Raw genomic sequence first — 72,089 nt, 5'->3', positions numbered from 1 at the left:
TGTGCTAATAAGGATAAGTCAGATCATCATCATCATCATCATCCTCAGAGTCCCACAACTCAGAAAATTATTTCAGTATGAAACTGCTCAGTTGGAAAAAAAATAGCAAATTTGACATGTGAAGTACAACCTCAATTGAGAGTGGGAGTGATTAACTTACTAAAGAAGGTAAGGGGCGAAACAGACAGGTGAAAGGTGGCTGCTTAGTGCTGCCCCTTTTAGGCTGGTTTGGGGCTGGGGCGAACAGATGCCTGGCCCCAATTCAGCCAGATTCCACCCCAAAAAGGCTCCTTTTGGGGGCAGAAAAAAGCTACCCCTTTCTCCCCAAAAGAGCTGGCTCTGGGGCAAATGTTGTATAAATGCCACATCCCCAAGTGGGAGAGAAGCTGGCTGGTGTATAATTGCTGTTCCAGCTTCTGTCTGGCTTGGGGGCATGGCACATCTAAATGCCACACACCCAAGCCAGCCAAAACGGGTTGTCTGGTTCAGCCCAAACTATAAATATAAATGACAGAATGAATGAATGACCAAATTAATAAATATGCTAACTGATCACTAGTCTCTGCTGTTTTAGAAGCAGGTTAACCTACATGCAAAGGGCTGTAGATTAGTGGTAGAGACTAGATTGCATACAAAAAAGTCCCAAGTTCAATAAATTTCATTTCTAAGAAGTGCTGACAAAAATTCATTCATTCTACCATTTATTTTTATAGTTCCCTCCTGAAATGCTCTCGCATGATGCGTGATTATGGTTTTATAGTATTGCTTCATTGTTTCATGCTCTTGCAAACCACTTCTGGATTTGTGCAGATGAGAAGTGGCATAGAAAGATTTCAAATAAATAAGTACATTGTGAATGTTTACCAAAAGGAATTTCCCCCAGTACTTGGGAGTAGTCTCTCAAGCCCCAGACCTAGAGTGACGGAGTGGGGTGGGGTTAATCTGGAAAGGCAAATGGACACAGATGTCTGCAGGAGAGAACGAGGAAAAGGAAAGTGTGTTTTTTCCCCATGAATTTTCTTAAGATAACTTTTCATTGGATTCAAGTTAGTATTATTTCTGCCAGTTAGCTTACTGACGGTTCCATTTGTACTACAAAGCATGAAATGCTCCTTGCTAAGAGACTCCCTGTCCAAGAAAATAAAATATAGCAAATATACTTTTCAAAATTCCTCTTTGTTGTTTCTTTAAAAATGTATCTGCAAAAAACACAGTGGGAGTAGGGAGGGTCAGTAATCAGCTCTGGCTCTCCTTTTTCTTTTCTTTTAAAAAACTTTTTTCTTTCACATTTCACCTGGGATGATAACAAGTATGGAAAGCTTCAGCCTTCATAGATATGTTAGAAAAAATTCAAGCAATACAAAAAGTGGTGTTATTAAAGAACCTGTATTTCAGCTTTAACTATATCATATACCACTGTGCAAAAGATCGTAAATGTTTGATTTCTTTACCTCTTAAACCTTAGGATATCACAATTTACATTGCAGTGTTACCGATGCTTCTTTTCATTCTGTCAGCTCAATGGCAATGTCCCATGGTTAAGCGAATTTGACTGCAGGTTTGATCTCGGAAACCTTAGATACAGGAGTACAATGAAATGCACAAGAGAAGGATAGTGATAGATGAAAGATGTGCATTGTGAATACTCTCTTTTGACACTGTATTACATTAAAAATGTAATCCTGTAATAGCCTGAGGGCTGCAGCATGTTTAAAAAGAACTTGTTTGGTTCCAAACAAGTTGCTTCAGAATATGAACAAAGAATATTCAGAAAAATAACTTATTACATAGAATTACACTGATTTGAGTTTATTAAGCTTATCTAGACAGTTGGGTGCAGTTGTTCATGATCATAAATAATTTCCCATCACAATTAAATCTAGCAATGTTGGTGACACTCTGGGGAGGAGGGACCCAAAAAGACTGTAACCTTTCGGCAGAGCTTGAAATCTTAAGTCTGAAAATTAATTTCATAAGGTTAATTGTTAGAAACTGGGCCATTAATTTGTTGTCATTGATGCTAATAACTGAAAGCATTAAATCAGTTGAATTACCATTAATTCATTACTAATGGTTGCTTTATGAGACAGATGATGGGGTTTACAGAAAGTGGCATGAAGGCTGACACTGTTAACCTGAGGGACAACATTTGTTATTATCTGCTTTAATTATTTTACTTATTATTTACTTCAATTTTAAACTAACCTTCCCTTCCCAGATAGACTACAAATACCATAATACAATCTTTGCCTGGTGTCACCTGGTGTGGGGCAGGGGCTGCAAAACTATCCCCTAGTCCTGCTACCAGCAAACACTGAGATATTAAATGGACTTAATAGCTACAGTACAAAGCTGGATCTAGGGAACAAAATTTATTTGCCCAATTTGGAAAAAATTGCTGTTATGAATGAGTCATAACTTGGGCTGACCAACTTAGCTATTTGCATTAAAAGATGCTATACTTATTGCTTTCAGGATGAGCTCCCTATGATAATAGTAAACTCCAGAGCTTTTACACCATCATTTCCATGTTTTCCATAACTAAAATATCACCTAAGTTATTTTCAAAAAAGAATTTGAAGGTTGTGGTCTTTTTCTGCCCATTCACTTTGTTTTTGTCTTGGCACCTACAGGAGAGCATGAAACAGCTGTTCTTGTGTAACTGAAAGCTGTAGTAACACCACAGAAGGAATGCGCAATTTAAGAAACTAGCTATTCAGTAGTAACTTTCATGTTCTGGCTACACATTTACTCAGGTAATCAGTGCCTCTGTTGGATACAGTAAGAGAAAAAGCTGACAGCCATGAATTTTACATACATATCTTGAGCCACCATACAAATTTTCTGAGAAACCCTTGAATATTTCAAAGTTCAATGTACTTTTTGACTCTGAACTCTCCTTCTTCCCCTTCCTATGCACCTATATCCAGCTCAATGAGTGCTTGCGCCAATCAATGCTACCTGCATTTCTTTATGCTTAAATGTTGTGATAATACATTGTTATGAATTTTTTAAAAATTGAATTGGGTGAAAAGACAAAACAAGATAGTTTCTTCCACCTCATCTGACAATTTTAGATTGAAAACATCTGTGCATCAGTTATAAAACACAGCTGAACATGAATTGCTTCTGTGAGGATCTTAGTAAAATCATATGCCAGACTACGGAGTAAGAATGTGTCCAGCATATGTTTATGATGCTTATGAAGGTTTAGGTATTAATAGTTCTTTGATTCCTCACCACCTCACTGACACAAACCGTAACTTTCACAGTGTTACAGGGAGGAGGGATGCATGAATCAAGAGAGCCATTGATTTAGACTTTGGAGACACCAGGCAGCATCCTGTTAGTCACATACACATGAGCATGTATGTATCCTTTTTTAAAAAGGCACAGAGAGCTATTGTCTAGCTCTTTGTGCTTGGTCCAAAACTACCCCCCCCCCCCCGGTGCCCTGCATAGCTAGCAAGCCACAGGAGAAGATTCTGCTGTTGCTTACCCATGGAGAGGGGCGGGAGGCAACTAAAAAAATGAAGATTTAGCTGCTCTGGGATGCCAGGGGAAAGAAATCATGGGTACACTACATCTGGGAATGCACCCTACTTTCGCCCACCCTCTAATCTGAGATCAGTGCCTTTTCATGACCTAAATAGCTTTCTACCATTGCTAGAGAGAGAGGTCCAACAAATCTGTATACTTTAAACTTTAAATCTGTATAATTTGGGAAGGGGACATGGACTAGAGACGTGACAGTAGTTGAATGCTTCCTCTGTAAAGTGAGCACCCCTTTGTTTTAATGTCTCTTGCCCTCTTCCTTCAGTTCACAGTAGATGAATGCAGTTTCAAAAGTAAAGAAGCATGCCTTGTCAGTCAGATTATCCCTATGTAAACTGTCTGTGTAAGCAGAGAAACTTTTTCAGCTGTCTTTGCTGATTTTCTCTCAGCTGGGAATTTGAGCTGTTAACTATGTAGGTTTTGGTGTGGGAGGGAGGACATAAATCCTGATTCTCTCAGCAGGCATGAGGAGAATAATATGTCTGTCAGGGAATGGGAAAAACAAAGCTTTCAGCTTGGATGCCAACTTCCATCATTCTCAACCATCATAACTATATACCATATGGAGGAAGTGCTGACTTCCTTCATGATTGAAACAAGGGGACACTAATGAACACCAGTTCTAACAAAATGCTCTTACTGGTGTGGTAGTTTTGGTAATTAGGTACAATCTAATACAGGGGGTGGACAACTGTAGTAGGCTAGGCAAACGAATTACTCCCCAGAAGAACCTGGAGGGCCACATACCCTCCACTCCAATTAAGAATTTTAAAAATCCCCCCAAATGCTCTCTATCAGGCAGGTTGGGCATTCTTGCCATGTCATGGGGCTCCCCTGTGTCACTTTAGGTCTTTTTAAACAACAGAAAATAACCAGCATAAAGACCTGTCCTGGGCCTAAAGTAAACAGAAGGAGAGGAGATATGGTGAAAATGCTCCCGTGCCCCCGGAGGGCATTTGGATGATGTGAAGGGAAATAAAATAAAAGTTTTCCCCAAAAAATATTGACCCCCAGAGGTCCTGGGAGAAGTCACAAAAATGTCCCTGGGAGCCAACTTTGCCCACTTCTACTCTGACATGACACATTAGTTTATTCTCCTTCCATTTATATTTTTCAGACCAGTTCCCTATTTGGGAGCCATGTAACCTCAGCTTCTCAGGGCAGAACTTTCTATATCTCATCTGGATCCACCAGCACGGGCTCCTCCTATGGAGGAAGGAATATAAAACATTTCCCATCTCAATTTTCACAAGCCTTCCTTGAACCACAGGATCTATCTGAGGTCCTGGGTATCTTCCACTTCTTATGGCCAAATGTAGACATATACTGTAATAGGATGAATGAAGTGTGTGTGTGTGTGTGGAGCGGGGGATTCTTTTGGCAGCTCTCTATTTTCTGGCAACAGTTCAGTATACTACTCTCTCAAAGTTACTTCAACAGATATATCATCTCATATGGGTTGAATTTCCACCTTTTCAAATGTTTTCATTTTAATTTTTGATCTTATTCTTTAAATCTCCAAGGCACCCCTATCCTACCCTCATTCTCCAGCAAAATGTATGCTGCTCTTAATGAATTGCTGGTACTGCCTCCTCCTATGCATTCCAACTCAGCTTTGAATAATGGAAATTCATTTTCTGTCGAGTTGCAAATGCTCTATGACAGGTGAGCAGCATATTCTTTCGTTATCAAGATAAATTGAAAGCTGTCATATAACTGAACACTACCAAGAGATTTAAACTGTAGGCTGTGATACTCCAAAGTTAGTCAAATGCTTTTAATTTTGGCATTGACTGCAATTCAGCTGCGTTGGGAAACTGAAATAAAATTTGTCTTTGGTTGGTTTTGAAGGAACTGTAATATGCTTAGGAGAAATACACCCATAGCCACTCTCTTACTACACTTTCTTAGGACATACAAACACATACCTGATTGCTACCCAAAATGGTGGGGTGCCAGGACACCACAAATTAATATGTTTAGGGTAATGCTTAGGGTAAGCTTAGATAAAATACTTTGGCTGGGGAAATAGTCAGCCTTGGGCTCAACCCTGTGTACAGTATGCCCTTCTTTTATGCGGTGGATCCATCCCCCCCATGTAAAAGAAACTGTGTGTATGCTTGAGCCCCATTACAAATAATGGGCTTGTGCTTGAGGCAGTGCAATGTTGCACGTGCGCCATGGGCTCACACACCATTGTTCCTTCTGGCACGTGGCACCACTTCTTCCGGTGCTGCTTTCAGTGTATGCTGAAAGCAGCGTATAATGCGCCCACATATGACATGGGCACACTGTATATCAGTTCCAAATCACGCAGAACTCCAGAGGCAGTTCCAAATAGATTTTGCAGTTTTATTAAGAAAATAAGCAACACACACACAAGCACACACACAAGAACTAACAGAGCAAAGATGGGAGGATAGGAAGAGCAGAGGCTTTACTAACGGTGATACCGTACCAATCATGATGTGTGAGTCCAATTAATTGATGGGTGTCAGGAACGGAGATGGCTTAATAACCTCCTTGGTAAGTGGGGTGGTTGGCTTATTGAGGAGTCTAGGAGAAAAAACAGATAATCTGCCCAGTTCCAAACTAAACCAAATTGCCATTGTCTAGGTGGTGGTATATATACTCAAAATCATATCTCGGGACAGTAATCTTGGAATGAATGGATTAACTGACTGCTAAATGGTTTTCCAGGAGAAAAGAGTGGTTGAGAGATGGAGTAAATGTCTGGATAATTGGTGTGAATATCTCAAGTAATGGGAATTGTCTACTTCTAGAGAGGTTTCCTTTGTCTGTGTATGCGCAACCATCTTCTTTGGCCAAAATCCCATCATAACCCTCTGTAGACAAAAGGGATTATGTTGATGCCTTGGGTGATCTCATTGTGGGGAATATCTTTGCTCAATTCCTTGCTAGAGCCAACTGGATTTTCAAATATGGTACATTTTCAAATATGGCATTGGCGTTGCCTTTCCAGGTCACTCAGCTCAACGCCCCTTTAAAATATGAGGGGTGATTGGAGGCCTGGTCTTGGGGTAACAAGCCCTTCAGGCAATAAGCCCTTCTGGAACAGGAATAACTGGATGTAAGACAGAACTTTGCTCCACAGCATCTCTGGCTTTATTCTTCCACTAGACAGTGATATTGGTCCAGTAAATCTGGCTTTAAAATCAGCACATTTTCTAATAGCCACAAAAGCATAAAATATAAAATATAAGTGCATAGTATAGGTAATCAAGTGCCTCTGCTGAAAACAGAGATAAATTGCAATTTTAATTGTAATCATAATAATGTAATTTAAAATATTCTTTTTAAAATGACAAAAGAACTATCTCAAAGACAAAATTATAAGTGTTTGCAAAATACAATACAAACAAACAGCAATAGAAGTAAAATATTTGCATATTATCTGTACGCTTATACAAATGGATATTTTTAGTTCCTGCCTGAAAGACACAAGAGCAAGAGGCAACTGGATGTCTAATGCAAGGCAGTTCCATAACCAGAAAGCTCTAGTATGTCTTTAATTGTGTTTTAATCTATTTTAACAGTACTGTTTTATTTATTTTTTATCACTGTAAGTCATGAGTATTATTGCTTGAGAGAAAGGCAGGTTATAAATCCAATAAGCAAACAAAGTAATAATAAATCTTGAATGTGAATATTCAGCTCACAGGCTCCACAACAAAATTCAGTTCAAGGATTTTGGTAAGCAGTGGTGATTCCCTGAATTCTTAGCCTATGACCAAAGTGTCAAATGTGTCTGCTCAGAGTTTTCTGGAATATAACTGTGGACAGATCTATTAGTTTTGAATTTTGCATATATATTTTTTCAATTCTTTTCAAAAATTAATTCAATCAAGATTCTCACCCCTTCCTAGAGAGTTCACACCTTCCAATATTTCACAGGTGAAAACCAGGACCACCATCCTCCTCCATCTCTCAAGCATAGTGGGGACTCTTGGAAGCCCTGCACAGGGAGCAGAAGGAGAGCTATTTCTGGGAGGACATTCTTGTCTGGGTGTGTTTTTAGGCTTGGGTATGATAGGGTTGGGAACCAATAATAATAATAATAATAATAATAATAATAATAATAATAATAATAATAATTTTATTTATATACTGCTATTCCATCGATCATAGCGGTGTACAACAATATAAAAACAATGTAAAAACAGTTTAAAACCATTGAGACCCCAAACCCCATCATATTACACATAAAAATCCATAAAACACTTCAAAAACAACAGGCTGTGAAGATGGAATTATCTCACAACACATTGGGAGGGGGATGACCAAAGGGGTTCACGTGGGAAAAGCCTGGCGGAGTAAGTACGTCTTCAGATTTTTCTTAAAGACTTCAAGGGAGCTAGACATACGGAGCTCATTCGGGAGAGAGTTCCAGAGTTGCGGGGCACAGATCGAAAAGGCCCTCCGAGAGGTTACATAATGCGCCTCTGGGACTGACAGAAGATGTTTAGCTCCCAACCTAAGAGTGCGGGGCGGACTATATAGGGAGAGGCGGTCCTTCAAGTACCTTGGGCCCAAGCCATTTAGGGCTTTATAGGTGATAACCAACACCTTGTATTTGGCCCGGAAGTGGATAGGCAGCCAATGGAGATCTTTCAGCACAGGTGTAATATGGCCGGACCTGGAACAGCCAGTGACCAGCCTAGCAGCCATATTCTGCACTAATTGTAGCTTCCGAGATTGGTACAAGGGTTGCCCCATGTAGAGCGGATTGCAGAAATCTAATCGAAAGGTTATCAGAGCGTGTACGACAGTTTCAAGGTCCCCCCGGTCCAAGAAGGGTCGCAGTTGGCGTATCAGCCGAAGCTGATAACAGGTGCTCCTAACCGTCGCATCCACCTGAGATGTAAGGTGAAGCGACAAGTCCAGGAGCACCCCCAAGCTGCGAACCGAGTCCTTCATAGGGAGCATGACCCCATTCAGGACAGGTGGGAAAATTTCCTTACCCGGACCAGGAGAGCCTATCACCAGTACTTCCATTTTCTCTGGATTCAGGCTGAGTCTGTTTTCCCCCATCCAGCCCATTACCGACTCCAAGCAGGCATTAAGAGGAGAGATGCCATCCTTAGTTACTGCATCAGTCAGAGACATAGAGAAAACTATTTGGGTGTCATCAGCGTACTGATAACACCGCGCCCCATGTCTCCGGATGATCTCTCCCAGCGGCTTCATGATACTGTGATACTGTGAGGCACAGCTTTCAGAACATCACAAAGGATTATTAAAATATGGCTAGGAAGTTGAAGGACCTTGGTGCACAGGTTGTAATTTTGTCTCTGTTCCTTGTTTAAGGACATGGCCCAATGAGGGAGAGAAGAATAGTAGAGGTGAACAACTGGTCCATCAAATGGTGCCACCAAGAATGATTTGGTTTCTTGGACCATGGTCTGCTTTTTCACAAAAATGGTCTTTTGCTAGGGAGGGAGACAGTATTATAGAGGGCTAAAGTTGGCAATTGCTATGGAGAATGAGCAGGGCAAATAGTACTAGAGAACAACGGGGGGTGAGGGGCACACACATTGATTTAAACATCTGTACACTAATGCACAGAGCATGGGAAATAAACAAGATGAACTGGAACTCTTAATACAGAAAAATGCAAGGTGTCTAAAGAGAGATTTGGGGGAACCATTCCTATTTCAGCTGGTCATGCCAGGTGGCAGTGCTTCCCCTTCATCTCAAGACGAGCTGCCCAAGGTATTGGTGGCCTGTAACTATAGTCCTTGCTTATATTTCTTTTTAAAAACAAAGCTTGGAAATGGAAGGGGGGAATTGGAATAATTTAAAACCAGAAGATTGTACGTGAGGCTGTCCAATTTAAAATGGGAAAGTTGCAGACTATGCAGTGAATAAATGTATTGTTTCTCTTTGTCCCAGATTCAAATTCTGTCAGTTTTGTAAACTTTGATCAAAACCAGATCTGAAACTAAATTCTCACCCATCCCTACCTAAAGCACATCTTTTCTTTTTCCAAGGATTTTCCCATTCCTGTTAATGCCTGCTTAGGTTTAGAATGTTATGCTGGAGAAATTTCTCTGTGCAGTATGAGTGTTACCATGTATTTCACAGGAAGCAATGAGCTATCCTGATTTCATCATAGTACTTTTAAATAAAATTAAAGCAATACTACAATCGTTGCCGTATCCCTCTTCTTTCCTCCTGCCTTTCTGCCCACTGCCAATGGCATTCTTTGTACTATATTTTCAGTTCCGTCCAGTTCATTTGTAACAGACTATTAACTCTGAGGCCTAGTTTAATTTGCTTTTTAAATGCTCACATTGTTAACAAATTTAACTGCTGATCCTTGTAGCAGAAATAACCAATTAATACACTCCATCCGTGGTATCTACCCATGTCTTATTTACTCTCTGACTCTGTTCATTTAGTACCATTTTATGAAGAAAGGAAAGCTAATCAAATTGTCAATCTATTGTTCTTTAAGCTTGGGTGACTTATATGAGACAACCCAACCTAGGAATTATACTACAAAAATAACACGAGGCTCAGTTCATATACACTGTATAGTCCACTTGTAACAGAGGTGACTTTTATAATAAATAAAACTTTTATTTCTACCCCGCTTTTTGTAAAAACTATCAAAGCAGAACCTACAATATTAAAAGAATACATCATATATACAAAATACCCCCCCCCCCCTTATAAAAGAATTAAACAGTTTAAGGTTAAAATTACATAAACAATTAAAACAATAGCAGTAGGCAGAGTCATCAGATATATGTGCGGGTCACTACATAGCCTTGTACTTTATTCTGGGAAGGCCTACCAGAAGAGATCCGTCTTAACAGCTTTCTTGAAGCTATCTAGATTGGTGATTTGATGGATTTCATCTGGCAGGCCATTCCATAGTCTGGGCGCAATTGCAGAAAAAGCCCTCTGGGAGATCATAGTTAATCTGGTCTTTATAGGCTTCAGTAAGGTGGGTTACAGACTGCCACTGCTTGCTCCGTGAGGGAGCCGTAGCAGCCACACCGCGCAGCTCCCGCGCGAAGCAAAAGGGACATATGCATGGATTATCTAAAACAAATATATATAGTATTCTTCTTTGGAATGATTGTATTGTGTATTCCACACTGCCAACATCCATATCAAATACTCCAAAGGAAGTTTATGGCTCCTCCTGTTTTCCTGTTCTCCCCTTTTTAGGAATGTTATCAGCAGTAACTCAGGGCATTACCACTCTCACAGCAATCATGTCAGTAAAAAAATAAAATAAAATTGAAACATCCAGAGCATCTGTTATTGCATGTCTTCACAGTCACGTGACTGGGGCTGCTGCTGCTGCCATCACATTCTCTTCCTGGCTCCCCCTTTACCCTGCCTCCCTTCTGTATGCTGCAGCATGTCTTTTGGAATTTTTAATTTTATTTTAACTTTTTCACAAGTCTGGAGTTCTGCTAATGTGATTTAAGTTGTTAAAATAAAGGCAACCATGCTACCTAGGAATAGTGAGGGGGAGCGAAGGAGACACACCATGTGACTGCCGATATTGCAACTGCCCTGGCAGTGACATTTCAAACCTGGGGACTAGCCTGCTTGTGAGCTCATTGACAGGCTTCCCCTACCAATGAAAAGGGACACCTTAACTACACTTAGGAAATACACAACTATGGGTTGGAGGTGCTGTCATGCAATAGTTTTCTCCAATGCCACTTTCCCCAGCTAATTTCAGTGCATGTAGTAATCTCTTCAAAAAGCCATGTCTCTTATTCACTTTCTTTTAACCTCATCCCTACCCCATTCGTGTATTTCTTGCCTTTTCTTCCCACCTCAAGAGCCATAGCAATAGTGGACCAGAGAGCTCACTTATTTCTAGTCCTTCAAAAATATTACTGGTGATTTATTACATCCTGTTTGACTTCTGGAATTTTGACTTCAAAATGACCACTGCATATCCAATGACACTGTCAAATTAATCATGAGCATTATGTATGGGCTCCCCCACTTCTAGTGAGCTCTCCCCAACACCATACAATTTGGATTGTTGTTTGAAACTTGGCGCTGCAAATCTGTGAGAGCTAAGGTTTGGAAAGGAACAACTCTGTGACGGGATAGATAGGGTTCAGTTGAGTCCAGAGAAGGACAGTTTAGTGAAGGTTCCAGGGAGGAACGAGATTAAAGTTTAGGAGTGAGGGACTTAAAATCCATATATAACTCCAAGTGAGGGAGTTAATGTAGGGAAATATCCTGTGGGTTAGAGACAGCTGGAGAGATAGGTTTATCAATTAGGTTCAAGGAAAGTGAGCTGTATGAAGACTGTGTGAGGCTCCTTGGAAACAGTAATATTTATTTTCTGAGGAGAGTGGTGGAGACGAAACTGTCACTGTAACGAAGTTGAATTTAAGAAAGTAAAACTTCCAAATAAAACAAATAGCATTAATACATGAAGAAACAAATGTCTTATTCACACATTACTAAGTACAGTTGGCCCTTCTTATGCACAGATTTTTTTATACACAGATTCTAGCATCCACGGTTTGAAAATGTTCCAAAAAAGTATAAATTTCAAATATCAAACCTTGATTTTTCATTTTTTATAAGGACACCATTTTGCTATGTCATTATGTTTAATGGGACTTGAGCATCCACGGATTTTGTTATCCAGGGGGGATACCAAAATCTATGGATGCTTAATTCCCATTAAATACAGTGGCATAATAAAATGGTGTCCCTTACATAAAATGGCAAAATCAAGGTTTGTTTTTTGGAATCTGTATTTAATTTAACATTTTCAAGCCATGAGTGGTTGAAGCAATGGATATAAAGTCTATGGATATGGAGGGCAGATTGTATTAAGAGCTCCATCTTCTCTTTATAACCCTACTGTGTTTTCTTACTGTTTCCTCCATATTTTTTCTTATCAAAGAAAATTAGTTAGGGACAGAAAGTAGAATGGTTGCACAAAGCCTTTTGATTGGTAGCTCTAGGAGTACTTCATTTCAAAGCACCCTTCTTATAGCTTGAGTAGGTAATTTAAATTGCTATGATTATAGTTATATAGTTTTATTCTAGTTGCTGCACCTGCTGTTTATTCTTGTAGTGATTTATATAATTACTGTTTTTTATAATATTCTGGTTTGCTTCTTAGAGAGTTTGTTACTGACATGTGGTGTAAACATGTTCATATCTATGTGTATAACACAGAGAGAAAAGTCTCTTCTGAAAGAGACATCTTGAATTTTCCTTGTGTTGTGACAAGGGTTAGGAATAGGTGAGAACTGAGTTTGTTTTTTTATAAGAATTTACCTAAAGTTGCAAATCTCCTCAATATGGAAATAACTTACTTGAGATTTTTAAAAAACTGAAAAAGGACAAACATAAATGAACTGAGCTACCCATCTAGGTAGACTCAGAGGCAAAACAGACCACCCCAAATGGGTGGCTTGAAGCCACCCCTGAGAGAGATGGGTTGGGCCCATGGCAACTGCACACCACAGCCCCAATCTAGCTTTTTGCTGGCCCAAAAAGCCATCTTTTCCCTCTCCACCATGGCTTTACGGCACTCTGGCACCATGCTGCTGGAGCACTGTGTAAACACCATGCCACTAGAGCACAGGGAAGCCAGCTCACGGCATCAGGGTGGCATCAGGGGGTGCATCATGAGTATGCCATGCCCCCAAGTCACCAGGAAGCCAGCATTTTGAGCTGGTCTGTTTCAATTCTGAGAGGCCTTATAATAGTCTTAGAAACCTAAGCTAGGATTGCCTAGTCCTATTTCAAACCTCCTCTCTCCCCCCCCCCCCCCCGGTCAACTAACTTTATTTTCTTTTACTAAGTTTCTTCAGTGACAGCACTCTGGGCCTTTTCATCCCACCGCTGTCACCAATTTGTGATGGCGAGACTCCTCTCTCCCCCAGCTACTTTTCTATTGAGGCAGCCCAAAGGAGTTTTCTTGTTCCCTCACGGCCATCAAATTTACACAGACCCTTTTAAAAAGTCTTCATTTTGAAAGGTCTTATATCAGTAGTATGATATATAAGATTATCACACCAGCATTTACCATCTCTCAAGCAGCTCTAAAAGGTTAAGGAAGTGCGCATGTGTGTAAACTTTGCGTTCAGAGGAAATTCCCTCTCCCTGAACGATTCAGTAACACTAGAGGGAGCTGATGATTCACTGATGACGAGGAGGTGCACCAGGCTTACACACGTGTGCACTTCCTGAACATTTGAGGGGTGATTGAGAGACGGTAAGCACTGGTGTGATCATCATTATATATTCAACCAGCAGACAAGCTCTTGTTAAAATAATAACAAAACTTTATTAAGCCGATGTATCAAACAAGAGATACAGTTGACCCTTGTATTATTATATTCACTTGGAGAAGCTCTCTATAATTTCAAGATGAAAGCTTTTGCAATGCTCCTATTCCTTTACTCCTCATCTTAAACTTTATGGGAGGAACCAATGAAACCATTCTCAAGACTTCTAGTTCTACTTATTTTCTCTAAGCCAGGCTGAAATCAGAATATGCCTCAAATCCTTGCTTTACATTTCTTTTCTTAGGCTGCGCTCACACTGCAGAAATATTCCAGCTTGACACCACTTTAACTGCCATGGGTGAATGCTATGGAATTCTGGGAGTGGAGGTTTTGTGTGACATTTAGTTTTCTCTGCCAGAGAGCTCTGGTACCATAACAAACTACAGTTCCCCAAATTCCATAACACTCACCCATGGCAGTTGAAGTAGTGTGAAAAAGGATTATTTCTGCATTGCGAATACAGTACTTGTGAATTTTCTTCTGCTTTTTCTTTCTTGTCTTTTTCCTTTTCTTTGGCTTTTACCATCTCCATCCATTTCTGTCTTCACCTTCTCTGCTTCGGAGTTTACTCTTTTCAAATACTTTCCTTCACTTGATGCCATTCTATCCCTTCTTTTCCTTTCTCCATTCCAATACCCGCCATTTCCAGCTGTTTTATGTGCCCAGCTTCTTGCATTTTCAGCCACAATCTTCTGTTGCTTAGCTGATTCTAAGTGTCTAGTGGGTCAGTTGCAAATCTGTGGCATCTGTGTTGTCTTTCATCAATAGGTGCTACATTGTGACTGATTCGCATTGTCTGTTATAGAAGAAAAGATGAGCTTGCTAAGTCCAGTACCATTGAATATTGATTCATCTGTTGTGGGCAATAATGCAAATATTAAGTCATTCTTTGCAGCAGCTGATTTGCTGCAATTATCATATAATACTGAATATTTTGGTAACATGTCTTCAATATTGCTTCAATGGTGGTCCCTCATTTGGTTGTGATCATCAGCTGCTTGAAAGTTTATAAGGAATAAATAAGCAGACTATAGCCAATGAGCATAAATATGGTAATGGTCCCTGGCACATTGGGGGGGGAATGCTCTTTATGCTCATTAGATAGCTTAAGAAGTACTGTTTAACATGGCCAAATGATCAGAGAGTCTTGAAGTTCTCCTTGGAATCCTCAACCAAGTTGGCACAGTCTTTGAGAAGCAACTTCTTTTAAAGATTCTGTGCAAAGCTTACTTAGTACAAAATCTGTAAGAGAGATAGCGGAACTGTGTCCAGTGGAACTAAACCTTCAACACTGTTTAGTGTGCAATCATACAGATTTCATACATTGGCCAAGGAGATACTATAATTGTCTGTCTTAAATTGGCTTGTGTCACAGCTTAGAAAACATTAAATAGAATGAAGTTCTTTTTTGTTCATTCTGGGCAATTTAAAGCAAAAGCTTTCAGAGTCTGTAGACCTTGATCGCCACATTTAAAGGAAAAATTGGAAACCTGATGAATAGAAATGAAAGTAAACACTTGGGTAGCCAACTGGACAGTGACTCATTCTACCTCTCAAACTAACTAATGCCTTCTTTCCCGCCTTCAGAAAAGATAGCTATTTCTTGCAACCGTAAGATTGGATCAGAAAATAAATATTTATAAGGATAAAAGCACTTCATTTAAACTGCATGGGTTAGATGAATTCTTTTCCTCTTATATTCCTGACAAGTTATATTAGTTTACTGACAGTTTAAATTATGGAACATCTAACAAGTGGACAACTAGCAAAAGAAGTCCACATTAGAACAGTATTAAACATCTGGGACATGCAACTTTCAGTGTGCAGGAAAATTGACACTACATCATTATGGAGAACTATGCCTTCCTCACCAAAGATTGAATGGTATAAAAATAGGCTATTTCTGATAGGAGCGAATAAATATCAAATAAATAGCACCACCAAATGAAGGGATCGAGTGCCTTTTAACTCTCCTTATTAAATCACATAACATACCATGGCTTTCTTTTTAAGGAAATTTATGTGAAATTGCTGAAAAATAAATGACAATGAACAGACAAACCCTGTACGAGTTTTCAGTGTAATGTGTGCACAGTTTTGATCTACTTTTGAGTGAAGGGAATTGCTAATATATTCAGTTGCAGATGGGAGTAAAGGGTGATTATTATATACTCCAATTTTGTATCAAGATATGATGGCAGGTGGTTGTTTTTTTTTAATTCTATCAGTTACATTTTGCATATCCACACTGTGTATATAAGCCTGAAAGATATTTTCACTCTCAAACATGCTTTAACAAAAAGCAAAGTTTTAGTGTGTTTTTTTGACAAATGAGATGTCAGTTGTGGTACTTTTCACATTATCATCACTTCCAATATGGCAATCAGGCATCCACTGTACCTGCACATATAATAATGATCTGTAGCTGTGTACCGTCCTTTGAAAATTCAGGTTTTGGTTTGCAAATAAAACTTATTATGATTGGTAGCATGGGGGAATTAATAGGCTCGGGGTTAATATCAAACTTTGCCTTCTTTATTGGCATTTCAATGATCTGGCAAAGACAACTTTCCTTCTTCTTTTTTTCTCCTTTTTATCTTTTTAAAGAATTTTCCTCTAGTAAAGTGTAACTACAGTCATCAGAAGCTGATACAGGACATTTGGGTTTGGTTTTGTCATATTCTTTCTTTTTGTAAGACACCTTAAGTCCCAGCCTGGGAAAAAGGCAAGATATAAATATAGTGATGGATGATGGATGAATGGTAGACACTTTGTTGTTTCTGTTTCTCAAATCATAGCTTATTTACTGTTTAGACTATATTATATGTTTGAAATAGTTACTGTGGTACACATTTGTCATTCCACTGCATGTAACTTTAAAAAACCTAGGTGGCTAGATCCATAGCTGTTAACGATTTATAGAAGCGTTGTGTGGTGGGGGTGAGTGGGAAGAAACACATCCAAATGTTGTTTGTTGTTGTTAACTGCCCTTGGGTCGACCTTGATTCATGATGAACTTGTGGATGAGACATCTCCAAGATCCCCTGTCTTCCACTGCTCTGCTCATTTCCTGCAGTCTCATGTCTGTGGTCTCTCTGATTGAATCCAATCATTTCGTATATATGCTTCCTCTCTTTCTGCTTCCCTCTGTCATTGAAGATTATCAGACCAATGCTTACCATGGGGTAAGTGCTGGCAAATCACCTCTAAAACATTGAGGAAATGTGTATGTGTATGAAAGCCTGGCATGCTTCCTAAGCATCAGGGAATCATCGTCTCCCCTCCAGGGTCACTGAATCGCTCGTGGAGAGGCAATTTCCTCTGAATGCAAAGTTTCCATTCAAAGGAAACTTAGAAATTAATTGAAGGGACACAAGAACAACAACAGAAAAATCATCACAGGATTATGCCCTTCAGCTGGTAAATAGTCCCAGGAGTAGTCCTTCCAGCTAGGGCTGTCTGCGTGTTTCACCCCTGTTTTCCATTTCTCAATTGCTGGTGCACAAGGAGGTTTACATGCCAGTCCTAACATCTTGACTTCATTCGTAGTGAAGCCAGCATTTTTTATCCCTTTTCCCCCTAATGGCAATCCCAACCCCTGCCACACCGAAGGTTGTGTAGTTCGGATTGGCTGTTTGCTAGGCCTCCCATGGACAGAGACTAGGACTTAATTTGCCATGGTACTGTTGCCATGGCAACTGGGTTTCTGAGGGCATGGCTAGGCTGTTTGGTCATGTTGCCCCCAGTTCCCCTTCATTCTGGAGCAATTGCGCGACCCACCCACCCACCCTGGGATAATATGAAGCTTGCTTGGCCGCTTAGGGGCCAGGTAGGAATTTCCCCCCTTTTCCACGGGTTTTTCGCCTACCCCATACTGTTACCAGCCGCATGTGGAAATTGGCTTAATGATAATCAATCTGGCTTAAAATAATTTTAATTCTAATTGGGTTCAATCAATAATATTTGGTATAAATTCTTTGAATTTGATCTCGGCGAGCACCTTGGACACCCTACTGGGTGTTAGGAAAATTTCTTGAAACATCCCTACGGGCCTTGTGACCTGGGGGGTAGCTGAAAGAAATGGACCTTGGGTCTGGCTGGAAGGTATACCCCGACTTTAATCTTTGGGAAGGGGGACTTCTTGCTGGGCTTCCTTATGTGGGCTGTCCAATGGCAACCCAATTTATGGACTGTCATTGAGGGCCCAGGTATTATTGTCCTTAACAAGCTGCAGAGGTAGTCTGCAGTAAGACACCGGTATGCAGCTTTCCCTGGCTCCCACATCTGTTTGGTTATGATACTAGTGGCAGTTCCATTAAGAACTCATTAGATAAGTCAATAAATGGCCGTGCTTTAACCCATACATTTGTGTCTGGTCTTTTTATTCCATGAGTAGAATAGCAAAGTTCACTTGGCTGGCCTACTGTTGGATATTTCAGCCAGCAGGTGGAGCTCTTGGTATAGTGGCAAGAGAGGAGGAAAGGGAGGTACACATGAAATCTTGAGGCTTTTCTTCCTAAGGCACTGGACAGACAGGCGCTATAGGGAGCCCTCGTCACATGTGAGGGGCAATGCTTCCAGATGTCCCCTGCCCCTCGCACGTGGCGAGGGCGTCAAAATGGCGTTTTTTTGATGCCGCCATTGGTTAAAATGGTGGTGCCCCCATTTTGACATGACGAACACTTAGTGTCCGCATGTCATGGCACCATAATGACGTTACGAGTGCGCCATTGACACACTGTGGCGTCATTATGGCGCCGCAAAAAGAACCTGCTTTTTGCAGCATGAGGAAGCTGTATGGTTTTGTCCACTGCAGCTTCCTCATGCAGCAAAACAAGGCGCAGCTGCCTAAGTAATCTTTGAAGGAGGACACAGGGAAAGGTCTAGAGACCGTTCTGCCCAGCTGATATTCAAGGAGCCAGCAGAGCACAAATCATTTGCTCTACTCCACTGAGGCTGTGTTCTTTATGAGTTTCTCTGCCAGGTGTCCATCCCTCCCAGTCTTGATCAGTTTTCTTTTGAACTCATTAGCTGGAATCCTATATGGGAGATACAGACTCATAATCACCATAGTTATGATGCTATTCAGTGAACCCCATCCCAATCTCCACTTACTGGGAAGCAGCCACTGCAGTTAATGGGAATCTGTTCCCCTGTCACTCAGAAAACAGCTGACTGTTATTTTCATCCTTTCCTGTGAGTGACTTCCAGTGTGACAGGACCCTGTCACAATTTCACTTTTTGCCACAGGTGATGATATATCACCAAACACACACTTTTTTCCTACACTTTTCAGCTCCACAACAGGAAATCTTTCAATGTTTGAGATGTGGTGCCAGAGAAGAGTGCTGACAATACTGTGGACAGCCAAAAAGAAAAACAAGTTGGTCTTTGAACATATCAAGCCTGAACTCTCCCTGGAAGCCAAAATGATCAAATTGAGGCTGTCATACTTTGGCCACGTTATGAGGAAATATGAATCAATAGAAAAGACAACAATGCTAGGAAAGGTAGAAGGTAGTAGAAAGACAGGAAGACCACATGCCAGATGAATGGGTTCAGTTAGGGAGGTCACAGGCCTGAGTTTGGAGGACCTAAGGAGAGCTGTGGAGGACAAGGAGACTTGGAGATGTCTCATCCACAGGGTCACCATGAGTCGGGGCTGACTCTGTGGGATATATTTCCTTCCAACAAGTTAGTGAGCTCCTTAGTGCATTTTTTTTGTTTCAAAGATACTATCTACTTTTCTTTGCCTCCTTTACCAAATTGTTTTTAACAACAGTATTCTTTTCAGTTCCAATTAAGCGTCAACAGAGCTCTGCCATTAGGAAGAGTGAAGCAGCAATTCGTGCAACAGATTTAGGACATCATGAAAAGGCAGCAAATTGTTAGTTATCTGTTTGTTGTCCTTGCATTTTTCCTGCCAAGGAGAAGGAAAGAGGTGCTTCAGATGTCAAAATTATTTTGTTGGTCTTTCTGTGCTGCTGTACCTCAGACAACAAAATTTGATGGGATGGTTTGAAAGTGAGGGCTTTTGTTTGTTTGTTTTACAAAACTCATGAGACTATCCTACTCCAAAAAGAGTTCACCTCCCATTCACCTAAGTTATCTCTATTCAAAAAATTGCTTCTCTGCTTGCTTGTTGAAGCAGCTGGCCACCAAAAAATGGAAGCAGCTAGAAGTGTAAGTTGCTTCTGTCTTTTTCTCCTGAGAGGCTACTGCTCCTAGTTGCTAGTTGTTGAAACAATGGATTTGAAAAGACCAAAAAAACAAAGGGTAATAAAAATAAGCTTTATCTGTATTTGTTTAAAAGGGTAACAAACAATGTATATAACAAAAGTATACAAAAACAATATATACAAAGGATACAGAATAAACCATAGTAATAATGACAAGCACAATAACAAATAGTAAATAATATAAACTATATTGAAGCAATTAAAACAAGTATAATACGACAGAAAAGAAAGCTGCAAATAGAGTGAGTAAAAGAGGAAGAGAGGTGCGGTACATACCACCAACCAGTGGCGTACCTGGCACCAATTTTAGGGTTAGGGACTGCAACCACACAGTCCCTAACCTTACTATATACAGGTGGCATAACAATGGCGGCGCCCTGTGTACACGTGCACCACTATTGTTATGTAAGCGCCGTGTGACATCCTCATGTTGCTGTATGTCACTTAAGTAATGAATGCATCATTGGCGCACTCATTACGTCCGCCCTGTGGTGGAAAAAGAACCTGCTTTTCCTGGGTTCTTTTTCTTCCGGAGGGAAGCCGCACGGTTTGGCAGCTGCGGCTTCCCTCCAGAGGAAAGTAGGTCAATGGTAGGCAACCCTTTTCAAGTGATCTGTCCCAGGCCAGAGAGACTCACAGCTAAAGCTAACCTTATTAAGGCTCAAAAGTTGTTTAGAACTATACATATACAGCTGAAGGTCATTTGTATTCTTGGTAGCTCTCCATTAACCCTATAATGATAATTAACACTATAATGACTCAAGTATAGAGCTTGTTACTATTCCAACACCAGTGATGTCACAACAGATTTTACTACCTGGTGTAGAACAGCAAATGGTGCCACTCGAGTAACCAAATCCAGTCAAATTATTTTGGCACATGTAACACTCCCAATCTGCAGCAGCAAAAATACACTAATGGCAAAAGTTTCCAGGGTGGTAGCCATTTTAGTCTGTTGCTATAAAAATAATAAAAGCCAACAAGATTGTGAGGTGTGTGTGTGTGTATGTGTGTGTGTGTGTGTGTGTGTGCTTTCATGGAATAGTTCACGTCATGAAATGCATTAATCTATAACAGCAAATCAAGTAACAATCTGCTGCCCTTACATGACATCTGAAATTTTCTGCCTAAAGTATGCACTTTACTGTCTCTAAATTGCAGAGCCAGCCCTGGTCATCTTCCTCCACCTGCTTAGGTAAGTAAGGATTCAACCATTCTGGATAGAGAAGCAAAAGAGAAGAGAGACTTGGAGATCACTCAGTCAGAGATAAAGGAGGAGGCTATCATGGCTGTTGTTCTCTCTCTGCTGAAGTTAGTGGAGGTCACTGTTTGAGTACTAGAGATCCAGTAGCAACTGACACTGCTTTTGGTAAAATGTTTGCTAAGACAATGCTTTGCAAACACATTACCATTATAAAACCCTACTATCAGGGCTACAGTTCCCAGAATTCCCCACTCAGCAGGACCAGTGACAAGTGGAATTCTGGGAGTCAGTATAAAAAAGTCATTTCTCCACTCTCTAGTAGTGGGTCTACAATGACCAGAATATTCCAGGTTACCCCTGAGTATTTTGCCCTGTAGCTGCCCTGAATTTCTTCTGTTACCTGGTCACTCTGCAGTGACAGTGGTGGCTTTCTACACAGTGTCTGACTGAACCACCCAATGGTGGTGGCACAAGTCACTCCCACTGAGGCTAAATATAGGGCACCAAGTGCAGATCACATGGGTGGGCAACTCGTTGTGACCTCAGCAGGAGTGACTCACCATCACTGTGAAGTGCTCCAGATTTTCTGGGAAGATCCAGAGCAAATGTGATTTTTTAAAATTCAATTTAATGCAGTGATGCCTCAAATTCACTGTGGACCTATCCCTACCATGGGAGGGCAGTGTGCAGTCAAATCAGATCTTCAGCCCTAAGACATGAAGACGGGGCAGTGTGAGGGAGGGTGGAAACTGGTTCCTTTGTCCCATGTAGACATTCCCTAGCATAAACTCACCTCCTCTTCCTCCTCCTCCTTTCTGTACTAGTTACCCAACCAAATGTAAGTTATTTCTTTTTGGGTTGGGGAAGATTTTTAAAATCACTAATTTTTTAGCAATGGTTCAAATATAAGTACATTTTTAAAGTATAAAATAAAGGACTTGGTGCTCCATTAAATGTAACAGGAATGAGAAAAGAGCTAAGGATTATATAATGATAGCTCTTTGGGATTTTCTCAATAGATTCTGTATTGAAAATATTCATGGTTAATCTTAATGCATGCCATCTCCTATGCCAGAAACGTTTTCTTCATTTGTAGTAGCAGGCAGAAGATCTCTCTTGAGTACGGACTCAAGAGGAAAGCCCTATTGAGTTCAGTAGGTTTTACTCTCAGATATATCTGTACTGGATTACTGTTTACAGATCACAATATTGTTTGCCTTCTTATTCCATTACAGTTTTGGCAACTGCCATATTTTAGGTTTTGTCATAGCTGTGCCTATAATCTTTGCTAATTCTCCTGAGGCATTTTAATACTTCTGCATAGATGTCACTAAAATTAACAGGAAATTAAACACTTCATAAAATATTAGCATGCAGTTCAATATAAAAAGAAAGACTTCTGCTCATAAAACAATAAAAGTCTAAATGAAAATGTGATAGTCATGGCTTGGCTGTTATCTCTACTCCCACCACTGCAGGGAAATGACCAACTATAAAAATACTAGGAAAAGTGATATTAAACTTTTGTGCTTTTCATAAAGAGGTGTACAATTCCTTCATTAGTAACAGAACTTGGCTAAAGTAAGATATTGCTGGCAAAAACATAATGTATTAAAACACATGAAACACATCCTTACAATTATCATTCTGTATACTAAGTATGCAGAAATATGTTTTGTTTTGAAATGTCAATTTAATACATGTCCATAATAATCAGTATTTTATTTTGATCATTCAAGACACACATTATGTGGTGCACTATCGTAACTGATGCAGGTATCCATGTTATCTTCCCCATAGAAAATGATGTTGAATGCTGTGCATATATGACAACATTTCTCATATGGCTATCAGTTGCTGATGCTGTAGTTGAACTATGCAGAACCTCTCTCTTTAAGAAGGCCATAAATGGAGTAAGCCATAGTGTGTTGTTTCCTTAGAGATTTGGCTAGAGCTAGATGGAAGAAACTGATCTTATTTCTACAATGAGTCTGTGAGGTTATATCCCCATTGGACATAACTATTTGTTTTGTTTGGGTTTCTTATAGGTTGAAAAGCAGGATATAAATCAAATAATTTATTTTCTGGCTGTATGCACTTTGTAGTTAAAGTAGATGGCAGGTTTCACCTTTTGTAGGTTCAGCCTTTCCATTAAAAAAGCTCAGCAGCCATTGCAAAGAGAGGGATCAACATCATAACTTCTCTGAGGTGAAGGGAACACAAATTTATCATCCAACTGTGCTTCCTACTTCACTGGAACTGTAAACAGTATTTCTTCATTAGAGCAGGCCTCTGTGTTGTGATTCAACAGTTTCCCAGGCAGGAGGAGAGGAGGTAGAGCATGAGAGGAGTCATTTTGTCCTAAATGTATTGAAGACCTTGTTAGAGCATTTGAGTGTGCATTAGAGTGTGCATTTGGAGATCACATATAAGTTTCATGTCCATTTAACTATCACAGCTCCGTTTTATGGAACTCTGGGATTTGTAGGTTGAAGATTTTTATTGAACATTGGGATTTGTAGGTTAAGAAGGGTACCTTGAACTCTCTATAGAAAAGCATTAGTGCTATCTAGCTGTGAATTCTAAGCACTTCAACAAACTACAAATTCCAGGGCTCCCTACGACAGAATCATGACAGTTGTTGTTATATTTATTTACATCCTGCCTTCCCTCCCAGAAGTGAGACTCAAGGTTTAAAAGGGCAAACAGTTAAAACATACAAAAGTGAACATTAAAACAGAATTAAACTAACAGTTCAAGTAGTATGAAACTGATGTAATTTTGGAGTGCAGATCGATCCCCTAAACTGTGTGTGTGTGCACATGTCTTCTTGTTGCCTGCCAATGTATGTCATGAAATTTCATAGAGTTTACTTAGGCAAGGAAATCCAGAGATGGTTTTGCCAGTTCCTTCCTCTGCAATATAGCCTATAGCACCTGTATTCATTGAGAGTCTCCCATCCAAGTACTAACCAGTGCTGTATCTGCATTGTAGACACAGCTTTAACTGCCATGGTTCATGCTATAGAATTCTGGGATTTGTTGTTTTATGAAATATTTAGCCTTCTCTGTCAGAGAGGTCAGGTGCCTTTACAAACCACAAATCCTAAACTCCTTAGCATTGAGCTATGACAGTTAAAGTAGTGTTAAACTGCTTTATTTCTGCAATGCAGATGTAGCCAAGGGCTGACCCTGCTTAGCTTCCAAGATCATGTGCCTTTGGGGTATTTAGGCTCCAAACCATATATAGAACCTAACACTTGATTCAAAACATGGAGACACTGTTTTGTCAAATTGATTTTCAAGCAATTAACCTTTTACAGCTTTTTTAGACTATGGAGGTTATGGCGCTGACTTTTAACCCAACTGCTCCGCAAGAGGATACAGTTGGGTTGAAGGATGCAGTCAGGAATTATCGTATGGAAAATGCTGGTGATGCTGCTGGGCGACTGCATCCCAGATGAATCCTGGCTGCCAGCTGCGCTCATTTTCCATGAGATAATTTCCGACTGCATCCCGCAACCAGACTGTATCCCAATGGGGAGCAGTCATGTTAAATGTCAGTGTGATAAGCTCCTATGAGTGAAGCCACCACTGTGACTTCAGACTGACCCACTGAGCAGTGTACCACACACACAACCTCTGCACAGTGATATTAAGTAGCAATGGTTTCAAAGAATCAGTGTTAATGTCCTACAACAGCCCAAACATATCCTCAAATTCTTTTTTTTAAAAGGTCATTCTTTTAAAAGTGAGTTGAGAGTACTGGAGTCCTGATTTAGAAGCATTCCTGAAAATCGCCTCCTGGGGGATGCATCCGGAATGGAATGGGAACTTCCAGTGGTGGTGGCAGCATTCTCCTGTGCGGTAAACTGCATCCTATGCTGCCGTCCGTTCCTATTTTGCCCCCTTTTGTAATGCGCGATGCCCATTCCAGGGGCCTGTGCGATAAACTATATGTAGTACTGCAGCCACAATACTGTGAATTTGATCCCAGAGGCCTCCAAGGTTGACTTAGCCTTCCGTCCTTTCATAGGTCAGTAAAATGAGTACCCAGCTTGTTAGGGGCAATTAGATTACAAATTGTAAACTTCTTAGAAATTGCTGAGCTCATTGATAAGTGGTATAGAAATGTACATGTTGTTGCTAGAAATGTACATGCTATTGAATATACTAGGTTCTTTTCCTACATTAGCTCCATCACTGTTTCTTCAGATATTTTTGACTCTCTTCCATAAAATCTTATTATTAACACAGTGAGTGACTTTGGGCAATTCACATGCTCTCAGCCTCAGAGGATGGCAAAGGCAAATCTTCTCTGAACAAATCCTGCCAAGAAAGTGCAATGATAGATTCACCTTGAGGTTACCATAATGTGGAAATGACTTGAAAGCACACATCAGCAACAACAAGTGGGGTGTCTAGGAGTCTAAAGTATCTGGAAGGGCATGGGTTTCCCATTCCTGCTGTAGATGAAGTTGCAGGTAAGGCTGGGATATTCATTTGTCCAAAGGGTCTGTAGGCACCTTCATATAATGCTTTTCATGATCTCAAACTCTTGAAACAGTTTAGAGGAGAGTCATCTGCTCAATAAGGTTCCACATCTCAAGTGTGAAGATTTTTGGAGGATACAGAACCTAATCCTAGCTGTTAATTTACACTGTGTTGGGATTTAAACCAAATTACTTTTTAAAAAAACACTACTTTTTTAAAAAAATTGATTATTCATACAAATATTTTAAAAATCTACTTTCAAACTCTCTTCCTGGAACAACAATGACTTTGAATTTAAACATTTTAATTTTCACAGTTTATTGGCCGTTGTTCATTGTTAGACCAATATCCAGTCTCAGTTGCTTCTTTTTAATCACTTTATTTTACAGTGTAAGAAATGCCATTCAGAAGGAAGCCCTTCAATTAACATAAGATCAACCAAAACAAGTTGCTTTAAAAGAGCACTTTAAAAAACACCAAAACAATAATTATTTAAACTACTATTTGAACATCTGAAAGGCCTCTAAACAAGTGTTTTTATTAAACGTGTTTAATGTCAGTGCTAATGCTTAACTTCTTTTGTGCGTGTGTGTGTTTCTGTGAAAAGTGCTTTTTCAGTTTTGTATTAGCATTTGTTCAGATTTAAATATAAGTAATACTTAGGACTGGTACTCAAAATTAACTGATTCTTATTTTCATCTATCTCTGAGAGTGCCTTATATGTTTTATTATGCATAGTCTATATATATTCAGATTTAATAGAAATAATAAGCAGTGAAAATTGTGTTTTATTGAAAGACGTAAATCACATAAAAGCCTAATAACTTTGGATTGTTAATGTTAGAAAGCATTAAATATGTTTGGTCAAGCTTTCTAATGCATAAAATATTAACATATCAACATAATAAACAGGGTTCATTTTTTTTCATTAAAACATTATTACAAAGAACCTGGTTTAAACAAAACAATCTTGGTTTAAACAAGGAAAGCATGCTTTCTAAAACTATCCCCCCCCCATCATGAACCATTACTCTGTTTACAAATGGAATATTATGGTGTTGGTTTACCTAGTACTAAGCCCATTAAGCACCATGAGACTTTATTTTTCCAAATATGAACCGTTTTGACTGGATTAGGAAAGACAGTCTAATTGTACAAATGTGATTAATTGTGCCAAGACAACAAAGGTGCTGTTTGTGTATGTGCACAGAATGAAAGCCTATGTTTTGTTTCAGCTACTTCAGACCAGTACTGGTGTGCTATGTAGAAAGTGGGGTGTTAATGGGATTATACTGCAGTGTTTACTTGATGTGGATCAATATGCTTGGGTTTTGGGTTGGTAGAGTGATTAGTCTATACTCTGAGTTGTGTTACTTTGGGTGATGTATAATACCTTTTTGCTTTATAGTGAGGTTTTTCCTCTTTCAGCTCTCTTTCAGAATGCATCACCAGACTAATACATCCGTTAAAAAAAACACCAAATATATCTGTTCAGCATTTTATCCACAGCAATTTTATTAATGCAAGAGCAAGTAGTAAGTCTCAAAGCTTTCATAACATTCATATGGTAACCTAGCACATATTAAAACTGACCTGTGATGAAATCACCAATATTACTTGACATGTTTTCACATTACTATTGCACATGGAATGAATAATAAATATGATGAAACTTTTTCACTTCTTACTAAGGGTCTTCCAAATATCTGAGGTATTGGCAGACTTTTTCTGCACTGAAAAATCAAATTGCCCCAAATCGAGCATGAATATATGAGATGAAATTTATAGATGTAAGAGCTACACATTTATCCATGAGGCAGTAGGTCCTGGATTAAATATGTCTACTGCAAATACAGCACATTTTTCTGTTATTTTAAAAACTAGCAAATTAAGGCTTAAGTGCATTCCTGTAAATATTTAACTGGTAGTAAGCACTGGTAAATTCAGTGGGGTTTTACTTCTGAGTAGAAGGAATGCACTGCTATGCAAGGGTTAGGCAAACATAGTGGATCTAAGAGGTTATTTTATCCACTGGGATCTATCATGGGATACACCTTCCACCAATTAAGTGACAAAAAAAAAATCCAAACAAGTAGTTCCTGCTTGTTTTAAGCAACTTTCCATGGTTTACTGCCCAGTTGTTTTTTTAAAGGGCTTTAAGTGGTTTGTTTGCAAAAGTTGGTGTCATCCTGTTTTTGCAGCTTCAAGCCCTCTCAAAAATTATGTCATTCTGCATGCAGCCTCTGGCCATGTCTTGCCCAGCAAAAGAGCTTGGAATAAATAGAAACCACTTCATCAAATGCAATATGTCCATGGAAACTTATGCCGTAATAAATTGTTAGTGAAGTCCATTGTATTGTGTGAATAGAGAGGATGATTATGCAATGGACATTAATCTTCTGTTTATCCTCTGCAGCCTCCTGTATTCTTCCCAAGATTTTCCAAATGATCACAAGAGGTTCTATAGAGTGTCCTATGTATCTTACTGAGTCACAATGGGAGAGAAGAATCTCTGAAATCAGGAATTGTGTAAGTAGTGATCCCTTTGCTCTGGCCAATCTGGAGAAATTCCCCATTCCTTTTCTAGTCTGGTAAGAATTGAAACTGGATATTGAATATGGAGTACTATTGGATATCCATTTGAATATTCTGGAAGCGTTTAGCATTATTGTGAATGATTACAACACATGCTGTCCTGTCATTAGTAATATGACTGAGCAGCTTTAGACACTATTTCAAAGATTAATTTGCAGGAAATAAGAAAATTGGCTTATGGACATGATATGGATAGGGATATGGTAAGGGGTAAGAATTGGAATAGATTAGAGATGTCATATGTCCTGTAGAAAAATAGTAAAATATGATAGTAGGCTTATAGGATGACAGGATCTGGCTAGAACTTTGTTCCACACATGGTGTCAGCAGTAGAAGAACCTCTGGATTTGGACTGTATACTCTGGTCCTGTTCAGACTGGCCTCAGAGGCCAGCCTGGGGGCAGAATCAGGGCATCACGTCCAGATGACACATGCCCTGACTCCACCCTCAAGGTGCCATGATGCCATCCACCACTCCACACATCATGGGGCATCATGGTGCTCCTCTGGCACTGCATCCATATGACGTAGCTCCGAAGGAGTGCCGTATAGCAATGCAGCCATGGCTATGGCACCCTTTTGAGGGCGCAAAAAGGAGCCACTTTTTGTGGCTCTTTTTCATGCCCTCAAAAGACTAGATCGGGACTGCAGCAAGTAGTTACTGCAGCCCTGATCTGGCTAGGAAAGGGGCGACATCCTACATCCCCTTAGGGGCTGTATGTACAGCTCCTTTGTTAAATATTCAGTATCAAACTATAATATCCCTGTTGGTAAATATGAGAGATCCTAGCAGATCTCTCAAGCACAGACTATCTGATGTGCTAGTGAATTCTACCTACCCCCACCCCCATATTTAGCAGAGAAAGAAATCAGACTTAGTCTTCTTCATAAGGTATAGCAAAGTAGTTTTACTCACAAATACATGTGCATAATCAACACAGGTTTATCTTCTTGAGGAAAGTAAGAAAAGATAGAGCACTGCATGGTATTAGGAAAGTTAGAGCATCTCACCCAACGGGAGTTCTCATCACGCATACTTCAGAGGACATGCAGGGGTGGGGGAGCGAGATGCAAAAGCAGATGAGATTCCAGAGAGCAAAGGGAGGCTACATGATGCAGGAAAGGAGTGGGTATGAACAAACAGAATGTCACCATGAACATGCTGTGCTTAAACTCCCAGAGAGTGACATGTGATCCAACTACAAGTGGACATAGGCACACAAAGGCTGCAAATCCCAATATAAATACACTACTCTTTTTTGCAGATTGTTTCAAACTCTGATTGCCAGTCCATGCATTGATTTATTTGTGAATCTTTCAAGGCCTTGGTTTAAAGAAATGGTATTACCCGGAACTCCATTCATTTGAGTTATAGTGCTTGCTTTTGTCTATTTCTTCTTATTGTTACAAACCAAAATAAATCATGATCTCTATGCACTGACCAAACATTTTTAGAAAGGGATGACAAATTTTCCTTTTCTTGGTTCAAGTTACCATAGCAATATATGATATTACTGATACTGCATACATTTGAAGTTTATACAGGTTTTCCAGACAATAGTTCTAATATTCAATATTCATTTTTATTTCTTTTTTAAGCTGAATATCTTATGCTTAACAAGATGGTTGTACAATAGAGTTAGATGTAACAGAAAAGAAAGAATGTGCCATTTGAGTGGAGCTGCAGTATCACTGTGAAGAAGTAACAAGTATAGGAAGAAAGTGTTATTCCAGAAAGGACCTTATATAAGTAAAACAATGTGATGACATGAAAGGAGATGGCATAGGCAGAAGAGTATAAGCATGTGTTTTCACCATTTCAGGAACTAAGCCTCAAATAGGAATATAATTCTTTGTCTCGAAAGGATGAGTTATTTTAGCTATTCTCTCTGTGAGAAAGAACTGTAAAACTGCAGTTTTTGAATATTATTTACAGTTTCATACTCTTATTGTGCAAAATTCACTTTTTTCCATGGAAAACAGCATTTCTTCTGTTGTTTCCTGAACTAAAAAAGGTCAATTTTTTGTAGAATAAATTCCTAACGATAACATTTTATGCACAGAAAATAATGTTTCTGCACAGCAACACAATGTTTGCAAATAAAATTCTGTTATATGTGTGTGTGTGTGTGTGTGTGTGTGTGGAGGGGGGGAGATGTTCTCTACACACACAAAAACTTCAGGTGAATTTTGCGAAGGATAAGTCCTGAATGGCAATCATTCTCATCCAGGAATTTTTTTATCAGCGTTTCCCAGCATTTGAGAGGTATGTTTTTCATACATTTGTTGAATATTCTTTTAACAAGTAGTTTCAAAACTTCTGTCTCTCTTGAAGAAAATATTTGTAATTTATGTCCAAAAATATAAGTACAGTTCATTAATTTCATGACCATCATAAAACAATATCTTCAGATTAGTAGAACCCCCAGTAGAGTTACATATTGCACCTACAGTAACTCAGAGGTTCAAAAATCATAAATTACTGCCACAAACCAGTTGAATACAGATATTTCAATAGCCATCAGCTCAATATTAAGAGGCAACAGGAATTGTTTTTCCAGTGTGTCCTGCTTAATTTCCTACAATCACATGCAGTATCTGTATAGTGAGATACCTTTAGATGGTGACCTTTCTAAGGGGTTATCTGCAGTGGCAAAAAGAAGTGGCTTCAACCTATCTTCAGGCCTACCTGTTCATATGATGCAAGAGCTGGAAATGGAATGAAACTGGAATGAAACTGTGCTCTGGGGAGAAAAACCAAAGCAAAATCATAGTTCCACTCTAACATGGAAAGTGTGCATTATTGCATGGACATATAAAGAGCATGATGTGAGTGTGGGAATGTGGGAAGGCCCAAGTGGATTACAGAAGTAAGCACCCTGGGCCCAGTGGGATACATTACTCTCCATACATTTTTTCCCTTTGTCTAATGTACAGACACATGAGTGGCCAGCTACACCATCAACCTGTCACACACCTCATGAAGTTGAATAACAACAAACACACCAGGTCGCCAATAATGCAATGGATGTAATAACAATATAAACAAACTAGAGTCCAACATGGGGCTACGGGGTGAAGGGTGGGAAAGGGGGCATGTATGGGAAGGCTCCATGATTGTGCTTTGCCAATGTGTCACTGGACACACTGATACATTTCATAAATGGTATATCGCTCATACAACTCTGTGGCTGGTCACACAGACCATCAGGTGGAGTGTCAAATGGAATGGCAGCTGGGCAGGGCAAGGAAGGTAATTGACAGTCACAGGTGGTGCGTTCATGTGATGGTGCACATGCATAAGGGGAAGAAAAAAAATCAATCAGCACAGCTTGATGCTGCATGGTGTGGACTGCCCAAGGATATTCAGTCCACCTTGGGAGCAGGTTATGTGGACAGTTGGGGCTCCAACCAATTCAGGAAAACCCATGAGCAATCTGGATTTCCCCCTCCAGCCCCTCAGATACTTAAAAGAGAGATGTGTCCATCTATAAATCGCACATCTGTGAATTCCTCCCTTCCCTATCTCTACACCAGGTCCATGAATTGTTCTATCACATTCTTATTGGAATGAGATCCATCTATTCTTTGCATTTCTTCATATTCTGGTTTGGCCACATGGTGGGTGAGCATTTTCTTGAATATATTCCCACAGTAGATGAAAGTGCATTCAACAGTGTTTCCCCATACTTGAAACATTTGCACATATTTGAAATGTGCACATTTTTGGAAATGTTTGTGGACATCTATACATGTACAAACTGTGTCTTGCTTTCACCATTGACAGTCTGGGAACTTCAGACTGCAATGAGTGCATCCAATTCCAGATTCTTCACACATCCCCAGTTACAATTACAATACAAGTAATTACCTGTAAGGCCTTTAGTCTCATCTTGGGTGTTACAGAAAGTGTACATGTGATCAGGATTGAATCTCATGTATGGTTTTTTTGTTGGGGTTTTTTTTTTTTTTTTTGGTGTGTGTGTGCACATGTACGACTAAAATGTCTTTTGATGTGTTTGCTTAGAATGAGTGGTTACTTGCAAACTTGTATGAATCTCAAGTATAAAATGTGACTGGGTTAGAGGCTCTGGGAAGGTTTGTGTTCTGTTCTTATTTCATATCACTGTGTTCACCCAACCTTCTAATACATGGTTGACTTCACATTTGGAACTTCACTGTCATTCATCAAACCTGCTTGAGTGGTGCTCACTTGCAGTTTATAATGGAACTAGAGCCCCTCAAATGAATTACAGCTTTGCCATTTACTTTGGCATTATATATTATGTGGAATACTTCTAACATGAGAAGAGTTTCACATTTTGACCCTGGGCTATCTCAAAAACAATCTTTAATGTGGTCATTAAGAATAGGAAAGAGAATGTCCCCACCACCACCACTTTTTAAAAAGCTGACTATGGAAGCAGGGCACAGTTTAAAATAATTGATATGAAAGGCTGGAAAAGTAAGTCAGGCTTATTCAAATTTCTGCAATAAGACAGAACCTTCTTTAACGCTGTCCAGCCAGTTAAGTAATTCAATAACAAAAACCATCACACAATATAAGGTGGAGAATCTTTAACCTTCCTTTTTGGCACTGCAAGGCATCAGTGAAGGTAAGAGTCTGAGATCCTTTTTGACACCAAAGCATAAAGGTCCACAAATGAAGTCACATGGCAGTTTATTGGCAGCCAACCTGGGAATGAGGAGGATTTCTGGCACTCACCATGGCCAACCAGTGGCTCTTCAGTTTGAGGCAATGCTGCATTTTTGCAACATCTAGTTGTTATTGTACATTCAGGGAAGAAGTAATGGACAAGAAATTACTAGATAGCTTCTTCTGCAACATACCCTTCACACCTTGAATAAAAGGTCTTATGTATATATAACGTTTAAAAATTGTAAGTCACCAAGAAGGTTGGGAAGGACCACAATCAATGCTATGTAATGCATGCATGTTGAAGGACTAGGCATTCCTATTCTTATTGCCAGTTTGAGCCTGCACCAGATCAACCATCTACAGGGTGGATGTACCCTTTTAGGTGTTGGCTGAGGCACATACTGGTCCTTAGAAATATTTTACTCCTTTTCACTAATGAACATTTTATTGGGAACTGAAAGAAGTTCAAATTTTATATAATTTATAAATGAACTGCAGAAGAAGGCTCTTTAATTGGGCAGTGTTCTTCAGGCATATCTCCAGCCTCCAGCCTCTCATTTCATTTTTGGTATTTTCATGCAGCAAAAGCACTATGGCTTCATGTAAAGTTTTTCTGAACCCTATCGAGTTCCAAGCAAATTCTATCCATTGTTTTAAATCTTTGTTTTTGATGGAAGGAAAGAAACTCTTGTGTTTAAGACAGTGCAATGACTACATGTTCAGTTACTGAAGCCCAGCACCTGAATTTGAGGGGTATGACAATGATGTACGTAGAGAGATACGTTGTTTGTGCACAGGATTCAAAACTCTGCAGGCAATAAATAAATCTGGGAGATCAGCTGAGTCATGAAATATGAATTGATATCCAGGAAGCAGTGCCTGAAATTTTGAGTGATAACACTACTTCCATAGTTTCTTTAAAGTTTTATATTTGTGTACATTTTTGAAAGATTTTATATTGCTTCATAAAGACAATACATTATTTCAGAAGGGTCTCCTCCTCCCCCCCCCCCCATTACCAAAGATAGCTAAGTACAAGTAGGCAACTTGTGGCCTATATCCAATTGCTAGTTTCAACAGGGTAGAGCCATTCACTCAGTGAAATTTACACAATAGTTGGTTTACCATTCATCCACTGACTCAATGAACCTATTCTAGTCAGACTAGCTACTGGATTTAAGATAAGGCAAACAAACTGTCTGTCCTAAATGAAATTAGTAGTTGTGAAAGCTAATACTTTTTAAATGGGCACACATGCACATGCCTGCACCTGTGGACACTAGTGTGCATGCATATCCATTCAAAAGAAAGGGACTTAAGGTCCCAGTTTTTGCTATTCATCAGGGGTGTATGGGAATTGAATAGATCTCCCGCAGATAGCAAGGAATGACTTTATGCGCCACCACAGAAGGAAGCATTCTTTATGTTACATTACATTAGCTCTTAGTACTGCAATTTATTTTATATTTTCTTTGATCCCATCCCACCCACATGAAGTACGCTAGAACTCATTTCTTCCCAACATGGAGTGGGTCTTTATGCTACTGGAGCTGGCTATGATTGCATAGATTTGGGATAAAATTTTATATCTTAAGTCAGATTCATATGACAAGTTCTAATGTAAGGTGAGAATCAGGAGGTCTTTGAAATTGCAGTCTAACAACTGGAGGTCCATAAGACTCCTGCCTCATTCTTGTAAATGATATGGCTAGAGAATGGCTAATCTTAAAAGGTTTACTATGTGCAGTAGTAGACTGGACAAACTCCTTAAAATCTTCAGGATTAATTATCTGACTCCACATTTTACAGACCTTTAATTAATTAATTATTTAATTTATATTTAGCTTTTCTCAGAAAATGGCTGAAGCCATATGATAAAACAAAGCTGAACAGGCTGAAATACACTTAAAAAAAAAAAGCATTAAACACAACCAACTTAAACATATTAAACAGTTAAATGCACGTTAAAACTTACTCACTGGACTAGCTAAACCAGTTGAAATCTGAAAGCTTTTTAAAAATAAAATAAAATAATCTGTTTGCCTGCTGGTGAGAGAAGAGCAGGAAGAAGGCTAACCAAGCTTCCACAGCAGAGAGTTCAACTGTCTAGGAACAGCCAGCAAGAAGGCTAACCAGTCACAGCTATAATGGTGGCGGAACCACAAAAAAGGGCTACCACAAAAAGTTTACAACTTGGGTAGGCTTGTTTGGCGAGATGTTGTCTTTCAGATAGCCTGGAGCTAAGCCATATAGGGCATCATCGGTCATATTAACCACATTGATTTCATCCAAGAAATGGATGGGCAGCAAGTAAAGCTGTTTCAGGGCAGTTATATACTCCCTATAACCAGTGCACACACGCACGCGCGCATGCGCGCGCGCGCACACACACACACACGTCAGCAACCTAGCTGCAGAATTTTGGACATACGCATTGAATTTTCTGAACTGTTTCCAAAGATAGCCCCATGCAGAGTCTGTTACAGTAATCCAAATGGGATGTAATCCAGGCATGTGTTATCGTGGACAGATCTGACATCTAAAGGAATGGGTGTAAAAAAAGAAGAAGCTTATCCTCAAACTAAAACTGTTTGAGGAAAGGGGAATGGATAAATATCCACACATAATTCCTAGGGTGTGTTTGGGACATCCTATTTTGGATTTTTTTTAAAAGCATACAAAAGGCTCTGTAGGCCCCAAACAACTCTTTAAAAACATGTATCCCACAGATTCTTTGCTGCTGCTCTAAGATATGCTAGCATAATCATGAGTGACCTGTAACATTGATCTTGTATCTTTTGTTCCCCAAACTATTGGAGTTTGTGAGATACTGGTCTTTTTCTGCAGAATAAAAAAAAAATGGCAAGTGGAATCAGACAATAAGCAGCCAACCCTCCTTTCAAACACAATCTAATAGAATAAAACCAACATAGCATTGTTTAGTATCAGTATATAAATAATTACAAGCTATCTTTGTATTTGTATAGCAACAAAGGCTTAGCTTTTCTGAAAGGAAAGAAATACTTCATCCAGTGGTATCAGTTTTTGCAAGGGAGAACACGTTCTGGTTAGTTACTTGAAATGAAGATTTCCAGAGGACTAAATCCACAAGGAGGAAAGAAAGGGCAAAACAACAAACAGGAAACTACATCATAGCAACAAAACCCTGCTCTCTAGTGACAGCATCCAAGGCTACCTATTCCTAACAAAAACACATCTTCTACCCGAGATGTACTGATAACGCTTTAAAATATGGACAGGAATCATTTGAGAAATTCTTTCTTGACTTCATTAGGTTTTAGCAGAGCATCCTACTGAGTGAAAAAGATGCAATGGGTTCACTTTTTTGATACTAAAGTGCAATTAGACAATGGCCTGTACAAAAATATATTATCTTATACTGCAAACCTGCTGGCTATGGCAGCTGAAAATGCTAACTGCACTTAAAACGACATTAAAGACATATCTCTTCCAGCAGGCCTAACCAGTCGATTTTAAATCATGAGTTTTTAATTTGCATATGATCTCTTATAAGCATATTTTAATGATTTGATTTTATTGTATTGTATTTTACCTGTGAGTTTATGTTTTTAACTATGTTTTATATTTTAACATGATGTACCCCACCATGAGTCTCTAAAACAGGCAGGGGAAAATAGAATTTATTATTGTTATTTTTATTGTTATTATTATTATTAAATATACTTATTCTAAAGTTCAACTCAAAACAAAGTACATATTCCACATTGTTCACAGCCAATGAAAGTGAAAGCTTGTAAAGGTCAAATGATCTAAGAAAAAAATGCTGCAGGACAGAACTAAAATTAAAAAATGATAGATAATTGCTTAGAACTATAGCTTCTACCCGAAACTAGTCAAAGTTATTACTAGTGAACTACAGCCCATCCTGGAGAAAGACACTTTATTCTCATAGGATGTGGATGACAGGACTGTACTTTCTTACAGATAATCCATCAACCTAAAACAGCTACGCATTAAGAGCCCACATATGAGGGGTACAAACACAGGGATAACAAAACGAGACACTAGCACTGTCGCATTCAGTAGCACTGCTATGGGACCTAATAACCTCCCCAATAACATCAGGGATTGATTTACGTCTTCATGCTCCATTGTGGCGCATGCTGTCAGGAAAGAGTCCTGCCAATGCATGATGATATGGTCAGACACGAAGGAGGCATGATGTACTCATGCTAGCCTTCCTTCATAGGAATTTTAGTAGTTGGAAGTTTGTGAGGTTGTCCACTTGAATTGCTTCTTCTGCATTTTTCTGTTTCACTTTCCATTACCCTTTCTTCTTCAGCCTCACTATTTTATGTGATTTAACAGTTGTTAGGGACTGTTTTATCAGGCTATCAAGGTGTTTTAGGCCTCTTGCCTGCTGGGGCAGTTGAGATTTATTTGCTTACTGCATTAATTTTCCAGTTCAAATTACTTCAGCTGTTTGGTGGTTTCTGATTATAGTGATTAGATCTACTTCAGTGTGCATGTGTGCGTATCATTATATTCTAATTGATAATGCATTCTAATTATCATAATTTATTTATCTGGGGTTAATTTTTCAGTTGATTCTTTCTGGTTATTTTAGAATGAATTAATGTTTCACCCTGATTATAATATAACTGATCTGGGGTAAAATTAATTGTTCTGGGTATAATTAATTAATTGGGGTAAATTGCTCAGTTAATTTATTCTGATTTTTCTATAATTGGCATTTTACTTATTTTATTATAATTAATTTATATTGGAAAAAGTATTTTCCTAATCTGTTCTTCGCTTTTGCAGTTTACCACTATCATCATGCCATTTAAGAAAAGCAAGTGTGGTCTAAAGGTAAAGGCAGAGTTCCCCCTTAAATGGACTCACTTGTATTCTCTTCATCTGCTGAGCAGAACAGCCTAGATATGGTCGTCATTGTGGTGTGTTCTGGAAAAGGCAAGGTTCTTGTTCAAACACCAATCAATGAAAGTTAAAAAAGGGCCCACAACACAGCAAAAGAAGGCCAAAAAACAAGACAGTGACAAGAAACTGTTGATTATTTTGTCCCATTTGGAAACTAGTCCCAGCAATCTAGCATCTGAGCCTGTACCCTCCACCAACCCTTTTGTATATTTCAAAACAATCCATCCCTCTCCTGTATAATCTCATGTCCATCTCATGAATCTGGCAAGTCTAGTATACCAGTCGGGCTGCAACAAAGCTAAACTGGGTTTTGCGTTAAGAGTTTATGTTGTGTCCAGCATCCCACTCATCACACATCAGTCACACAGATCCATTCACTTGGACAAATGACTGCAGAAATTGCACCTAAAGTCCCACCTCACATTAAGCCAACAAACACTGAGGTCTACTCTTTGGTTTGGTTAAGGACTAGTGATGGGATTATCCACCATCACCAGAATCAGTTCAGGCAGCTTTGGAATTTGACAGAGATGCATGTGAAGATGCTAAGGCTGCTTCTTACAGTGATACACCTATCATTTTTGGCTTTCACTTTCTTCTTATCATCAAAAAGAAGATTTGGGTGTGGAGAATTTCTGGATACTTTCTCCCTCATATTTAGAGGACAAGGAGAAAGGGACAAGAACAGTCATGAGGTTTTCTTTTTTAAAAAATAAAAAAAATGTTAACCATACACAATTTAACCAGTTTGAAGGGATTTAACATATATTTCTGTCCCCTTAAACAGTCCCCAACAAAGGGGAAAGTTATGTTTAGAATGTGAGGAGCCTATCTGGTTGTGTGATGAGGCAACATGCAAGTGAATAGCTTCTGAACTTTTCTTCAGATTGTATTCAAAGGATCACAATCTGTAGCTGTACTGTATTATGCTCATTCATCTGATTCAAGGGAACAGGGCTAATAGCAGTCAAGTTCTGCACAAACAATAATCAGTCTCTCTTCTCTGGAACAGTGCTGGGAAGAATGTTTAACTCTAATAAATTTTCTGGGGTGTCAGTTCCAAAGGTTTCTGTGCAAGTAACGCATAAAATCCAAACACCAGTGCTCCATATGGTCTGGCAGATCAGAGCATGCTGTTTCCAAAGGGATTCTGCCCTCTTAATTGTAAGGGTCTTTATAATCTGTTGAATTCTTAACCTGTGGAATTCAAAGAGGATGCTATTTATCTTAAAGATAAATAAAGATGGCTTTACATTTTGGGTTTAGGAATCCTTTTCAGGGTGAAAAGCAACCCATCCCTCTATCCAAGATCAGTGTGGACATGGTACAAATTGTAACTGATAAAACTGAAAAGGAAGTCATCTGGTAAGGAGGGGCTCCTTTCAGAATACTTTTGCCTAATTTTCATGTTTTTTCCTTTGGGCTCTGTCCCTAAAAAGATACCTAGTGAATACCTTGTGAATTTAGGCTGATTCATAATCTTTATTTCTCTCCTGGCAATTAGGTCAATGATATCATTCTGGAAAATCTTGTACGGCACATTACATGTCCTTCAATTTAACTTCCAGATGGTTTGGCAGTGTGAAAGGATGCTCTTTGGGGTAAATGTGACATCAGGTCTGCATTCTCCTTCTTCCCAGTCCATCTGGCACATTTTGAACTTTTACATTTCTCATTTGGTGAATTCTTTTATATTGATGGAGTCTTCCTATGGGAAATTCAGTTTCCTCTTTAGCTCTTGAATACTTTAGTTCCTTCGTGGAGGGGCCTTGACAAGACAGATGTGACTTACTTGCACTGTTTGTTATTTGGATGCCTTTTTATTTGCAGGTTCCCCTGAACTGGGTCATTGTCTCCTGCTCACGAAGAAGTTTTCTTCTTTGCTTAGGCAGGTTGGTATTTTTCTTGCCATTGAGAAAAGATAAGCTTTTTATTTTTAAAATTGTATTCCCAGCATCAAGAACAATTAGTCCAGCAATTTTGTTGCCTATACAATTTAGAAGCTTGTTGTAGTAAGAAAGAGTGTTCTTTTAGAACTTGAGATTAATAAATTAACATTTCAGGTGCTACAAGAACTAATAGGTCATCTAAATAGGGTTGTTGCTTCAGGCAGGATCTTTCTTTGTCACTTTTGTTCCATGAGGAAGGACTTCAATAAGCATCATCATTGTGACAGACAGATGTGGAGAGTTCTTTTTGTTTGGCACTAATTTCTAAATAAATGTAATAGGCTTTACGTCTTTATTTTTTATAGGTTTTACTCAAGGCTGAGTTAGTTTTTTTCTCCCTTGCCTCTGATTCTCTGCATTTGGCGGTGGAATTTAGGAGAATAAGACATACTAAATGCTGGCCTGAGTCTTCAGTAGTGACAAGACTTATTAATGATTTCACTGTTCTTTAGTTCTTCCCAGTTCTGGTGGCAGTCAATCTATGGTCTGCCTTTTTACCCAGTCCATTGTTCACTATTCAGTGATGGCTTGTGACAATCAGACCTCTCAGTGGCTGTCGACAGCATCGATTGTGGTATCCTTCTAGGCCGCCTCTCTGGCATGGGACTTGGAGGTACTGTTTTACACTGGCTCTGTTCCTTCCTGGAGGGGCGAACTCAGAAGGTGGTGCTGAGGAACTCCTGCTCAATCCCCTTGCCATTGGCCTGTGGGGTTCCTCGGGGTTCTGTGTTGTTACCTACACTATTCAACATACATGAAACCGCTGGGAGAGGTCATTCAGAGTTTTGGGGTGTGGTATCATCAATATGCACATGACATTCCACTCTACTATTCCTTTCCACCTCAATCCAAGGAGGCTATCTTCGTCCTAAACTAGTGTCTGTTATCAGAATTGAACTGGATGAGAGCAAACAAGTTGAAACTTAATCCAGACAAGATAGAGATGCTCTTTGTCAGTCAGAAGGCAGATTATGGAATGGGGATCCAGCCCGTGTTAGATGGGGTTACACTCCTCCATGAAGACACAAGTACACTGTTTGGGGGTACTCTTGGACTCAGCTTTGAACCTGGAGGCCCAGGTCTCTGCAGTGACCAGGAGTGCTTTTGCACATTTAAAGCTTATGCATCAGCTGCACCCTTTCCTTGAGATGCTGGATCTGGCCTTGGTGCCCATGCTCATGCCTTGGTCACATCCCATTTGTACTATTGTAATGGGATCTACATGGGGCTGCCTTTGAAGAGTATTAGGAAACTTCAGCTGGTCCAAGGAACTGTTCATAGAATCATAGAATCATGCCAGGCTGTTCTGGGGCTGGATATAGAGATCACACAATGCCCCTATTGAAACTGCTCCATTGGCTGCCAGTTTGTTTCCGGGCACAATTCAAAGTGATGGTTATGCCCTATAAGGCTCAGGTCCATGATATTTGGCAGACCATATCTCTCAGTATGAACTGGCATGGGCCCTGAGATCCTTTGAAGAGGTCCTTCTCTCTATCCCACCAACATCACAAGCACAGTTGGTGGGGATGGGAGAGAGGACCTTCTCAGTGGCTGCCCCTAGACTCTGGAACTCCCTGCCCAGGGAGATCAGAATGGCTCTCAGTGGCTGCCCCTAGACTCTAGAACTCCCTGCCCAGGGAGATCAGAACGGCTCTCTCCTTGATGGCCTTCCGCCGACAGGTTAAAACCTTCCTTTGCAAGCAGGCTTTTTAAAACAATGTTCTTAAAGGACTAGGATGTTGTATCATTTTTAATGTTTTAAAATTTTATATTTTTAACTGTATTTTTAATAAGTAATCTATTTTAATATTCTAACAATTTAATTCTGTTTTAATGTACAGTGTGCCCACATCATATGTGGGTGTGCCATATATGGCTTTCAGCTTATGCTGAAAGTCACGTGCCAGAAGAGGCAATGGCATGTGTGTGCCACAGGCATGAGCCCCATTGTTTCAATGGGGGTCCAGCATATGTGGTATTTCCCTTATACAGGAGGGGGGTCCAGAACGGATCCCCAGCAAGTGAGAAGGGCACACTGTATCACTTTTCTGTGTCTTTAATTGTATTGGTTTTAAATGTGAAGCTGCTGAGTTGCAGTTCTGGGGAAAGAGTGAGATACAAATAAATATCATCATCATCATCATCATTCAAGTTATCAGTTTCCTGTCTTTTAAAATTCCCAGGATGGTGGAGTTAATTATGTCTTCTAAATTATTTTCTCTGATATAATATGTTCCGGGTGACCATATTTCTTCTGTAACTGACTGATACTATGATGTCACCAGTTTTCCAGATTTTGGGGTTTGGTTTCCTTAGCCAAATAACAGTTAGACATTGTGCCAATAAGCATACAGAAAATGTGTGGTTTGAAGCCAATAACCCCATCTTCCATTTAGCTGATTTTAACATGTGGCTGACTAAGCAAGCTCAGGTATAAGTTTCCGCTAGTTCAGAGAAATCTGTGGGTATCTGCTAATTTAGCTTATCCATGGCAAAACTGAATGTACTTGTTCAGCTTTACAGCATCAGGGCCTTTCTACAAATCAGATTCAATGTCAGGTGATGAGTACAGTGGTACCCCGGGATACGAATGCGCCGCCTTACGAAATTTCCGGGTTACAAAAAAAATCCATTGAAAAAAACATTTCCGGGTTACGAAGGTTATTTCGGGTTACGAACAAAAATTTGGTGCTTTTCGGCGCGATTTCACACGGAATCGCGGCTTTCGCTATTAGCGCCTATGGGCTTTTCGGCTAGCGAAAGTTTCCGGGTTACGAAAGCGGCGGCGGAACGAATTAATTTCGTAACCCGGGGTACCACTGTATTGCCTTTTAGTCAAAGGCTAAGAGCTTGAGGAATTCCTTACCCAACCTCTGGCTTGAAAGAACGTTTAAGGATTGAATTTGTGCTTCTGCTAAAGTCCCTGATGAACACATGCCCATTTCCCCTGGGATTCTTTTAGATGTTAAGCAGTAAAGGTTAAAAATCAGTAATTCACCTTTTGAGAAATTATTGTTCAGTTCTGATGGCTTAACAGGAGGCTTTTAGAATTTCTGAACTAGTAGCCATTTTAGATTCAACTTTGGAATTCTAGGATGTCACATTTTCTAATCAATGTATGAGTCTGCATCTGAGAGGCTCTAAAATTGACCAGAAGCAGAAAAGGGGTTCAATTTCTTTGCTTTCTGCTCACACTGAAGATATTTGTCTAGGGCACCTTCAAAACATTTATCATTTATATTTCTAGTCAGAGATTTCTACCCTTTAATAGAACAATGGTCCCCGATATCTGTGGGATCCCCCGCAGATAACAAAATCCGTGGTGCTCAAGTCCCATTGTCCTCAATGATGCACAACCACCATTGGGGACAATGGGACATTGCCGCTCCCCCCCCCCCCACAAAGCCCACCTCGCCACTGTAGGTGGCTGCCTCCCTTCCTCCTCCTCTGCTCTTCCTCCTTCTCCGACCTTCTCCTCTTACCCTTCCCATCACTGTCACCGTTCTTTCTCCTCTCTCCTCCTCTTCTTCCTTTTCCTCTTCCTCCTTCTCCTCTTCTTCCCTTCCCCTCCTCCTCCCATCTCCGCTTACCCCCTGTCACCACCGCCACTCTTCCTCCTCTTTCCACCACCACCACTCTTTCTCCTCCCTCCTCCTCCTCTTCCACTGTCACTCTTCCTCCCCCCTCTTCCTCCTCCCCCTCTTTTTCCTCCTCCCTCTCCTCTTCCTTCTTTTCTCCCACCACCTCCACTCTTCCTCTTCTTCCTTCCTCCTCCTCCTCCTCTTCCCACCACCACCACTCTTTCTCCTCCCTACTCTTCTTCCTTCCTCCTCCTCCTCTTTCTCCTCCTTCACCCCTGCTGCCACCACTGCTGCTGCCCCTTCCTCCTCCCTCCTCCTCTTCCTTTCTCCCTCTTCTTACTCTTCCTCTTGCCCCGCCACCACATTTTCTTCCTCTTCCTCCACCTCTTCCTTCCTCCTGCTCCTTCCTTCTCTTCCCTCTGCCATCACTGCCTCTGCCACCTCCTGCTCCTGCTCCTCCTCCTCCCTTCTTTCCTCCTCCTCTTCTTCCCCACCTCCTCCACCATTTTAGGTTCTTTATGGAAGACAAAGTTTTCCTGATATACCTTTGTTTTTATTGTAAATTGAACATCTAACAAATATTGTTGATATCCTTTTTATACAATATATTACTTTTGCCATTACCTAACTTCTTTCTGCTTTCCTGTTTATACCCAGTTAGGTACAATACTCTTTGTTGTTGTTGTTGATAATAGGTAGAATGTGCCAGGTCTGGGCTCCTGGGGTGTGTCAATAAGGATTTGATTTTGTGCCTCAATGGGAAATTCCCTGAGCATCCTGTGTAATTCCTTCCAATATTACTCTGTGGAGTCTTTAGATAGAATTCTGTAAAATGTAGTGTTGAGACAGTTGCTTCTCTGTCCCTGATGACTACCGCTCATCCTTTGTCAGCCTCTTTGATGACAATATTAGGATTGTTCTTGTTCAGAGCGGCTTATTTAGAAGCTGAATTGCCTCTTCTAGAGGATATACCAGAAGGAATTCACGTTTGGGGAGGGCAGGAAAAAAATAACAATTTGGGGTCGGGAGAGCTGCATTTTCCACATCCTGTTCTAAAACATAGAAGTAGGTGCTTTCGTCATGCTTAGGTTCTTTACTCCTGGGCTGAGCTGACTTGATGAGGAATATTTTTCTGATGCTGGAAATGCCATCTTTTTCTCAGGTCTGTTTCAAGGATTGGTGCTGTGGTGGGTGTGCGTAAATGACAAAGAAAAGGCTTGTTGTCTTCTTAGAGTGGAAATTTGTGGAATGCTTAAGGTTTGATGAATACCCACAGAAACTTAAAAGAATGATTGGTGGTTCCCAGTTCTGAGGCTTAGGACTCCAAAGCCCATGAGTAGGATAGGGAATCATGCTTGGAACTGATTTCACTCACACACAGGGGTCTCCTACACTCTGGGGTCATACATAGGCCTCCTACATTGACATGAATGTAGGCTTAGGGAGGGAGGGAGCTACAAAGTTCACTCTATTGTAGCTGAGAAAACTCACTAAAAATTTCCTTCAGCCTTATAGCTTGCTTTAAACTCCAGCTCCAGCACAGCAGATTTGTCTGCTTCCCCCCCTCTCATTCTGTAAAGTATTGATTGACATTTAATGAATGTGGAGCTTTATAACTCAGTTTTTAATGTCATGCCTCTTTATTTACTCTTCTGAATGAAGTGTCCTTCCACATTCTATATAAGGCAAAAATGCTGGTCTCCACGTAAAAGAATAAATGGAACATCTGGCATTAGACTTTCAAATATCCAGAAACCAGTGTAAGAATATTGCACTTTTATGGAACATTCAGTCACTGACCTTAAAGCAGACCTTTCAAAGGAAAGAAACTTCAGAGATTAGAGCAGGATACTACTGAGTTACAGTTAATCAAGAAATTCAATTTTATTTCCAGAGGGTCTCCCCTATCACACTAAATGTGTTAACTGGTTTACCCAATACCAACAGTAATTACTGTTTTGTAAATGGCTTGTGTTTAAAATTTGATTCTCACCAGGTCAGATCCTGATCTACCTTATGTGAATGGAAGGGTTCTGCTGATGGAATGGGTTTCTCCCCAGTTCATTCCTTCCACAATTCTGTTGAGCATGTATGAAATAGCTGCTGTGGGGAAGTGTGTTGCATGAGAGAAATGGAGGGTGGCTGAAATGAGGGTATAGGCCCTCCAAATCAGAGTTTTGTCCTTAAATGAAATTTTCCTTTCATCTTCGAATTTCTAGCAATGCATAGAGTAGGAGAATAACAATCATTCACAGTTCTTACAACTTCTGCACATAGGTGGAATAAGTGTCTCTCCTCATAATCTTTAAGGTGCTTTAAGACTGTTGTTTTTGCTGTAATGGACTAACTCAGCTGCCCCTCTGAACATTTGTTTACAGATAAGAATTCATTCTGGATAGTCAAGAAAAAAAGATAGGAGGAAAATCAACTCATTTGAGATGTGGTGCTGGAGAAGAATGCTTAGGATCCCATGGAGAGCCAAAAGGACAACAAATGGGTCCAAGAGCAGATAGGCCAGAAATATTCCTAGAAGCCAAGATGACATGACTTAGACTGTCATACTTTGAACATATCATGAGAAGGTATGAATCGTTGGAAATGACAATAATGTTAGGAAAGATGGAGGGAAGTAGAAAGAGAGGAAGGCCACATGATAGATGGATAGACTTTGTTAAAGAGACCACGAGTATGAGTTTGCAGGAACTAGACAGAGTAGTAGAGGACAGGGAGGCCTGGAGATGCCTCATCCAGAGGGTTGCCAAGCGTCGAGATCGATGGGAAGGCAGTTAACAACAACAACAAAGGATTCATTAGGATCTCAAATTTAGCCATTGCTCTTCATTGTCACATATCTGACATGCCTATGATGACTGTCTTTCCTCTGTGCACAGCCACACACTTATTGAAAATGCATAGGGTAAAGTGTTGGCTGATTTATGCTGCATGTACAAGACATGATATTTTGAATGCTGCACAGCCTTGATAAGGTTTGAGTGGTGAGGTTCTGTTTCTGCTTATGGTGAACAAGACAAGCACACAAAATAATTGGCTGCCACAAGCAGCACAGATAGATGCACCCACCCTTCACTGCTAACATTAGGTGGCATCTCTTTGAAACAGATCCCACAAGTAATGCTATAGTTGCTGGTATCTCTTCTAGACTCAAACTGTTTATAGGGGACAGCACCTATGTGTTACACCCACTACAGCTATGCTAATATTTGGTGCTCAAAGATAAATAAATGTCAACTTTGTGTCTATATTCTAAAGAACATGAGAGTTACAGAATTGTTTTTGGAGAGGTACATAGCAGTAGCAGTTCCCAGTTAAGTGTATGCAGGGATTTGAGAATGCCCTTCTGTCACTATTAATGTTGAAGCCACAGCCAACACAGTTGTAAGATATGCCACTCATAACTGAAATAATCCAGGGAACCTAATGTACTTACTCTTAAAAGAGCATTTTTCAGGGATGGAAAAATAGCATTTTTGAAGTTTCCCTCCCAATTTCACTCCAATCTCAGAATTTATTTTTCCTCAAAAACTAACAGAAGATAATAGAAGAGCAGTGAGAAGTACAACAAGCAATGACACAAGTCATTTTTTTCAACAGTGTAACAGGTAATGGCAGCACCTTACTTTCCAGAATAATTTTTTTGCATGATCTTATTATAATTTATGTAGAAATTATTTCAAATACAGAATAGCAATACTACTGGCTGTGCTTGATCTTGGAAGAATGAAAACTAGAGCAGGCTCCTGTGCCTTTAGTGGTTGTGTAAAAGAGGGAATTTCAGTAGGTGTTGCTTGTTACCTAGTTGCGTGAAAAGTAACCTGCTGAAATTCCTTCATTTATATCACTATTAAAGGCACAGGAACTCTTTCCAGTTTTAACTCTGGCAATCCTACATATATTAAAGCCTCTGCCCCCTGCCAATTTATTCTGCATGTCCAATATTTGAAAAATCTCATTAATATTCATCTTTATTTATTGTAGAAGAGACACAACAAATGTAGACCTGTAATAGGAAAGAGCACCCTAAAAGCATTTTTGCTATTTTTTTTTAAAGGTAGCTGATAACAGAACTAAAATATTCTGGTCTCTTCTGAAATATTTAATGTTTAAAAACTCAAAGGGTTTGTAAAACATTTGAAATAAATTCCTAATTCTTTTTTTTTTACTTTAGTTTAGATAATATTCTACTTCCCCAACCTCTTTGCAATAACAACAAATAGCATGTGGTTATGCTTACCTTTGATAAATGCAAGAAAAATACTTTAGAATAATTTTAGTTCCCATCATAATATGCCATTAAACTATCTTAGTGCTAAACTACTAGTAAGGAGGTATTTAATTATCAGCTTAATCAAGGCTGGTTACATTTTCTTGATTAACATTACAGTCAGAACCAATCAGAGTTTAAGCACTCTGTATAAACAGGAATCAAGGACCTGAACTTAGGATCTATTTGAAACTTCTTTTTGTTTTCTGCAAAGAAGAGCAGTGCATGTAATCATACTTTACTAAGTCTAATAAGAATTTATCATTAGGCTTCTACTCACAAAACCAGAAATCAATAAATGTATTGCTATGCTTTTCCAGAAACACATTTCAAAGTGTAGAACCTTTATTATCTCAGTGGTAGTTATGTGGCTCTTTTTTATAGGCTGGGAAATATGAATTAGATCTATAGTAATAGTAATAAAATTTATTCGGTCTTTGACCAGTATAAAAACAAAACCACACAAACAGCGTATCAGTATAACAGTAACAGGTTAAAATATAAACTGATAGTAGACTATACATATACAATATCCAAACAGATCTTTCTACATGGTAATAAAATGACCATTTGTCAGTTGAGGGCGCAGTTTACAAACAATGTAACAAAATTTAGCCACCTTATAGGATACTGTAGAATCATTGTTATCCAATAGGAGGCATAAATAGAAGGAGTCAGTTTTACCTGGGAATTTACTCAGTAGTGGGCTAATCAGTTGGTGACGAATGTCTCTATGGAACTGACAATAAAGGAGAACATGCTCATTGGTTTCAACAGCGCCCGAGTCACATGGGCAAAAACGAAGTTCAAAAGGTGTTTTTTTTAATCTACCTTCCAACATGGCCGTGGGCAACACATTGAAACGTGCCAGAGTTAAAGCCCTTCTAAACTTCGGGAGGGTAACATGGAACAGATATGGAGCTGGGGATCTATAAATATGCATACTGTTTTCCCAAGTGACTTTCAGATTCCGTTTTGCATTTCCTGCACCTGTAAATCAAATAATTAAAAAAAAAAACTTCAATGACTAGAAGAAGATATATTCAATTTAAACATATTAAGTGTTTAACTTCAATTTCTACATCATGTCAACAGCATTTACAAGAAGATGCATTCCATACATGCATTTGTCCAGAAATGTATATACACTGTAATTCAAGGATGCACTTCACACAAATAGACTTTTGGTAAGGCGGCAACTATTTTCCTTCTCCCTACTTCACTCTTCTGCCTAACTAGCTCCTTTGCCTTATCTCAGCTTGTCTTGCAGACGTCTTTCTCAGTTTTTGGATCCATTGCTCATCCTAATTTCTCAACATTTCCAGATCCCGGCTTCTTCTTCTTCCAAGATCTTCAGCTGCACAGAAATTGGTAACCTAGCAACTATAATTGTTTTTTTCTCCTGTCTCACCAAACCACAATAACAACAAAAGCTAAAGTAGCTGGTCAGGTGAGAAATGGAAGAATCACTTTAGTGAGGATGAAGGTGGCTCTAAATTGGGGGCTGTTTTCTGGCCCTCCATCTCATTGAGTTTGTCCTGGGAAAATGCCCCTTATAACTTAAAGCACTTGTGTCTTTCTTTAAATGGCTAGAGGCTCCAAGCTTGTGTTCACCTACCTGCAAGTAAGTCTCACTGCTCTCAGTTGGACTTACTGTGGGTTGATATTTATAGTATTCTGATGTAAAAGAGTTAAATTAACCAATATGCTAGATGAATAACAGAGCCATCTGAGCATCTGACAATTTCTTTCTTTCAGTTAGTCTCCAAGGTGCTACAAGATCTCTCTACATACAGAGCCATATTATAAAATGCCACCAATTCTTCCTTGCATCTTTTAGTTAATTTTCCCATTTCAGCCACAAACCACACCTGTCAAAGCCAATCAGTACAAAGTGGCAGCTTTCATAAAGCTTTGCCAGTTCCTAGCAATCACATTTCAGCCAGCTAAACATGGATGGTCAATTAATTTTCATGAACTGGTATCTTGTGACAGAAGCATATAAATTCTCTTATAATTGCTCCCGAATTAAGTGGGAAGCAAAGTCCATTCCATTTATTAAATAAATATGTTGTGGGGGTTTTTTCTGGTAAGGTCAAATAATTGAACAGGACCATAATGAGTCCTCTGCCTCAAACCACTGTTCTACTTGATGTAGAAGATACTAGAAATATACTACAAGAAAAGTGAATTTCACACAGCACCAATTACTTACATATGATAGCATCCTGACTCAAATATTAACTCATAGATTCTACTGTCTAGCACAGGGACAGACAAACTAGTGCCTTCCAGATGCCTTTGACTACAACTCTTCTAAGCATTTGTAAATGTAAACAATTATTATTATTATTATTATTATTATTATTATTATTATTATTATATCCCGCCTCTCTATCAAAGATAATTGAGGCGGCTTACATTTTAACAGTAAAGCTATCACACTTTTACAAAAGGAACTGTTGCCAAATGATCTCAAAATCCTGAGGTAAACGCTGCCTGAAACATGACATAAGGCACCAAAGCACCAAGCTGCCTATTGCTATTCTAAGAGAGTGTATATTGCTGGTAAAAGCTGTCCTGAAAACACCAGTCAGTCATCCTGGATTGCACCTCTATGATTCCAAGCATTGCATTGGTTATATGTATCTTATGTATATATGTATCTTTAGAAGATGGGCAGACCTATTATATAAAATTATATAAAACAAATTTTAAATAATATGATTATATATCATATTATATATATAAAAAACCCACCACACTTACCAGTCCTGTAATCTTATTTATGTGACTGAATACAGATGTGCAAGATGCCATCTTCAATACATGGGGAAAACAACCACAGACCTACATACTTGCTTCAGGACCATAAGTCTGGAGTCCTCAGGAGGAAACTAAAACAAACAGTGGCCAAACATTTTAACTGAGAACATCATAGCCTCTCCAATTGGTCTCTGTAATTGAGGTGCCATCTGATTTCAAACACTTTAGACAAAAGGGGGCATTTCTGTATCCACATACTCAGAATTTTAAAACCCAGTGGTTTCAAACCAGAGAACAATCCACTTAATAATGTTAACAATGGAGTCTTCTAAACTGCCACATAGGCTACAAGCTCCATTTTATATTAGGCAACTGGGGAAGGTGGAAGCCAAAGTGTTTTACTCACTGATTGAACGATTAAATTCTGTTTGTTAATCACTCCAATAAATATTTATTTTTTAATGATTAACTGCATCCTATCAGGATCCATAGCAAACTTGTAGGTAGTGTTGTTATTTGCTTCAGAATCACCCAGGCATAATATAAGGTTTACATAGAAGGTGTTGGAACCAGCTTTGCTCATGTTTATAGAAGGCCCACTGAAATGAGTGGAGTTTAAGTCAGCCAGCATAGTGTAGTGGTTTGAGAGCTGAACTGCAGCTCAGTAGTCCAAGCTTTGAATCCCCACTCAGCTGTGAAAACTCACTTGGTGGCCTTAGGCAAGTCACATTGTGTCAGTATCAGAGGAAATCAAATGCAAGCCCCTCTGATCAACTATTCCCAATAAAAACCTCAGCCTAGGGTCACCATAGTTGAAAACAACTTGAAAGCACAGAAGCCAGACAATACATAGGTCTAAAGAAAAACAAATTAAATTCAGAAGCCAATCAATTAATAATCTTATCTGTCTTGAAAATTCTTACTGTTATTTTTGGGGTGGTGGTGGTCAGGATTCACTAGATTTTCAAAAAGTAAAATTAATCATCTATTAATGAGTTTTATTTATTTTGTTTATTTATTCTCTTGTTCTGGAACACTGTCATAAATAAAAGATGATTTGTTTTTTTCCCCAATGTTTGCACATTTTGGGTAATTTTTGATTGTGGTAACTTATATTGTTTTTGCTATGTGCTTTCAGTTTGGTTTTGAATTACCCTATCCTAGAGTTTTCTTGGCAAAAGTTATTCAGATGAGATTTGCTATTGCCTTTCTCTAAGGCTGGAAGACTGTAATTTGTCCAAAGCTACCAAATGGCTTTTCATGGATGAGCAGGGATTTGATGCCTTGTAGTCATAGTCCAATGCTCAAACCATCTCACCACACTGGCTTTCTCTTGTTATAGCCCACTAAATTATCTGTGTGAGATATATATTCATGGGCTATTTCTTTAAAAACGTTTCAACTAAATAAAAATAAGTGGAGATGTGGGTTTTAATGATATAGGCAGCTTGCTGTCCTTTTTTGAAAAATAAATACCAAATTGAGAGCTTAACCAATCATGGTATACCTGAGCTAGGGAAACTTGTAGTAGGCAATGTAAAGGTGTGATTGTTTTTGTTTGTTTAATTCTGGATCTCTAATTTGATTTTCAAGGAACAGGGGAATTACAGTTCAATGATGGAGCACAAACTGTGAGCAAAAGGCCCAAAGTTCATTCACTTATGAGATCTACAAAAAAGAAGGCATCATAGGGTACTGGCTTGCATAAACTTGGCATGTGCTATTTTATTGTATATGTAAGAAGGCAAATACAAATATTCTTATTATAGTTTTAATAGAAATGCTAGTGGTGAAGACTATGACCAGGTGACCCGTGTACCTACTCAGTCTGCTACAAAAATGCTCATTCTTGATGGGCAGCCTCAAGGTCCTTCTTTTCTTTTGTCACAGTTCTTTATATTTATATATTTGAATAGCCCTTCAAATAGAAGTACATAGATGTCAAATAGGATGGAGAGCTTAGCAGCTTCTTCCTGTGGTGAAAGCACAGGTGAAGAGGTCATGGGGTTCTGTCAACTAATTTTGTCATCCTGCCAAAGTGTGGGCATGCATGCCACCTGCTGGCAAGATTCCCTGTACTCAAGGCAAGTGTATGTACTTGTGTAGATGCATTTGTAGATCCCTTTTCAGACATATCTGATTACACAGGTTCAGGGTGCAGGGATAAGATTAGCTAAAACAACCCTGAAACTAAATAACATGTATGCATGAAGAAGCTCTTATGATGTCTCAATATGCCGTTTGTCCTGTATGCCTTCAAGTCATTTCTGACTTATGGACACCCTAAAGTGAACCTATCATGGGGTTTTCTTGGCATCATTTGTTCAGGGGAGGTTTGCCATTGCCTTTCCCTGAGGCTGAGAGCATATGACTTGCCCTAGGTCACCCAGTGGGTTTCATGGCTGAGCTGGGAATTGAATACTGGTCTCCAGAGTTATAGTCCAACACTCAAACCATTACACCATGCTAGCTCTCAAGATGTCTTGAAAAATCTTGGTTTTCATTTGTTTAGGCTGGCAATTGCAGTTACAGATCACAATTCCTTGTCACAGCCTTCTTGCTGGTAAGAGGGAGCTAGAAAGTTCATCATCCTATACCATGATCATCAGCAGAACACATTCTCTTCACTTCATGCAGCTGCTGGCTGTTAAGGTGAACTGGGACGGGGGAGGGAGGAGGCCAGGAGATGTTACTTAGGCTGGTTACAAACCGCCGGGTTGCAGCGGTCTCCCTCCGCTGCTGCTTGCAGCATCCGGGAGCTGCAGCGGCCAAACCGCGGGGCTCCCGTACGCTCCGAGGAAGGAGCGCGGAAATTGCGCTCCTTCCTGGGCCCCGGAAGTGGCGCCGCAAAGCGCAAGCCACGCTTTCGCGGTGTCACTTCCATCGCAACACGTCTGGACGCTATGCATCCAAGACGTCAAAATGGCGGTGGCCATGTGGAACGGCTGCTGCCATTTTGTACGTGCAGAGTGCGTACTAGGGTTAGGGGTGTGTGGAAGCACCGCCCCTTCCTAACCCTAGTACGTGCTCCACGCGTACTTTCTGGCGGTATGTAACCCGCCATAGTTATATATTCACAAATAAAAGTGTGCCTACATTGCAGAAATAAAACACTTTCACACCATCTAACTGCCATGACTCAATACTATGGAATTCTGGGATTTGTAGTTCTGTGAGATATTTGGCCTCCCCGTCAGAGAACTCTGGTGCCTCCACCAAACTACAAACCCCAGAATTCCATAGCATGGAGCCATGGGAATTAAAGTGGTGTCAAATTGCTTTATTTCTGCAGTATGGCAGAAGGGTCAGTAGCCAATATAAGACACTGACAAAAATCATTTTTACCATAAATAAACTATATGAGGTATCCAATGTGAACCTGCTTTCAGAGCATCAGCGTAAGAAAGATTGTGAGAGAAGATCTTTTGAGTGGCTGCTCCATGCTATATAACTCCTTACCAAAGAATGTTAAGATGGGCCCCTCCCTGATGCCTAGCCATCAGCTGTCAAGACCTTGTTTATTATTCTTCAAATGCAATGTTGGCTATTTACTGTTTACTAAGGAAAGGGCATTCAACCAGTTGGCGCTGTACTTTTTAATTAAAATTTCATTTAAGTTAATTGTGCTTTAATAAGATAACTTATTTAATTCTGTTTTGAAGTTCTAATTCTTAATGTTTTTGTTTACACCCTTTGGGTTAATTTCTTTGTGAATTACTTTGATTCTTCTTTCTATTTACACATCAATACACAACAATGCTTTAACTCAGACGTCTCTATTTTTCATTGGTTGCTTACCAAATAACTTAACATGCTATGAGGAAGAAAATTTAAAATTTAACAGGATTAAATTTCATTTACAGAGCAGTATCACATTTCCCATTATTGTTCCACCAGTTACTATAATCTTGGGAATTCTGCAGTTATGAGTGGCAAAAATATCTAGTCTGGGTAGATACCAGAGGGAAAAGCTAATCCTATGATTTGGCTGCAAGATCCTCTCCCCCACTACCTCCTAATGCCATGCTTGGGATAATGCATTCTAATTCATATCAACTTTGTGAGCAGCCACTGGTTCATATCTCTGCAATTATAAATACTCAATAAATAATGTGTTTGTACAGTAATGATGGAAATAATCTGACAGCAAGTTGAAGGAATAATAAAATTTAAAATATTCAGATAGTACATCTTTTTTTATATATATATTTTAAAAGGAACAGAGTGACTAAATTACTTGATACTACCGTATATACTTTGACTATAAGTTTCCCAAAAATTGACTCCAAAATCCCAAGCTGATGTATATATAGGTCAGTATGGTAATGTGATAGCAGCTCTTTCAGATTTCCCCATGTGGTGCAGAGAGCAGTTTCTTTCTTTCTTGAACTAAGTAGAAAGAATCCTGGGTGATTTATTGCTGCTAAACAAACAAACAAAGTCCTTCTCCCACCTGCTGTCTATGGAGTGAAAGCTGAAACAAAAGCTGAGATGGTGAAGCAAAAAGACTCAGTTAGAGTCCCTCCTACCATGCACATATATACAAACACTGAAGGAGCCTCTAAGTTTTACCCTCCATTTATCTATGAGTCATGGCAAAATCCATAATTTTGGCCCCAAAATATGCCCTCAACATATACATGAGGTCGACTTATAGTTGCGTATATATGGTAAGTGCTAGAATAAATTATTTATACATGTGTAGCCCATTGAATGCCACATTTAGAATGAGAAAATGGTGTGGCTTGTCACATGACTTTTGCCATTGTAGAAGCCTTTCAAGATTGCCACTGGGCCATTCTATTCTTCCTTGTACTGTTACTCAGCAAAATAAACTAGTTAGGATCAGTAATCTAAGACAAGGTCAGAATCAAATGAAACTTGGCGTACACAATTTTGACAAGTAACCACTTGAATATGGTTTGTTTTTTTTTAAAAAAAATATGCATACTTTTTCCATTTTATGACAAACAGTAATGTCCTAAATTTCATTTTCATTTTGAGATAACCTATTTTCTGTGCCAGGTGATAAGAGGTTGAAGTACCTGCAAATCCAATTACCTTGAAAGTTGTCCTACTTCTCAACAATAGATTCACCTGCTAATTAACTTTCAAAAAAGATTGCTCATCAAATATACTATTAATATATTTGCAAGGAAAATGTCCCTCTGCCTTTCTCTGCAGTATTGATGAGAGTATGCTTGGTTGTCATTGTCTTTGACTTTCAGCAGCCTATAGTGGGATATTTGGTCTTGGATCAATAGAAAATATATGGCATGTCTCACACCAAAAGTCACAAGACTTTTGAAATTTAATCCTGAAGATGCTTTATTGAAACAGTAAGTGAGAGCATTTATCTAAAAGCCTAATTAAATTGCAGTCTGGAAGATAAGCATTGCAATATTTATTGGAGATAGGCTAGAATCTTTCTGATGCATTTTTCCCAGGGCTGTACAAATGTGTGAAGGAAAGCGGGGCGGGGGCAATCTGCTAGATCCAGACCACTTAATTCTCCTATGCTTTACCTTTTTCAAACTACTGTGTCTACAGCGTTTTTCTTTATAAAGCTACCAACTACACCACCATAGTTATGCCAGTGTAGTAGTACACCAACAAAGTTCCAGCCATAGAGCTTAATCCTAAATGCATGTAATCAGAAGTAAGCCACTGTGGCATACAGAACACCTGGGTGACCAATCAAACGGTGGCTAGAGACCAGCCAATAGAATGTGGGCTGGGATTTTTAAACATTCCATGTGTCGGTTGGGTTTTGGCAGTTGGAACGCTGGGGCTGGACTGGTGACAGTTGATTCTAGTCAGGGAGGGTTCTGATGAGTCCAGGGAGTGGATACAGTTGTAGGAGTTCCAGAGGGGAACTGAGGTTTAAGTCTAGAGTGAGAGGCTTATAACCCGACCTATTGTGATAAGTCCAGAGAGAGACTATATTTGGAAGGAGTCTAAAGTTAAGAGACTCGGAGTTAACCAAGCTCTAGGAAGGGAGTTTGGGGGTTCTTATGATCCTAAGGGATTGCATAGCCTGAGTGGTTTGCTTTCAGTTAAGAGTGACAGGAAGGATAAGGAAAAATCTGTAACTATTTTGCCAAGTAAAGATACAATAACACCTGTACATAAAAGATATTTAATATACTTTTGTTATTTCACTAAATTTTTATCTTTGTTTTAAAACCTGCTTGGCCTGAGTGAATAAAACAAACACACGCTACTATAGGAGAAAGACCATCATAAGAAAGGGTTGGGTCACGTAATTTTGGTGGCAGCCCCAATAGGAAAGTTGTTGTAATCATTACAGCCACACTTAATATAATGGCACTTCCATTAAGCAGAATTTACTTCTGATTTGAGATTAAGCTCTAATGCCCCTTCACTTTACACTCTATGGATGCACTTTAAACTTCCATGGTTCCATCCTATGGAATACAGATATTTGTACATCAGGGAGGGTATTTTATAATGGGACAACCAGATCTAGATCTAGATCAGTGTATGTGTGCATACATGTGTGTGTGTGGGGGGGAGGGAATACGCAACAACCTTGAAAGCACCAGACCCATCCTCCCCACTGTTGGCAATAGCAAACTGGCTGCCTGTCCACCTGGATCCAGTTTGCAACACATTCCAGAGAGAGGGGGGGACAGAATATGCAGAGGGTGATTCTCCCTTCTCACTCTCCGAAAAGGAAGGTCAGCAGATAGGTCAGCAGGGAAGACGAGCAACAGGAATGGGAGACTCCAGTTACTGACTGTGATGTATCTTGGGGATGTCAGCTCCTGAGCCCTAGGCTGAGGTTAAAAAAAATCCATGGCACACTTAATTTAAAAAACACACACATATGGAAACAACAAAAAGGCTATCCAGCTCCTTTCTTTTTCCTAGGAGTGCCATGAGCCTGAAAACATATTTAGCCCTACCCTATTTATGTTTATTTCCAAGTAAGAGCCATTTAATTCAAGATGCTTCACGGAGTATTGCAGTTTTATTTTGAAAATAACATCTACAGACGTCAATAGCATTTAATTCTAGTTCAGTGTGTTTAGGACTGGAAACCCTGTTTCCTCAAAAAAAAAAAAAAATAGTTTTCAGGTCAAACCGAGAAACCAATAGACAGGGATTCTGAAAACTGCCACTAACAGTACTTGCATGTACATTCCTCTCATAGCTAAAATACCACATTACAATTAGGCATCAAACTGAAGAACTTTAAGATGATAGAACTTTTCCAAACACCTTGTATTTTTGCTATCTTCAAGTCATTTCCACTTTATGGCAACCCTAAGGTGAACCTATCACGGGGCTTTTCTGGCAAGATTTGTTCAGAGTGGAGTTATCTTTGTCTTCCTCTGAAGCTAAGAGACTGTTACTTACCCAAGGTCACCCAGTGGATTCAAACCCCAGTCTCTAGTGCCATAATCCAACACTCAAACCACTGTACCACACTGACTTTTCCCAATCACCACATGTAATCTCAGACTTTCAAACACTTCCTTCCCTATTATTTATCCCCTTCCCTGTCCACCAACAGCCTCCCCCTCCAATATTTGCTAGAGCTGCTACTAATATAAAATTTGTGGTTCTCAAATGTCTGGTGATATGACCCTCTGATGTATGGATGGAACCATTCTGGCATTCATACCTAAGCATTAGAAATAAGTGAAATGTAATTGCTTTGTGTAGTACGGTTCAGGAGAATGGCTTCACACTTTTTGGCTGCTAATCATCAAGCATATCAAAATCAAATGATGTGCCTGCTCACGTAAACCAGGCTTCACACTCCAGCAATGTCTATGACACTGGAACAATGCAATTGTGATTGAGTGGCAGAGCAATGTAGGTGCAACTGAAAGTTTCTTATTGCTTTCCATGATCTTTTTTTTTCCTTTCTGTACTTCTCATGGCTGTTGAGGCAACCAGGCTGTATGTTTCACAGTTTGATTCATTAATATCTCCCTCCCCCAGGATTGTGCTGAAATTGCTGCAGAAGAAGATAGCTTTGGATACTTTAATGCGCTGACATATGTAACAGAAGCATAACTGGGGTGCAAGGTTTGTTGGAGAAGCTGTCTATTACTCAGTCTATGCTGCTGTGCTCTTTACTTATTATTGCTCCAAGATGACAGGTGTGACTGAGAGGGGGGAAATCATTTAATGTTATCATTTTGTAGTGGGAGGCCTACTCAATCTAGATGAGGCTGACACCTTCCCTGACTGTCTTGCATCTCTCTTTCACACACAATCAAACGCATGTAAACTTCCTTTTAGAATGATCATTGTGGAAAGAATTTGAAAAATCCATGAACTTTCCTGCTGACTTGGGATCATTTTATTTTATTTTATTTTATTTTTAAAAAACCCTTAAATTATATAGCCTACTGAAGGGGATGAACTACTCATCCTTTTTCAGTTTTTATTATTATTTTCATGAACATGTAGGGTAATCATCTATTCATCATTTTATTTATATCCCATCTTTTTCCCAGGCTGGGACTAGAGGTGGCTTATAAAAAGGCCCTGAATACAATACAATAAATATTGAGATTAAAACAATATTAAATAACAAAATTAAGACTATTTAAAATCTTACTTTAAAACAAATTAATACAGCACCATACAAGCCCTTTTCTGGTTACAATTTGCTGGTTAAAAGGCCACTGAAGGAGCCATTCCAATTATCCTAAGCAGGGAGTTCCAATGTGTGGGAATTATCACAAAGATGGCCGTCATCCAAACTGTGCCTCCTCTTCAGATCATAAATCTCTGGCAGGCTGATATGGAAGATGCCAGCCACAGCTACTGGCAATATGTCAAGAATAAACACTTCTAGAACATGGCCTCATAGACTGACCCCCCTCCCCCCAAAAAATTATGCTATGGGTGTTCCCTACACCCATAATATCCATGGCAGAAATTCAATTATAGAATATCCTGGGCTTCTAATATTCTGTCTGATCATGCAAACTTTTCTGGTGACCAATATTGAAGAAGTAGAGCCAGACAACGTGGCATAGTGGTCTCAGTTTCAGTCCATGGCCCTATTCCCACTGGGCATATAAAGCGACGTATCACTGCGAGTCTGGATCGGATAAAGTTTCCGAGTCGAATCTGAATCAGGTCCATCGTTCCCATTACAAAAGGGAGCAAACAGACGCAGGTTTTCTTGACCCATGTTCTCATTCCCATTGATATTTCTCCGTTGTATTTTGATGCAGGTTTTTTGTTCCCCGTTCTCATTGCCTTTCTGAAACTGTTTTTTTAAGCTGTCAATCAAGCGCTTAGGCAATTAGAAGTCACAGTGGCATCTAATCCCCCCTTCTTCTTCTTATCTCTCCCTTCTTCTTCAAACCACCGCAATATGCAGCAGCCACCCACCACTTTTCTGTCTCAAAAAAGGAAACAAGGCTGGATGCAGGAGCCACATTCAGGGTTTTGGGTTCTCTCTCTCTCTCTCTTTTTCCTTTCCACTCACAAAAAGATTTTGCCAGCCTCCCTTTCTCCATATCCCTTCTCCTCTTTCCTTTCTTTCCCCTTCCCTCTCCAAAAAACCCAGTTTAACTTTCTTCTTCTTTTTTTAAAAAATAAAGTTTTACACACTCAAATATTTATTATTATAATTATTATTATTATTATTTGCAAAGAGAGGGACAGAAGGATGGCTCTATGGGGGAATTTGAAGAGAAAAAAGTTGATGAGTTGGATAGGTACATAAAGAGAGAGGGAGTTGTATCCCCCCTTTAACTTTTTTGGGAGGTGCTTAGGCAGCCTAAGGCCCTTTTATTATAGTTGGGAGCCTCAGGGTTTTCCAAGGCAGAAAGAGGTGCCCACTTACAACCTAATGGGTCTCCTCGCGAGCAAGAGGCTCAGGTCCAGCATTCCTGCCACAGAAGGATTTGGGGGAAGGCATTTCCTTCCCAATACGCCCCCACAAAGCTGAGGAAAGCCTGAGTGAGGAGGCTCCTGGCCTCCATAGGTCTCCTCCTGAGCAGGGGGAACGCTGCTTCTTCAAACCACCGCAATATGCAGCAGCCAGCTACCCCTTTTCTGTCTCAGTAAAGGAAACAAGGCTGGATGCAGGAGCCACGTTCAGGGTTTGGGGTTTTTTCTCTCTCTTTTTTCCCTTTCCGCTCACAAAAAGTTTTCGCCAGCCTCCCTTTCTTCATATCCCTTCTCCTTATTCGTTTCTTTTCACCTCCTTCTCCAAAAAAAAAAAACCAGTTTAACTTTCTTATTTTTTTAAAAAAGTTTTACACACTGCTGGGGAAAGGCTACACTGCAAAACAATCAAACAAACAAACAAACCCTCTGTAAAAGTGGTGTCAGGATAACTCGGGTTATCCACCGCTGATTCGAGTTTTAGCTAGAGAAATCAATCAAAGTTGGATCGAACACAGATTCAAATGGGAACAATTTTCCTTAAACAAGGATTGAACGTGAGTTCAAATGGGAACAATGTTCCTATAACCTGATTCTTGATTCAATTTATAGCCCATGACTGTGGAGATCAGGGTTTGATTCTTAACTTGGCCAAGAAACCCACATGCTCTCAGCCTCAGGGCAAAGCAGTAACAAACATTCACTGAACAAATCTTGCCAAGAAAACCTCATGATAGTTTCACCTTAGGGACACTGTAAGTAAAAAAATGACTTGTGGTCACACAAAAACAAAGAGTAGAAGAAGTTTTCATGAGGAGCCATGTAGTCATGCAGCTACTATCTAAAACAAGAAAACAATTATTTTTGATTGTGTTTTCCTTCAGGGTTAATGCAAGATATTTTGCTGCTTGATGAGAAGAACAAATAAACAGCATTCAAAGAGTCAGTGGTTAGTATTTCAGTATACCTGAGGCAGCAGGTCAACTTAGGGGATATTAAATTTTCATATAATATGTTAACAGCAAGCAGCAAAGATGTTTGTTTGATTGATTTTGATAATTCCTGGCTACTTGCTGTTGGACTTAGCAGAGTTATCTTTTTGGACTACCACCACCACCTCACAGCAATTTTTGCAGTTAAAGTTTAAAAAAAAACAAAACCAAAAAAAACCTTTCCAGACTCTGGCTGTTGAATACACCCACATTCTTGATCAGGAGTTAAACCCAGAATTCACAGTGTATGCACCTCCATCTTGGAGGTTGCAATTTAACCGACAGAATAGATACAGCAAACAAACTGGATGTGTTTTAAGAGCTGTCACAACACCAATCAAATTCCTAGCAGCTTTTGCAGAACTGACACTGCTTTAAAAACTAGCACTATCAGCCTGAGCGCCTGCCTTGCTCTCCCACATTCAGTATGCTTATTTGCAAACAATAAGTTTTTATGTATGTAAGAAGAAACTTTCACTTAAAAGCCTATGTCTAAAATTTCCTATCACCCAAAGGAGAGTGACTCAAACAATGTTTTCTCCTGAAAAAATTATTTAGCTGTAGAACTGGGTTCTCCAGCAACACTGGTGATGAATCCTGGAAGCAGACCAGACTCTTAAGAGACTCTTAGAATTATTTCCTCTCCAGTTCTGTGCAATTTCTTTTCAAAAAGTTCCACTTAAATCATGGTTGAGAAATTTTGATACAATGTCTGCCATTTTCCCTTATTAAATGTCAGTCTATGGATCTGAGCTATAAAAGGTTTCCTCTTAGAATTCTGTAGCCTCCTTGATGTTGTGCCTGTTTTGTACTCCCGCCCCTGCTTCTGCCACTTTAATTCTAAGAACATTCAGGAAGACTCCCAAGTATCTCACAAAGATAATTTGAGGGTATTGGTGTCAAAACCAGGTTTTCAATCATGGCAAAATGATTTGTGAATTGTGACTCAGTACTACTGGTGCTTGAAAACAAGATATGAAACATTTTGCATTTAGACTGTGCTTTAAACTTGACAGAAGGGGACAGAATTATTCAGAAGAAAGATATAAAGTAAGTATAGATAGTGAAAACTACTCATATTTGGATCCATCTCTGTCTAGTATTTTCTAGCAAGAGAACAGACACTGTAGGGAAAATAGGTCCCTCCTTCCCCATCCTGTGCTCCCTACAGTCAGATCTGGGGTAATCTAGAGGGAAATAGGAAGTCTCATTTATTACTGACAGTGCAGTTACAAAACATTAGATATCTCATTATGTTCACATTCTTGGTCTCTGGTAATTAAGAACAGGACAAATACAATCCACTGTCCTGCTTCCTGCTCTCCACCCATGTAAACACCCAAATCTCTTTCCACCCCCCCACCCCCCCCCCCACCCCCCATGCTGGAAGCTATAGTAACCTCAGTGGTAGAAAACGTGTTTTCCATGTAGAAGCTCCCAGGTTAAATCCCCAGCATTATTTGTTGTTGTTGTGTGCTTTTAACTCATTTTTGACTTATTGCAACTGGCATGGTCAGTCAGGCTGAGGACTCGGAGGAAGAGACTGAGACAGGCCCTAGCTATGTGATGCCAGCTCCAGCAGAGCTTGTGATTCAGCAGCCCAGCCTCCCCCAGTAGAGATTCCAGGCTTGGGAGACATAGAGGACCTTCAGCCAGAGAAGGACAGAAAGAGCGTGCCTCTGTTGATCCAGGAGGTTTTATGAGAAACTCTCAGCAATCACTAAACAGCTGTGATTAGGAACCGGGCTAATATAAACAGCTGCAAGACACTGAGCTTCTTTGTCAGACCTTGAAGTTTATCGCATGGGCCCTGAAACAGGCCCATTGCGTTCCAAAACGGGGGCGCGCATGGGCGTGCACAGAACAGGATGGGGCTAGGAATGCATCTTACTGCACAAGGGAATGCCGCTGCTGCCGCTGGGCATTCCAATCATGTCCTACATCTGTTCCAGAGGGTGCGATTTATGAGAATGCTTTGGAACAGTTCTCAGAAATCGCACCCTCTGGAATGGATGTAGGATGCGATTGGAATGTCCAGCGGCAGAGCCGGCGTTCCCTTGTGCTGTAAGATGTGTTCCGAGCCCCATCCCATTCCGTGCGCACCCATCTGCACCCCCATTTTGGAACGCAACGGGCCCATGCGATAAACTTCCTTATCTGTGTTTCCTGGAGAAAGCATCTTGCTCTGACTCCCTTGGACTTTGTTGCCTGAAATCTTGCCTCCTGAATTATGCATTGACCTGGAACCCTTGACCCTGGACTTGACTTGCTGACCTGCTTTATTGTTCTAATAATAAATTAAATTTCATTAAATCATTCTGATGATTTAACGAAATTTAATTTATTATTAGAACAAAAAACTGAGATTGAAGTGGGGCATGTGTAAAAATATCGAGGGAAGAGAATAGAGGCAAAACTGTGTGGTGTAATAGTGAGAGGTCAGTGTGAATGGGAGGAATGGGAATTTTCTTCAGGATCTTAATGAGTAAAGCAATGCAAGTCCAGGCTCCATACACACCATAAAAGTCACACAGAAAGGGCATGGTTACCTAGCTCACATTTGGATGAAATGAATGGGGACAAATTCAATACTTTCCTAAATTCAGGGTGGTCAGCTGTGGACAGTATCCTCACACTTCCCTCCAGGGTTATGTCCTCTCCCTAGCCAACGAGTAATAAAAAATTAAATCATAGAAGTTTATCGCATGGGGGTTAAACCGCTCCCCAGCGCATTCTAACGGGGGTGAGCGGGGGCGCGCACGGAACACGATGGGCACCGGATGGGGCCCAAAACGCGACTTTATCGCACGGGGGGACGACGACGCCACCGCCGCGCGTTCCCATCGCGTCCCAATTCGGTTCCAGAGGGCGCCATTTCTGGGCCCCCAGAAATGGCGCCCTCTGGAACCGAATTGGGACGCGATGGGAACGCGCGGCGGTGGCGTCGTCGTCCCCCCGTGCGATAAAGTCGCGTTTTGGGCCCCATCCGGTGCCCATCGCGTTCCGTGCGCGCCCCTGCACACCCCCGTTAGAACGTGCTGGGGAGCGGTTTAACTCCCATGCAATAAACTCTATAGTCACATCTTCTTTTGTGTTTTGCCAATTTTCATTGTTCAGGAAGTGTTTTTGGGAGGCCTCCAGAAGTAACTGTGGATCATTTCTGAGTTTTAAGGACTGCAGAGACTTAGTGTTTTAATGCTGAATCCATGGTATGGTATAGTGGTTTTAATATTGTACTCTGGGAGAACAGGGTTTGGATCCCTGCTCAGGCATGGAAACTCCTTGGGTGGAGGCAGCACATGGGCAGCAGTTTGGCTTTGTTGTTCTGTGCCTTCCAGTCATATCCAACCTATAATGACCCTAGGATGACCCTTTCATGGGGTTTTCTGGGGCTGAGAGTGTGTGATTTGCCATGATTACCCAGTGGATTTCCATGGCAGAGCGCAGAATAGAACCATTGTGTTCAGAACTGCTCAAACCACTGTATAATGCTGACTCTGTCAGTTTGGCTACCTTTTCCTAAATTATTTGAATTCCTAAATCCAATTGCTATCACCAATAGTGTAGACACATTGACTCAACTGCTGTATGGCAAATCAGCATTTAAAAAAAAAAAAATTGCTTCAGTGATTCTGCTCTAACGAGAGCCAGCAACTGGATTTAGACTATTGCGATTTAGACTATTTCCAAATAGATTATTTCAATTACTTTTTTTAAAAAAAGGAAAAATTTTGTGTGAAAAATGTGAGCATAGATAGTTCATAAGATTCTTTGTTAATTCATCACCATGGTACCCACTCTTTATCCAAGGAACTCAAGATGAGTTTCATTTTATCTTTATGGAAGTGCTTTTTCATATTCCAAGCTAAGAGACTGACTTGCTGAGGAACATCAGTCTTCACATCACAGCAGAAAATGTTAACAGGGACAGAGTTTTCCATTCTTCTTTCTTTCATGCAGAGGCTCCCAAAATGGCATTTTTAAAATGGTACTTAGAATTTCTATGACTTAACATTTTCATTTTATAACAATTTTTCTCCTGGATGATTTTCAACAACTTTGTCTAATGAAGAATTCAGGGGAGCTTTGAAAGCCAGCTACCTGTACAATGTGCATTTGGGTTGGCCAAATAAAGTTATCATTAGCTCCATACAGCAGGCCAAAATAAAGCTGCTTCTAGTCACTTTGGAGTAAATGATGCATGCGTCCTAAGAGTCCAGAAGCTGCCCCAAAGCTGCACTCCAGTCCTTAGGACTGGAGCGTGTCTTTGGCAGGGCTTCTGGCTTCTTAGGAAGCATACATGTTTAAACATCATACCTCCAAAGTGACCCGAAGCAGCTTTATTTTGGCCTGTTTGTATGGGGCCATTGTTTTGAACGTTATTGTATTAGAACAGAATCTTTACTATAGTCATAGTTCTGCACAGGATTTTGGTGTAGGGCCTACATAGCAACCCAAATATTTTTTATGAACCATTTGTAAGTCACCTTGGATGCCTTCACTGAATTGAGACACGGAGTTATTAAGTAAGGGTTCATATAATAATGAAGTGCCAGTCGCTTTTAGGTTAGTAAGGCCCCACCATTGTCAGCTAAATACTAATTTGGAATTGCCTTCTTTTTATGATTTCACAGGTAATTTTGCTTTGTTTTACTCTGTTATGTTTTTTAAATGTTCAGATGTTTGTAATCGTATTGTAATCAGCTGTCATATACTGGCCTGTTACCACAATAAAACATTTACTTACTTACTAGGAGACACATAAATCAAATAATTATTTCAAGGTGTGGGTGGTTTCAGGGTTGGACTAGGATTCTGGTGGCCAGAATTCAAATCCAGCTTGGCCATGGAAACCCACTGGGTTCCTCTCAGCCTCAGAGGATGGCCGTGCCAAACCCAGTCTGAACAAATCTTGCCAAGAAAACCCCATGATACTTTTGCCTTAGGTTTGCCATAAGTCAGAAATACTTTGAAGGCACACAACAACAATAACAAGGTGACACATAAATAAAGTAATTATTTCGGTAGGCATGTGTGTAGAAACCAGAATTTCTGAAATCTCCAGGTGCCTGTTCCCGGAAATGTAAACCTAAGCTTGCAGCTGAGCCGCACCATTCTAATACTTCGATGCCAGTCCCAGCCAGTTGAAGGCAAGCACGCCTGAAGAGTGGGAAGTCAGCCCTGCTTTCTCTACAAGCTTTTTGAGTGCCATAGTGGCTTGAGCGTTGGCCTATGACTCTGGAGACCAGGGTTCAGTTCCCCCCTTGGCCTTGGATTCAATGGGTGACCTTGGACAAGTCACACTCTCTCAGCCTCGAGGGAGGGCTATGGCAAACCTATTCTGAACAAATCTCATAGAAGCATAGAGCTGGAAGAGACCTCAAGGGTCATTATTACATCTAGTCCAACCCCCTGCCATGCAGGAAGACATGAACAAAGCACTCTCGACTGATGGCCATCCAACCTCTGGTTAACAAGGCTGTTAGAAAAAAAGATTATTCACACTACCGATGATGCGGATCTTTTTAAAAAACCCGGGGGTTATTCACACTGTGAAAATAATCCAGGAGGAATCTGAGTTGAATCTCCATTGTTCACTCGCATCCTGAACACACTAGATTAAGTTGGGCTGGGGCTACCAAAACCCCCACTTTATCCAGATAATCAATATTGGGTTTCCCTCTGAGGTTTTTTTCTAAAGCTCCACATCATCATTAGTGTGAATAACTGATGCAAACGGACCTGAACAGACCTGGGATGAAACTCTGTATGTCTGTTTGGTGGATTTTTTGTTTGAATTTACTACCCCTGTGAGTCATATGGATGGAGATCTTGTGGCACCGTTTGAGACTGACTGAAAGAAAACAGTTGGCAGCATGAGCTTTCCCAGGCTTTCCTTTGGATGTATTTGGTGGAGTGGAAAACCAGGGATAGGCCTATACAGCGCCGCGTGGGGGAAAGCGATGGCGTGCGTGCTCATGGCATGTGCACCGCACCACACCGTGAGCCCACGCCCCATTATTTTCAATGGGGCTTCAGCACACACACTTTTTCTCTTACTCAGGGGTCCGGAACAGATCCCCTACGTAAGGGAAGGACCCCCAATAATCTTAACAACAACTGGAACTCCATTTTAACAGACCAGTCTGTTTCTGTAACAGAAAGTGTGGTAAACAGACGTTAACTAGTAAATAAACATGTCTTTTAAAAGTCTTCGCTGATGTTAATATCCATCCATTTGTGTTTTTGGCGATGAATGACTGTGCTTATAAAAATTAAAAATTTGGTACATCAGCAGTAGTAGTTCATTAGACACGTCAGTGCAGTTGTGGCAAATCGGATGTCTATATCAGGCCTGCACCACATATGGCCCCTAAGAGTCCTATAGGCCGGCCTTTTTCGGCCATGCAGGAATACATAGGATTTGAGAGCTGGAAGTTACTACTAAGGATTATATAGGCCAACCCTCTTTGGCTGTGTAGGAATACATAGGGTCCGAGAACTGGAAGTTATTTCTAAGGGCCATATAGGCCTGGCCTCTTTGGCTGTGCAGGAATACATAGGATCCGAGAGCTGGAAGTTACTACTAAGGGCCATATAGGCCAACCCTCTTTGGCCATACAGGATTACATAGGATCGAAGAGCTGGAAGTTACTACTAAGGGTTATATAGGCCAACCCTCTTGGGCTGTGTAGGAATACATAGGGTCTGAGAACTGGAAGTTACTACTAAGGGCCATATAGGCCTAGCCTGTTTGGCTGTGCAGGAATACATAGGATCCGAGAAATGGAAGTTACTACTAAGGGCCATATAGGCCTAGCCTCTTTGGCTGTGCAGGAATACCTAGGATCCGAGAGCTGGAAGTTACTACTAAGGGCCATATAGGCCTAGCCTCTTTGGCCGTGCAGGAATACATAGGATCCTAGAGCTGAAAGTTACTACTAAGGGTCATATAGGCCAACCCTCTTTGGCCGTGCAGGAATACATAGGATCCTAGAGCTGAAAGTTACTACTAAGGGTCATATAGGCCAACCCTCTTTGGCCGTGCAGGAATACATAGGATCCTAGAGCTGAAAGTTACCACTAAGGTTGATAAAAGTCAACCGTCTTCGGCCGTGTAGAAATACAGATAATTCAAGACAGTGAGAAGGGAAAGGATTAACTGGGATAATTGGAGAGTTTGCAATGGAAGGAAGCTGAGGATGAAGGGGAAAGGGGAAAGGGAAACTGGTACATTATTAAAAGCAGCTGAGAAATTGGGAGGTCAGAAGGTCTGAAGAAAAAACAAAGCAAAGTGCATGAACACACAAATTACTATTTAACATAACCATTTTTTATTATACAATAACCAAGCTAGAACTGTCTTTCACCAATCTTTTTGTACTCTGCTTCTGGATTTGCCTCTTTGGCCTGCTGCTGGGCTCATCAACAGGGAGCTGGTTCATCATCATCCTCCGATTCTCTGCTGCAGATGGCAGGCAGGAAGGCAGACGGAAGGAGGATGGCAGCAGTAGAAGGGCCATGCCAGTCTCATGCACCAGCAGAGACCTATCATCATCCTCTTTCTCTGGCTCCGAGAGTCTAGTTCTGGATTATTGGGAGCCCTCCTCTTTCATGGGAAGAGAGGGAGGGAGAGGGGAAGGGGGAAAGGGGAAGAAGGGAAGGAAGGAGGGGAAGGGGAAGAAGGGAAGGAAGGAGGTATGGGGGAAGGAGTGAAGGAAGGAGGAGAAGGGAGAAGGAGGGAAGGAAGGAAAAGGGATGTAGGGAAGGAAGGAAGGAAAGAAAAAAGATGGAAAGAAAGAAGGAAGGACAGAGGGAATGAATGAAAGAAAGAAAAATGGATGGAGGGAAGGAAAAGGAAGGAAGGGAGGAAGGGAGGAAGGAAGGAAACAAAAAGAAAGAAGGAAGAAAAGGAAGGAAGGAAGGAAGGAAGGAAGGAAGGAAGGAAGGGGGGAAGGAAGTGAGTAAAGAAAGAGGAGAGAAGGAGGGAGGGAGTAAAAAAGGAGGAAAGGAAGAAGGGAAGGAAGGAAGGGAGTAGAACTTCTTTTTGGATGGTATGGATATCTATTTTATACTAAATTAAATTCTAAGAAGCAATTAAGAGTATTGGTTGAATATTAAACCTAAATGTTGTCCAGTCCTTCCGAAATGGGCATCCATAAAGGAAGCGTTTTGTAACTGGGTCCAGCTAAGCCAAGAAAAATGGGTAAGGTATGAAGATCTGATTGATCAAAAAGGCAAAAGACATACAAATAAAGTCACAAAGCAATTGATATCAGAAGGTCTTAGCTGTACCTGGTTTACTTATAAACAGATTAGGGAAAGGTTTATAATGGATGTTAAGACTTTAGCAACTGGCGAAGCGGATATGGAATAGGAAAAAAAATGTTCAATCAGAAGATAATCATAGAATCAACATTTTTTATAAAATGTTATTAAAAATTGAATTAGAGAATGAACAAGTCAAAACCCAGATGGTGAAATGGGCGCAAAATTTGGGACAAAATATAGATTTTGATCACTGGGAGATAATAGGAGTGAAGAGATTAAAGTATACTTTAAGTGTTAATTACAAAGAAAATTATTGTAATATATATTTACGTTGATATAGCCCCTTTAAAAAGACAAAAATGTTGAAAAACACAAAGAAAATTTGTTGGAAATGTGAGGAAAAAACACGGTACGCTATTTCATATGTGCTGGGAATGTGCTGAAACTAAAAAAATACTGGAACGAAATACATAAGTCAATACAAATTATATTAGAAGAAAAGATAGAAAAAGACCACAAAATGTATTTACTTAATATTATCTCAGATGATAAATTAGAACAAAAATATGGGAAACTTCTATTTTATATGATTTCAGCTGGCAGAATGGTTTACACTCAGAAATGGAAAATGAAGACAATACCTAATGTAAAGGACTGGTTGATAAAATTGTATGATGTTACAGAAACTGATGAATTAAGACATTTATTAAAGAAGAATTCAATGAATACGCCTGAAAAGCAATGGGAGCCTTTGATAAAAAATTTAAAAACAGAATGAGGAAAAGACTTTACTTTTGGACTGGAGTGATAATTTTTTTTTTTTTTTTGTAAAATAGTTAGTATACTTTAAAGCAACCACAAATAGATGGACTTGGATGTATGCGATTGTAGATACTTCTTAAAAATGGAGTATGTTTAGATTGTAAGTAATATATTTCACTGTTAATAATGTCGGGAGATCTCATTTAATACTAGAAGGCAGGAGATCTCAAGTAAAAAGAAGGAAGAGTTGATATGGTTTAGACATATAATAAGATTTCTCTGTGGTTTGTTATGAAAGAAAATGAATTGTTTAAATTATATATATTATTTCTTTTTAAAAATTTAATAAAGAATATATTTTTAAAAAGAAAGGAAGGAAGATGATGATGATGAAGGAGAAGAGGAAAGAGGAGGAAGGAAAGCAAGAGGAGGAAAAAGAGGAAGGAAGAGGAAGGAGAGAAAAGAGGAGAAAGAAGAGGAAAGAGGAGGAAGGAGATGAAGGGAAGGGAAGAGGGAGAGGAAAGAGGGAGAGGAAAGAGGGAGAGGAAAGAGGAAAAGGAAAGAGGGAGAGGAAAGAGGGAGGGGAAAGAGGGAGGGGAAAGAGGGATAGGAAAGAGGAGGAAAGGGTGGAAGGAAGGAAGGAAGGAAGGAAAGAAGAGAGAACTATATCCCCCAGCAGCCCCTGCCCACCATGCCCTTCCAACCTGCCACTGCTGGTCAGTTGGCTGGCGCTGAGGGGAGCCCAGCCAACTGACCAGCAGTGGCAGGATGGAAGGGCATAGTGGGCAGGGGCTGCTGGGAGATATAGTTCTCTCTTCCTTCCTTCCTTCCACCCCTTCCTCCTCTTGATTACTTCCTTCTTTGGTTAAGCCGAGGTTTGAATCTAGCCAGAGCTCAAAGCAACCGGCTGGAATCTGAGTTTTGAAGCCCCAGAGTCCATTCCAGACCCAGGTTTGGAGTCGGGGGAAGAGGGAAACCTTGCTTCTGGCTTGGCCGCTGGTCTTCCTGAGGGCTGGAGGAGTGGCTTTTGAAGCTTACCATTCCTGCCATGCCCTCTTGCTGCTGCCTGGCCTCTGCTGCCTTCTGTGCCCCTGGTGGAGTCAGGGGAAGAGGGAAACCTTGCTTCTGGCTTGGCTGCTTGTCTTCCTGAGGGCTGGAGGAGTGGCTTTTAAAGCTTACCACTCCTGCCACGCTCTCCTGCTGCTGCCTGGCCTCTGCTGCCTTCTGTGCCCCTGGTGGAATCAGGGGAAGAGGGAAACCTTGCTTCTGGCTTGGCTGCTTGTCTTCCTGAGGGCTGGAGGAGTGGCTTTTAAAGCTTACCACTCCTGCCACGCTCTCCTGCTGCTGCCTGGCCTCTGCTGCCTTCTGGATTATTGGGAGCCCTCCTCTTTCATGGGAAGGGAGGGAGGGAGAGGGGAAGGGGAAGAAGGGAAGGAAGGAGGGGAAGGGGAAGAAAGGAAGGAAAGGGGGGAAGGGGCAAGGAGTGAAGGAAGGAGGGGAAGTGGGAAGGAGGGAAGGAAAAGGGATGTAGGAAAGGAAGGAAAGAAAAAAGAGGGAAGGAAGGAAGGAAGGACAGAGGGAATGAAAGAAATAAAGAAAAACGGAAGCAGGGA

This window comes from Sceloporus occidentalis, unplaced genomic scaffold (genome assembly GCF_023333645.1).
Source record: "Sceloporus occidentalis isolate IW3139 unplaced genomic scaffold, rSceOcc1.0.p SCAF_1, whole genome shotgun sequence".
Taxonomy (NCBI): domain Eukaryota; kingdom Metazoa; phylum Chordata; class Lepidosauria; order Squamata; family Phrynosomatidae; genus Sceloporus; species Sceloporus occidentalis.
This window is presented reverse-complemented; position numbering follows the sequence as displayed.